The sequence below is a fragment of the Malania oleifera genome, chromosome 11 (assembly GCF_029873635.1).
Source record: "Malania oleifera isolate guangnan ecotype guangnan chromosome 11, ASM2987363v1, whole genome shotgun sequence".
In the NCBI taxonomy this organism is placed as follows: Eukaryota; Viridiplantae; Streptophyta; class Magnoliopsida; order Santalales; family Ximeniaceae; genus Malania; species Malania oleifera.
Genome location: NC_080427.1, coordinates 24,139,106 through 24,211,194, shown reverse-complemented (window position 1 = coordinate 24,211,194; position 72,089 = coordinate 24,139,106). Strand labels below are relative to the sequence as shown.

General features: G+C 34.8%; 1 protein-coding gene across 21 annotated transcripts; it reads right to left on the bottom strand.

Moving 5' to 3' along the window:
• Positions 1-21,947: 21,947 nt before the first annotated feature.
• Positions 21,948-47,004, bottom strand: LOC131168609 (probable E3 ubiquitin-protein ligase ZFP1). Of its 21 annotated transcripts, XM_058128179.1 has the most exons (10): positions 46,799-46,881; positions 41,738-42,099; positions 38,658-41,233; positions 37,357-37,469; positions 26,725-26,864; positions 24,034-24,789; positions 23,536-23,945; positions 22,786-22,884; positions 22,514-22,651; positions 21,948-22,247 (listed from the first exon to the last, which is right to left on the bottom strand). In XM_058128179.1, the coding sequence occupies exons 5-10, from the start codon at positions 26,819-26,821 to the stop codon at positions 22,098-22,100; spliced, it is 1,650 nt and encodes a 549-aa protein (XP_057984162.1). In that variant the 5' UTR covers positions 26,822-26,864; positions 37,357-37,469; positions 38,658-41,233; positions 41,738-42,099; positions 46,799-46,881; the 3' UTR covers positions 21,948-22,097. The 21 variants fall into 21 exon arrangements, with proteins under 21 accessions (XP_057984162.1, XP_057984166.1, XP_057984153.1 ...); XM_058128183.1 differs by lacking the exon at positions 38,658-41,233 and having other exon boundaries at positions 46,799-46,897; XM_058128170.1 differs by lacking the exon at positions 37,357-37,469 and having other exon boundaries at positions 21,948-22,651; positions 38,658-38,714; positions 38,825-41,233; positions 41,738-41,975; positions 46,799-46,896.
• Between the last annotated feature and the right edge of the window lie 25,085 nt (positions 47,005-72,089).

The window sequence follows — 72,089 nt, the reverse complement described above, 5'->3', positions numbered from 1 at the left end:
AAAATTTTTTAAATTCTAATGTTTTAAAATATAGCCATTTGAGCTTCAAATTTTCTAAAATTTTAGGAAACTCTCAAAGGAAACTTTTGCAACAGGGAAACAAGTTTGAAAGCCTATAAATACATGGTTTTGCAAATCAAAACTCATCCAAGAATTGAAAATTTTGCTTGTAAAGCTGAAAGTATTTTTGTTCTTCCAAAGCTCTCTTGTTCACTCATTGAAAAATTCTTTTACTAAGAATTCTGAAGTGCTAATCCTTCTTCCTTTGAGTTCCTACTGTTAATCCTCTTCTAAGAAGGATATTGGTGAATTCTACACTTGAGCTTCAATGTATTTCATATTGATATTTTACATTCAAAGTATATAGTGCTGAAATTGTACTAACTTGCTCTTTGAAAGAGTATACTTGTACGCAGATTATATCTTGTTTCTTGTAGTTCTTTGACGATTCCAAAGGTTGTTTGGATCATTGGCTAAGCAAGGAAATATTGCTTAGAGAGGCGGGCTCTAGCCTATGTAAGGAGTGACCGAACGAGGGGATATCGTTTGGAAAAGGCAGGTTCTAGCCTTAACCAAGGAGTGTTGTAATCGGTATTGTTCCACCCGTCAACGGAACTGAACTAGTGAATCCTTTGGTGGTTTTCCAAAAGCCAGGATGTAGGCTAGGTATAAACCGAACCTCGTAAAAATCTCCATCTCATTCTCTCTTTCCCTTTCTTTTTATTTTCAGCATATTTAAATTGTGTGGATGGTTTATTTGATAATCATATATACTACGTAATATTTGGAAACCAAACAAACTTAAGGTTTAATTTTTATTTGGGTTGTGAAAACCGAAAGGGAGTACGTTGGTTACACCATATCTTGCGGAAACCTTACGGGAGTATGTTACTTGGTTAACATCCCAAAGATAAATTTACCAAGAATTTATTTGAGTTCTAAATATTTGGAAAGAGTGATTTGATTCATCTACTAGAAAGCCCCTAGAGAATACAAGCCTAACACCCACAGGGCCTCCTACAAAACACCCTGTAAATAATATTTGCCAGAACATAATATTAGTATTTCTCTGCCTGCATAATTTCTTATAAGTACCATAAGGCCAAAAATAGGTTAAAAGGTCTTACCCTGAATTTGGGATGAAATCCAACTCTGTTTTCTTGACGATCTACTCCGGCAGATTTGCAGAGAACTCTGCCAGGAGCGTTATGGTGCTTCGGATCATCGATCCGGCGACTGGAGGGGCCGAAAATGAAGAGAGAAGGGAGAGAGTGACGTAGAGAGAGAGAGAGAGGAGAGAGAGAGGCACGGTGAAAATGATAAAAATCTTAGGTTTTCACTATTTATAGGGTCAGGTTCGTCGACGAGACACGTCACTTCATCGACAAATCCTTTAGTAAATTCGTCGACGAAGCCCTGTATTCTTCGAAGAAATTCAGAGAAGCCCAAACCGTCTCTTGGTATTTTCTCGTTGACGAAGCCCTGTATTCATTGACGAAATTTTGAAGGCCTTCGTCGACGAAACCCTGTATTCATCGACGAAGTCTACGGCCTCCTTCTGTTTCTGTATCTATTTTCTCTCCCTCTTATTATTATTAAAATTCTATTATTCTTTGGGTCACTACATAACGGGTGGAGCGGTACCTAAAACAACTGGGTCAATTAGCACATGACTAACCTCAACCTTTACAAACATTCCTTCTCGGGTTGGATTTCCACCCCCTCAGGCCATGCCTGGAATGCAACAGATTTCACAATAGAATTTACGTAGAAACTATATACTTCTCAATCAAGAAAATTTTGTACCAATATAATAAGAACGGTACCGAATGATAAGATATGATAAGCTCAATGTAGTTTTAATATCTTCTCTCAATATGATGCGAAAATAACAATCAATACGTGAGAGTGTATATGGGAGAATCTTTGTGTCAAGATAATGGAATCAATCACAATGTACGAAAAAAGATTTCAAGCACACTTCAAATATCTTTAACAAATAATTTTCTCAAAATAAATCACATTAGATATTTGAAATCGGTTTGTAAAATAATATTTCACAACCAAAACGCAATATGAACTCTTTGAGTACTACAATGAAGATGCAAAACTCACAAGTTCAAAAAAGTTTTCCTATGGAAGACTTACCAACAAAGTCTCCTAGAAAAACTTCAAGTTTACTCTCTAATAAAATTTATTTCAATCAACAAGAACAAGAGAGAGCCTAAGCTTAATAAGAAAGTCACAATAACACTCTTACAAGATAATTTTTAGCAATAAAAATGAGTAAGAATGAGTGTAGGGAGCTTGAAAATGAGTGTAGGGATTTTTGAAACTCAGAGAGTATTTGCTAATTAAGATTTCTAATCAAGTTCCTAATTTTTGCAAATGAGGGGGTATATATAGAATTCCCCAAAATTATAACCGTTCAGGACATAGATGTCATTTTTGCAAAAGTTTAAGTGAGGTTAATAATACTTAACAGTGTTTTAACCTCGGTAAATTCGGACAACCCGAGAGGACTGGTCGACCATCTTGAGAGTTCAGTCAACCAAAGTGCTAAGTTTGGTCGACCAGGGAAAATTGAACTATGTGTTCTGCGGTTTGGTTGACCGTATTGAGTTCGGTTGACCAAATTGTACGAACTTCGGTTGACCAGCATGAGAATGAACTACATTGGATGGTCGACCATGGCGTTGAGATTTCCCATGTGGGGGTTTGGTCGACCAGGGCGTTGCCTTATATTTTTGGTCGGTCGACTAAAGGGTCAAACTGTTGACTCGGTGAAGATTCGGTTGACCGAAGGTCCCTATTCATTATGGTTCAGTCAACTGAACATGCTCTTTTAAAGCATTTCGGTTCTATTCCACTTATAATGTTGTCCCTATACATATGATGATTAATATTAAAATGATAGGATACATTTTAATACAAATATGAGGGTCCTAAAGTTAGTCTAAGTCTTTTTTGAACTTACCTATCTTATCATGCATGTAATGCATTGATTATTACAATCCATTGAGTTTTAATTATTACAAATTTGAATAAAAACTTAAATTAAATACAACATATGAAAAATTTAGTGTCTTTATACTTTATTTCATGTGCCATCAATTGATCAACTAATATATACCTGCATATAAACTAGATAGTCATCAAATACTTGAGTATTTGTCATTATTAAAACCGGGTATGATCTATGAAGTCAACATTCTCCCCTTTTTTTATGATGACAAATACACCATGCAAAAAGTAGGTATAGCCTTGAAATGCTCCCCCTGACAATATGTATAATGTTTAAAGATTTATCAATACAAACATTTTTTTTCAAGTACGACCTAATTTTTTGCCTCTTCTCTTCTCCCTCTTTTGGCAACAGAAAAAATGGCTATAAACAAATAGTCATAGGCATTGGTTATGATGCATTAATATATATAAGATATATTTGGAAAATTTTTAGAAATTTTAGTAGCATGTCGTTTGAAAATAGGACATTTTCCCAAAAATATCTGTATAGAAATGACCTATTTTGAGTTTTAAAATTAACAGTTTATCCACAACTACTTAACCCAAACAGTCCAGTATGATCAAGACACAAAACATAAATTTAACTATTAAACATGCAAGATATATAATGGTTATACATTTTCAAAACACATACAAACTCATAGTATATAATGCAATGATAGATTTAAAGTTCAGAGCCGTATGCTTTCTATGTTAAGAAGCTCCCTCTAAGTTTATGCACTCTATCCAAAATCTAGGAGGCATCTCTACCATGCATTAGACCTAGTTCTCGTCTAATTTGTATGAACCTATCCTCCAGAAGGGGTTTGGTCAAAATATTGGCCCACTGCTCATCTGTGCATACAAACTCAAGTGCCACATCTCCTTTCTGCATATGATCACAAAGGAAATGATGTCTAATCTTAATATGTTTAGTTCATGAATGTGAGATAGGGTTCTTTGAGATATTTATTGCACTAGTATTATCACATTTAATCGGTACTAAATCCTAGTGCAATCCAAAGTCCACAAGTTGTTGTTTCATATATAGAATTTGAGTACAACAACTTCTAGCCGCAATATATTCTGCTCCGGATATGGATAAGGCAATTAAGTCTTGTTTCTTGGAGAACCAAGAAACAAGAGATTATCCTAAATAGTGACAAGTGCCGCTAGTGGTTTTCCTATCAACCTTACTACTGGCAAAGTCAGCATCAATATAACTAACAATCTCAAAGGTCGTATGCTTAGGATACCATAATCCTAACTCTATGGTTCCAACTAGATACCTAAGGATTTGTTTCACTACTAATAGATGAGATTCCTTAGGAGTGACCTGAAACCTAGCACACATGCACACACTAAACATAATATCAGGCCTACTAGCTGTAAGATATAGAAGACTCCCAATCATGGCACAATATAATTTTACATCAACATGAATCTCTTGATCATCTTTATCTAATTTAGAGGAAGAACTCATAGGAGTGCTAAGAATTTTACCATCTTCCATATTGAATTTCTTGAGCAAGTCCCTAATGTATTTAGATTGACATATGAAAGTCCCATATTTAGCTTGTTTAACAACCCTAGGAAGAAACTAAGTTCACCCATCACGCTCATTTCAAATTCACTTTGCGTGCATTTGGCAAACTCATTACAAAAATCCTCATTAGTGGCTCCAAAAATAATATCATCTACATAAATTTGCACAAGGAGCATATCATCATTTTTAGATTTGATGAAGAGTGTAGTGTCAATTTTGCCACGCATAAACCCATTTTCTAATAAAAAACCACTAAACCTCTCATACCAAGCTCTAGGAGCTTGTTTCAATCCATACAAGGTTTTGGACAACCGGTATACATGATCAGGATACTTATGATTTTCAAAACAGGGTGGTTATTCTACATAGACTTCCTTATTTATATAGCCATTAAGAAATGCGCTTTTAAAATCCATTTGATATAATTTAATGTTCTTAAAAGCAGCATCAGCAAGTAGCATACAGATGACTTCCATTCCAGCAACAGGAGCATATGTTTCATCAAAATCTACCCCTTCCTCCTAATTATAACTTTGTGCAACTAGTTTAGCCTTATTCCTAGTTACTACCCCATTCTCATCCTTTTTATTTCTATATACCCATTTAGTTCCAATAATTGTATGATCATTAGGCATCGAAACTAGGGTCCACACTTTGCCTCTTTCAAGTTGATTAAGTTCTTCTTGCATAGACATCACCCAAGACTCATCTTCTATGACTTCTTTAATATTTTTGGGTTCTTCTTGGGATAGGAAAGCAAAGTGACTCACTAGGTTTCTTAAGGAGGATCTGGTGGCTACACCATGTGAAGGTTCTCCTATGATTTGATCTAAGGGATGATTCCTAATAAATTTCCAATCCTTAGGCAGCTCTTGAACCTCACTCTCATTTTTATTATCTTTAGATGATTTATCATTTATTTTTGAATTTTCATTCACATTGTTTTCAAGAGATAGCTTGTCTAAGCATTTTCTAATGTCAATATCATCTTCATCATCTTTCTTAGAAAATTGATTAGATTCATCAAATACAACATGAATAGACTCAATGACAGTTAAAGTTCTCTTATTATATACTCTATGTGCTTTACTATTAAGAGAATAACGTAGGAAAATGCCTTCATCAGATTTAGAATCAAATTTCCCTAGATACTCATTATCTCTAAATACAAAACATTTACATCCAAACACATGAAAATAGGAAATATTAGGTCTATGGTTGTTCTAGATTTCATAAGGTGTTCTATTAAGAGATGGCCTGATTAGAACCCTATTCATTACATAACATGTAGTACTAATTGCTTTAGTCTAGAAATATTTAGATAGATTATGTTCATTTAACATTGTCCTATCCATTTCTTATAATGATCTATTCTTTCTTTCTATTACACGATTTTGTTGAGGGGTCCTAGGTGTAGAAAACTTGTGTGATATGCCCTCTAAATTACAATAATTTTCTATGCTATCATTTTTGAATTCAGTGTCTCTATCACTTCTTATGTGAGTTATCTTAGAGTCTTTTTCATTTTGAATTCTCCTGTATAGCTTGGTAAACTATTCACATGATTCATTTTTATGTGAGAGAAATAACACCCATATAAACCTAGAATAATCATGAACAATCACAAAAGCATATGATTTTCCACCTAGACTTTGCACTGAATTATGACCAAATAAATCTAAGTGAAGCATCTCAAGTGGTCTAGTGGTAGATATGAATTTCTTTTTCTTAAAGTTTGATTTTGTCTGCTTACCCATTTAACATGCATCACAAATTTCATCTTTCACAAATGGTGTTTTAGGCAATCCTTTCACTAAATCTTTTCTAACTAGTTTTGACAATGAGTCCATGCTAGCATATCCTAAGTGTCTATTCCATAACCAACTAGCTTCATTTATCATAGAAAAACAAGTTACTTGTTGCAAAGCTAGATTATCACAAGTAGTAGTATATAAATTTTCATGGCGATTTGCAGTGAAAATAATTTCATTATTTGATTTACTTTCAACTATGCATTTATCATTTTCAAATGATACCCTCTAGCCTTTATCACATAGTTGACTAATGCTCAACAAGTTATGTTTCAATCCATCAACCAATAGTACATTATCAATAATAAGGGAAGGTTCCTTACCAACCTTACCTACGTCGATGATGCGCCCCTTTGTTTTGTCGCTGAATGTCACATATCCTCCATCCTTGAGAGTGATGGAAGCAAACTTCTCTTTATCACCAGTCATATGCCGTGAGCACCCACTATCTAGATACCACTTGTCCTTCGAAGAGGACGATTTCAAACACACCTGTAAGAAAGTTTAAGTAACTGATGCTGGTCCCTAAATTCTGTTGGGTCCACAGGGGTTAATGCCTTGATCACCTTTAACCATCCACACTTTCTTAATTTTGACATGTTTATTCCTAAGTGGACAATCAAATTGAATGTGGCCGATTTCCTTACATTTAAAACATTTCATTCGACACCTTGGATCTTTAGGTAGGATTTGAGATTTTGATTCATGTGTAAAATGTTCCAAATAAAAATTAGGTCGTCTAACATTTTCAACACCATTAAAACCAAGACCTTCTTTACTAAGAGAGTTTCTTTGGGCCCCAAGGAGTTTTTCAAAATTTTGTTTCCCCTCAATAAATTTAAAAATAATTTTGGAGCTATCTTCCAGTTTTCTTTCAAGCTCATCAATTTTCAAATCTTTTTCTTTAAGAATCGAAGCATGAAAATTTTTTGCCATTTCAAATAATTTTGACCAATTTTCACATTTCTTTTTCAAAACATCAGTCTCCTTGGTCATTTTATTCAACAATTTAGACACACGAATATATTCAAAATGCAATTCTCTAAAAGTAGGCATGCTATTAGAGTCTTAATCATCATCAGAAGAATAATATGATGATAAAGAATAAAAAGACAATACCTCATCATTATGTGCCATCAAGCACAGGTTAGCAACTTCTGAATCACTGCGGTCTGAGTCTGAGTCACAGCTACTTAGTTTATCCCATGAAGTGCCCGCTTTCATGGCTTTCTTCTTTTTCCTAGCTTTCTTTTTCAGTAAGTGGCAATCCGGCTTGATATGCCCTACCTTGTTGTAGTTATAGCACTTAGGAGTGTTTGATTTCTCCTTTCTTTTACTCGACTCTCCCTTCTCAGATGCATACTCCCTATACCTTTTGTATGGTTTATTAATATTCCTAAAGAATCTACTGAATTTCCTAGTTAGCATGGCCATATCATCTCCAGAATCAGGTTCGCTGCACTCACTAGATGTATTAGTGGAAGTTTTCAATGCAATCACTTTTCTTAACCTATTATGTTCATTAAGTCTCTCATTTATAGCTAATTCATAGGTGATCAGTGAACCTATCAACTTATCTAATGTCATGGCCTTAAGGTCTCTACCCTAAAAAATGGTCGTAGCCTTTGCTTCCCAAATAGGATACAAATCTCTAAGAACTTTCCTAATCATCTCATATGTGGGATAGATCTTTCCTAATGCATGCAATGAATTAATTATATGTGTGAATCTAGTATACATGTTTTGAATGGACTCACCAGTGTTCATCCTAAATGCTTCATACTCACTGGTCAACATATCAATCCTACTATCTTTTACATCTCTAGTACCCTCATATGTGACCTCTAACTTATCTCATATCTCCTTAGCAGATGAACATGCCATAACTTTATTAAATTCATTTACATCAAGACCACAATACAGATTATTCATAGTAGTGATATTCAAACTAACAACTTTCATATCATCATCATTATATTCTTCCTCAGTTTTAGGAACTCTAGTTGTATCCTCGGTTTTCATAGGAGCATAATTACCGTTAGAGACAACTCTCCACACCTTCCAATCAATGTTCTGAAAATAGATGTGCATCCTTTGTTTCGAGAATGTGTAATTGACACTACTGAAAACCAGAGGGCGTGTGGAAGAGGGTCCCTTAGGGAAAAGGGTTATAGTGCTATGAGCCATTTAGATCTTTTGCAAAATAACTATTAAGTCTAAGCTACTAGGATTTGATACCAATTGTTAACTTTACTGTAATCCCAAGAGGGGGGTGAACTGGTATTTTAAAAATTTGTTCCCTAGGTCAATCCACTAACAATAGTATTACACAAGCCTAAGGTCAATCTAATGCATATAAAATAAATCAATATAAATAATTAGCAAAAATTAAATTGCATAATTGATTTAACTAAGCATGCACAATAAAGCAGTAAATGGAGACAACACCAAAAATGTTATTGAGGTTTGACAAACTGCCTACGTCCCCGTCTTGACTAACAAGCATAAGGATTACACTATAGGCTCATTTAACGAGTGGAGCGGCACCTAAACAACTAGGTTAATTAGCACAAGGCTGACCTCAACCTTTACAAATAATCCTTCTTGGGCTGGAATACCGCCCTCTCAGGCCACGCTAGGAATACAACAAATTTCACAATAGAATTTATGTAGAAACTATATGCTTCTCAATTAAGCAAATTTTGTACCAATATAATCAGCACACTATCGAATGATAATATATGATAAACTCAATGTAGTTTTAATATCTTCTCTCAATATGATGCAAGAATAACAATCAATACATGAGAGTGTATATGTGAGAATCTTTGTGTTAAGATAATGGAATCAATCACAATGCAGCAACAAAAATTTCAAGCACAATTCAAATATCTTTAACAAATAAGTTTCTCAAAATAAATCACAGTAGATATTTGAAATCGGTTTGCAAAATAATATTTCACAACCAAAACACAATATGAACTCTTTGAGTACTGCAATGAAGATGCAAAACTCACGAGGTCAAAGAAGTTTTCCTATGGAAGACTTACTAACAAAGTCTCATAGAAAAACTTGAAGCTTGCTCTCTAATAAAATTTATCTCAATCAACAAGAACAAGAGAGAGCCTAAGCTTAATAAGAAAGTCACAATAACACTCTTACAATATGATTTTTGGCAATAGAAATGAGTAAGAATGAGTGTAGGGAGCTTGAAAATGAGTGTAGGGATTTTGAAATTTAGAGAGTATTTGCTAATTAAGATTGCTAATCAAGTTGCTAATTTTTGCAAATGAACGGGTATATATAGAATTCCTCAAAATTATAACCATTTGGGACATAGATGTCATTTTTGCAAAAGTTTAAGTGAGGTTAATAATATTTAATAGTGTTTTAACCTTGGTAAATTCGAACAACCCGAGAGGACCGGTCGACCGTCTTGAGAGTTCGGTCGACTGAAGTGCTAAGTTTGGTCGAACAGGGAAAATTTGAACTATGTGTTCAGTCGGCCATTCATCAGGCAATTCTGAATCTCCGAGGTTTGGTTGACTGTACTGGGTTCGGTTGACCGAACTATACGAACTTCAGTCAACCAGCATGAGAATGAACTAGATTGGTCGGTCGACCGTGACGTTGAGATTTCCTATGTGGGGGTTTGGTTGACTAGGGCGTTGCCTTATATTTTTGGTCGGTCGACCAAAGGGTCAAAATGTTGACTCGATGGAGGTTCGGTCAACTGAAGGTCCCTATTCATTATAGTTCGGTCGACCGAACATGCCCTTTTAGAGTATTTCGATTCTATTCTACTTATAATGTTGTCCCTGTACATATGATGATTAATATTAAAATGATAGGGCACATTTTAATGCAAATATGAGGGTCCTAAGGTCAGGTCTAAGTCTTTTTTGAGCTCACCTATCTTATCATGCATGCAATGCATTGATTATTACAGTCCATTGAGTTTTAATTATTACAGAGCCGAATAAAAACTTAAATTAATACAACATATAAAAAATTCAAGGTCTTTATACTTTACTTCATGTGCCATCAATTGATCTGCTAATATATACCTGTATATAAACTAGATAGCCATCAAATACTTGAGTACTTGTCATTATTAAAACCGGGTATGACCTATGAGGTCAACAAGTAGTATCATTATTATTTTTTATATAATACAAAAATTAAATCCATGCAAAGTTGCTAAAGCTAATTAGAAGTTGCTCCTACTATGACTCATCCTTTGATCTCCACAAGCCACTCTGTTAGTCCATACTCCAGAACCACTTATGTAAGGCTATTGACCATCTCCAAAACATAACCTGCTTCTTTGCTTTTCACTGTTTCCCCAACTTCATAAATAAATAAATATATATATATATATATATATATATATATATATATATATCAAAACATAAAATAATAGAATTCAAACTAAAATACATAGTAATATAATGGATTTTCCATTTATAGTTACTTATAAAAAATATTTTATTTTAAAGTAGATATTCTATATATCAATATAACATAAGATGTTTGTTAATTAATAGATTCACAATCTTTTAAATTAATTTTCAGGATTTAAGTTTAAAGTTCAAAATATTTTTTTTTTTAAAAAATTATTACATTGAGTAGAGAAAAATAAAATTTATAATTTTGATGGAATAGTCAGGTAGCTTTGCTTGTGATATATTCAATGTCCTAATCTTTCACGTATAGTTGGTCCCAATCTTGAGTAAATGAGATGGGTTATGTTAGGTAGCTAACAACCATCATAAAACTTATCAGATTTCTGTGATATGAATCCTAACCAATTTTCCATTGTGATGTCCCTTACAAAGGATGCATTGCACTTATACCACCCTAAGTGCAGCAAAAAATGAGCAAGGTGGGCCAGGTTGTTGCCTCAAAGTGACACACTATGTTGATGGTGTCAAATATATGAGGTTTCCCACTTCATTTTGGATGTGGGTGAGTAAAGAAGTTAGTTTAGGAGACTAGACTAGAAGTAACTTAGAATATAGGAACATTTACAGGCAAAAGAATAAAAATAGTGGACGAATTGATTAGAAGAAAAATTAATATAATATGCCTTCAAAAAATAAAGTGGGGAGAGAAAAACTAAAAGAAATTGAAAAATCAAGATTCAAACTTTGGTACATTGGAAAACAAAAACATAAGAATAGGATAGGAATTATTGTAGATAGAGACTTAAAAGGTAGTATTATAGATATCAAAATATTAGGAGATGCAATCATAAGAATCAAGATGGTTTTATGCCAAAAGATAATAAATGTCATTAGTGTGTATATTTCTCAAATATTTTTAGCAGAAAACCTTAAGAGACAATTTGAGAAACATGGATAGTATTACATAAGGGATATCAAGGATTGAGAAAATATATAATAGGGTGCCTAGAGTAAAGCATATGATAAGGTACCTAAGGAAGTTCCATGACTGATTTTAGAATAAAAAAAGAGTATGTAGTAGGTATTTGATATCATTAAGGACATGTATAATGAAGTAGTGACAAGTGTTAGGACTACAAGTGAATAGGTTAGGGAATTTCTAATCATAATAGGTGCACATTGTTGATAGTCACTTTTTGACCAAATAAAAAATAACTTAAACGACAAAAATCAAAAAATCAAAAAGAAAGGAAGAGAAAGCAAAAGTTTTCATTAGGCGGTCGACCAGCCAATTTAGGCATTTCATTAGCCTCGCCAAAATTTGAATTTTTGAGTTGTCTTCAAATGACTAGTTAAGGAATTGTCACGTATCCTAATGATGTCACATGTCAATCTCCAACATTGACAGTTGGTAGTAATTGGAAGTTGTTTTTGAATTGAAACTTTCAAAAGTCAAATTCAAAATAGGTCTTTCCCTCCACTCATGGTAGGTCTATAAAACAACATTTTGGAGGAGAGAAAGAGCACGTCCAAGTGGGCATAAGGGCACTTTTATTGGAAGAATAAAAGGAGAGAAACCGCACATCTCTTCCTTTGTTTGGGGCATTTGGGGTGTGAATTGAAGTAAGGGTGCCTTCCACTTGATCTATAAGGGATTATTTTTCAATAAGGTCAGTGCCTAACCCTCTAATCTGTTCATTTTCACTTGTTCCATGGTTTTTGGTATGTTGAAACATATTGATGATTCTTTGAATATTATGTTTGATGTTTCATGATTTATCCATTAATTCATGCCGAAAATGCATTTTAAAAGTAGTAGAACATGTTTTTATCTTGATTGTATAGAAAAAAAAATCATATTTGAATATCAAGAGATGGCATGTTTGTGGAGATGTGTTTGTAGGTGGTTGACCGATCCTCGTTCATTTTGAAAATGTAGCCATTGGCTGCTAGGTGGTCAATCGAGCCCTACGTACCTTCCTATACTCACGAAAACGTAGCCAAAAGACTAACCCAAGCATCCTTTACAGCTGTTGCTACTCTCATTCATGCAAGTATAGAAAAGGAGACAAACCTAAATAGCCCCCTATAGCTGCTACTACTTTTATTCACACTATGGACACCCCAATTTTAACCAGGCAACCCTGAGAAGACCCGACATGATAAAGTTGACTTTAAGTATGATCAAGCACTGGTCATTCTATTTTAGAATGGGGTCACGTTTGTGGTTTTTCATCAAGTCTTTTTCAAAGCTCGAGTCCCGACATTTTAAGAAAAAGTTTTGAGTCCTTTTTGCTTTAGTTTCAAAATCAATCCCAAGTGTTGGTCTCTTTTAATCAACCCCTTCTGATTTCAAAATTGATTTTATTTTGCGAAAAAATTTGTTGACTTTTTGAGTCCGATCCCTATTTTGATTATGACAAATCATAGTATCTCATTCCTATGTTAAGTGTATGAATATGTTTATTTTTCTAAACACAGATGACAGATGAGAAATGGAAGTCGAAAAGTGCACATCGTTCGGTGCATTCCATGAAATTTTAGAGGAGCAAGGCATGAAGTTTCTGTTTATTTCAAGTTGTATTATATTTTTATATTTTTCTATTTGGGTCTGTAATAATTATTCCAAAGGTCTGTAATAATTGATGCATATCATGCATAATAGGACTATAAGCTCAATAAGGACCATAAGAACAATCAAAAGACATAGACAGTCTTTAGGGCTGAGGTCGACCAACGCTAGGTTTTTTAGGCTTAGTCAAAGAGCCTTGACCTTATAAAGACTCTAGGACCTTGCACATACACCTAGAATAAGTCCTCACTTTCATATATGCAATTTGGGGTAAAAACAGGACTTAGGTGGTAAATTGTTAAGGATTCGGGCGACCTAACCTTGGGGTTGAAAATGCCTCGATCGACCGAACATAGGAAATCAAAGTGTTTACTTGACTTCGGGCGACCGAACTTGTGCATTGAAAATGCCTCAGTTGACCGAACAAGTGAAAAGTCAAAATATTGACTGTGACTCGAGCGACCGAACCTTTTTGAACTAAATGTCCACGGTTAACCGAACCCAAGACTTAACTTTTTCCAACAACTCGAGCGCCTGAACTTCACGTTCAAAATACCCCTTGGGCGACCGAACATGCAAGTTTGGCAGACTGAACTTGAGGACGAGTGACCGAACCTTGGACATTTTGGAAAATCACCTTGTTCAGCCACCTAAACTTGTCCACGGGCACCCGAACTTCAAAAACGCCTTTTTGCTTATGCGTCTGTTTGGGCAACCGAACCTATGGCTCTGTCGACCGAAACTCTCGAGTTGACCTAATTTTTACCAAGGTTAATTAGGCTAAAATAGGGTTAATTTAATTAAACACATTTAAAACAAATTTAATAATTTCCCTGATGTTCCCAACGGTCATAATTTGTGCCATGTCTATGAATATGAGCTCATTTGCAAAATTAAGAGAGGATTAGGGATTTAATTAGCTAAAAAGTTTTCTAAATTTTTGAGAGCCCCTCTTCTTACTCAAAGCCAAAATACTCCTCACTTTTACTCATTCCATTGCAAAATCATTTTGAGTGAGTGTATCTTGAGAGATCCTACATTGCTTATACTCTCATTGGCTTGATTAATTGTTGATTTTGTTGAGAGTTAGGCCAAAAGGTTTTCCTCGGGATTTAATATATAAATTCACTTTTAGGGAAACCATCTTTAGCTTGTGAGTCTTTGCATTTTTATTGCAAGACTCTTAAGCTTGTCTTGTGTTGTGAAGTAAATATCTTTTGATAAGCTTGGTTTACAAAATATCTCTTGTGATTAATATTTTTCGAAAATCATTTTTAAGATATTTGATCATATGATTGGAAATCTTTGAAACCCTACTTGTGATTGAAATATATGTACATATAGTTTTCAAAGATAGATTGGTAATACACTCTTGCATATGATTGATTATTGATATTACCTAGAGTGCAATTACACATTGTTTGCATTGAGCTTATAGTTCCTATCTGTTTGAGGTGCATTGATTGATATTGGTACAAATTTTCTTGTTGGAGAAGCACTTATTTTGTACACAATTTGTATTGTGATTTGGTTGTATTCCAAGTGTGGTCTGAGGGGGTGTTGATCTAGCCCGTAAGGATAGTTGGGGCCTTCTCCGCCTCGCAATGAGAGTTTGTAAAGGTTGAGGTCGGCCCTGGTAATTTGATCTGGTTGTAATACAATCTTGCACATGATTGATTATTGACATTACCTAGAGTGCAATTACACATTGTTTACACTGAGCTTATAGTTCCTATCTGTTTGAGGTGCATGGTATGATCTTTATGTTCCTTAGGCTTCCATCAATCCTCTTTCATGTGTGTGTTCTGAAATATTAACATGTTCAAGTACTAAACACACACATTAGTTCTAAGTACTTTGTTAGCATCAAAATAGGGATCGGACTCAAAAGGTCAACACAACCCTTGATGCCACTCATTGGGTGGAGACAAGTTAACTCATCTTCCGCCCCCCGCCCCAACCAACCTGAAACTCTATCCTAAAATAGACTAGAAACCCAACAATAGATCACCAAACAAAAAATCTAGTTTTTCATATGGCAAGAACTAGAATGACATCACATTCAGTCAACACATACATGTCAGATTCAAATCACAGGTTAGTCACATAAACAAAAATTGCAAATAAAAAGGGGAGGGCGAAATACTCATCTGTTGTTGACTATAAGGGCTAAGAGTGTCCTCATCTCTAAGAGTTCAGATCTTTCCAGATCTGAAAGACCTTGGGTCTCTAAGTTCATCTTGTGCCTAGCAGAGAGACTAAACTCCATCTTAAGATTGTAGGAAGGGACGGTCAAGGACTTTGGCTTTGTTTTATAGCGAAATGAGAAGGTGAGAGATCTTGATTGTCTTTAGGGGGTGCCAAGGCAAGAACATGGGAAATGATGGTTTAGAGCTTTTGAGGATTTTTGACCGAAGGGGTAGAGAACAGATAGGTTGAGAGTCATGTATTGCTTTGGGTTTAGGCAAACAGAGAGAAGAGGTTAGGGTTTCATTTTCAAAGGGCTACAGGGTGTCAGAGAGGTGAAAACCCTCAGGGAAGAACAAAAGCAAAGAGAGAAAATCGAACCAGAAGCTAGGGTTTCGAATCTTAGAAAAGAGTTCAGATTGAGAGAGAAAGTGAGAGAGAGAGAGAGAGAGAGAGAGAGAGAGAGAGAGAGAGAGAGAGAGAGAGAGAGAGAGAGAGTAAGGAAGGTTAATGAACCAGAAACCCTAGGGTTTCTGTTCGTAGGAGGAAGAAGAAGGAAAAGGGAAGGAGGGAGAACATAAAAATTTGGGCTTAAGTATCTTTTGCTTCAAGACCATAGGATTGAAATGTGTGTCACCCCATCTTCTGTCCATAAGCGACACGTGGCTCATTCCCCTCCACAAGTTTAGTGGGCGACGCGACTGAAATGAGCCGTCCATGGTGTCTTTCTAGGAATGAGCAGGATCTCGCCACGTCATGAATCCAAGCGAAACGACCATCAACCGCTCAATTTGTGTTTTCAGGACACAGCCCAAATCGAACCACATCATCAATCCACGCACATTCACTGCCCACCGTTGGATCTCTGCTTCCCTAACCACGACCAAGATCAACCCGTGCCAGGAGACCCGTCGATGTTCGCTTCCCCCATCTAATCAGTGGCACGTGGCATCCTTGTGTCCGTATGCGCTCGCCTAATGTGGTTCCTTTTCAGCCATTTGATCATGGCCTTCACGCAACCATCACGATGAGGCCACGTGACCTATCCTTACCTGCACGCTCCCCCCACTTGCCAGATGACATGTGATTGGCCTTGACCAAGCCTAAAACAGGTTGACCCCCCTTTGGACTGGTTCTTCTCCAAACTAGTTTGGGTCCTCTAAACTGGTATGAAACCGGTTTAGCTTTTTTCATTTTGTTACGATATTATTTAAACTTTCAATAATTCACAATAAATTTAGAAAAAATCATTAAAATTCAGAAAATTACAGAAAAATTAAAAAAAAAACTAGAAAAAGTCTAAAAATGTCTTTGACTCACTTTTTTTTCTCTCTTAAAATAGTTTTTGTACTATGTTAATTAATGTAAAAAATTGCAAAAATTCAAAAAAATCAAAAAAAAATTTAGAAAAATATTTTTAATTTGACCTTCATCATTTTACTTAATTGTCTTTTTGTTATTTTAAAATTCGGGGAAAATTTTGAAAAATCACAACAAAAAAAAAATCAAGAAAAATTACAAAAAAATCAAAAAATATATTTTGAGGTTAGAAAAATGTTTTTGCACTTTTAAAAATCACAAAAATTAAAAAAAAAAAAAGTCATGGAAAAATCATAAAAAAAATATTTTTGAGGTCCAGAGAATAGTTTTCATCCCAAATGAGTCCAAAAACCTCCCAAGGTTCCAAAATATATGCTTTTCCTTACTTAAAAAATCCTAAAAATTTCTAAAAAACCTAGGAGCGTATTTTTGTAACATACTTTCCCGATTTTCCTTCCCAATGATTTCAGAGGGAGGCATGACTCTTCGGAGTACGATATACCCCGATTCTGAGGGAATATTTATACAGTATTCATTTTTTGCATTTCTTCACAATTTTTGAAATAGAGTAATTTTGAAGGCTTGTTAAATCTAATTTGTGGGATAATTTTCAATTGATTAGGTATTGTTCGTAGAACGGGCGTGTAGGGCGTACTAATAGCTTCTCCTTGCATAACCGAACTCTTGAACCTGACTGTGGTAAAATAGATCGGTTCTACCATTAATTGAGTAGTAATTAAGTGTTCTAACCACACTCCAAAAGGTTAGTGGCAACTCTAGCACACCTTGTTTTCCACGAAAATATTTTTAAAACCACCATGTCCAGTTCACCTCGGGAACGTCGCAACAGCTTGGTGACTCTGCTGGGGATCTTGAGAGTTGAGCAAGTAATTAATTAAGAATTATCCCCATTTCAAATCTGATAAGCCTTTTGATTACTCCACCATATTTTGTACATAGTGTTAATATCTGATTGCATTGAAATTTTCCATAGTTATTTGGGTAAGCATGATTAATTGTGAATACTTTGTCTCTATATGATCAACTGTGAATAGTTTTGTCTCCATGTTAAGCATGTGATTAATTGGTTCCATTTGTTGTTTGAATAAGCATGAATACTTTATTTCCTTTGCTAGCATGCGAATAACTGTAAATACTTTGTTTCTATTATTGATTTAATAAGCTAAAATTACTTGTGAATACTTTAAATAAACATATGGATGAATGTGGGCTAGGGGATTAGGCCAAAAAATTGAGTTCACACACTTGCTCACGCGTTATACTTGGGCTTTCCTTGCTAGGATTAGATAAGAGTGTAATAGCGTCAGTCCCTTTGTGGCAGAACTTGATGAAACCCGCGAACCACTCTGCTCAGTGCGGGCTTTTTCTCAACCCCTATGAGGTAGGATTGAAGTTTAATCTGGGAACCTTTTGTCAATAGGGACTAAAGCCTAACCACGCATGATTACCCATGAGATCCCTTCCTCAGGTTAGAGCCTCAGAGAACCATGTGTATATACAGACCTTTCTAGGGTTGGGATAGAAGCTCCATCCTTCTTTGTGTGAATTTTTGTTTAAACATGATTGATTTGGATTGTATGATACTATTACTAACATATTGCATCCACATAGGCATCCTATTTACTTTACCAATGTTTCAGAAAAGATCCAAATCATTCATAGAGAGCACAATAGCTTACCAAGAGACTGAGTCCGCTATACAGCTATATTTTGAGAGTCAACAGTGTTGACCTTATAGGTCACACCCGGTTTTGATTATGACAAATACTCAGGTATTTAATGGTTGCCAAGTTTGTGTGCAGATTTTTATTTACAAATACTTATATAATGGCATGCGGCAACTTGAAGAGAAGTGAAGACGTAACATATTTATTGTTGTATTTTTTATCATTGGGTCTGTAATAATTTCATTTAAGAAAAGGTATGTAATAATCTGTATATCATGTATGTAGGATCTATAAGCTCAAGACCTTAGGGATCACCCTTTGGTCAATCGAAGGTTGACCGATGCCATGTTTTTTGGCGTACTTAAAGTGGCCTTAAAAAGACCCTAGGTCCCAGCACTTGCACTTAAGAAAGTCCCTATAATCACTTGCTCAATTAGGGGACCAAATTGAAATTAAATTGAACATAATAGGCAAATATATGAGAGGTCAGGCAATCGAACCTCAGGAGTTCAAAACTCCTCAGGCGCTCGAACTGCTGGAAAGTCAACAGTTTGACTTGGGTTCGGGCTATCGAACCAAGACAGAACGTATTATCCTCGGGTGACCGAACCTCTGTCAGGGTGCTTTTCATCAACTTGGGCACTCGAACCTTCGCGTTCAAAAAGGTTTTGGGCGACCGAACTAAGTTTCGAGCACCCAAACCGTGCGACAAATGTTTTTGACTTTTGTTCAAGCATCCAAACTTAGACTTGGGCGACCAAACTCTTTAAAAATGCTTTTTTGACCGAGTCTATTTAGGCACCCGAACCTCAGGCCAGGCACCCGAACCTTCTCGGGTTAATTAAATTTTTACCAAGGTTAAATTGATTAAATAGGGTTAATTTTTCTAAACTATTTTAAAAAATTTAAGAATGCCCTATGTGTCCCTCAACGGTTATAATTTTGCCATTCTCTTTATATAGGGACTCATTTGAAAAATTAAAAAAAGATTAACAATATAATTAGTAAAAAAAATCCTCTCAATTTCAAAATCCTATTTTGCCTATAATACTATCATATACTCTCAAATCTTCATTCCCTTGATACATCCTATAATATTAGCTCTATAACTTATTTATCAAACAAAGAACATGACTAGGGGTGAGCATAATTTCGGTTTACCTGAATTAACCAAATTAACTGATCAATTTCGGTCGGTTTGGTTTGGTTAAGGAATAGGTTCAGTTCAATTCAGTTACGGATTTCAATCATTTTGGTTATTCAGTTTTTGGTTCGGGTATGAGAAATTTTAATTTGGTTAACCAAATTACCCGAACTATTAATTAATTAAAAATTAAATATAAATTTGTAATGTTAATATATATGTTAAAGGCGGACTAGGGCTAGGGTTCTATTCTCACTTCTCAATGTTCTCATCCGTTCGTTCTCACCACTTCACCTGGCCGCCTGGGTTCTCCTTCTCCACTTCTCCCTCTTTGCTTGAGCCTCTTCCCAGTTCCCATCAGCCATCCCAATCCCAAACCCCTCTTCCCTTTTCCCAGTTCTGGTCGGCTGTCCCAATCCTGAATCCCTCTTTCTTGAGTTCCCTCTTGGGCTACTCATATGGAATTGGAAAAAAAATTACAATTATATTCTGTTTTTTATAATTAATTTAAAATTATTTCAGTCAAATTCAGTTAATCAAATTACTCAAAAATGTAGTTCAGTTCGATTCAACTCGGTGATAACGTTGAATTCAGTCGGTTCGATTAGAGGAAATTACTAACTGAAAACTTCAATAAATTCAGTTAATTAACCGAATTTGGCCAAACCGACCATTCGCTCAACTCTAAACATAACTATAGAATCCTAGACAATTTATCATGCTGAATAACTAAAATCATGAATACTAAGTCAACAATTCGATATAATAAATTATGGTCGTGAATGTGGGAATGTGCCTATTATAAAGCTAATTACTGAATGCCCGAGTTAAAAAAAGAATAAAGGCCAAGAGAAAAAAATACAAGATTATTTAAGATCTTTGAATACCCAAGATTCATAAGATGATTGCAAACTTAGGAATTAGAGAACCATCACCCTACATTTTTTTGCAGATCACTGAAAGATTTTTGCATCATCACTTGCCATAAAAGGTATTTGTAGCTTGCATTTGAAGGTATTAACTCTAATCATCCAAGCAATCGTGCTTCAAGGCAATGATCATTAGACCACACTCCTAGGCTTCATTTGTAATCAAAATGGGATGAGCGAGAATGAAAATTTTAATCTAGTCTTTGTTTTAATCCTATTCCTTGAGAATGGGAAAAGTTCTCTCCCATTATGCATTTGGATTAATTACGTAAAAATTGAAAGATTGGGATGCAAAGATGCTTTAATTTTTAGTTATTCTAATAAAAAAGACAAAAATATAAAACCTAGGAAACAATTTTTATTTTAATTTTAATGTTTTAGAAAATTAAAAAGTAGTAGTTAAACTTTTACTTTTACAACAATTGTATGAAATAAATGAACAGCAATCAACATTTTTACCATTATTTGTTTGTGGTAATATTATTTTTTATTTCTAAATTTTTAAATAATTACAAAAATACCACCTTATTTTAAAATTTTTCAAATTTATATAAAAAAAATTGGAAAGCAACTTTTTAATTATTTTTTAGATCTCACTTTTGTGGATGGGGAAGCATGAAAATATAATTTTTGATTTTAATTTGGACGAATTATGTATAAAATTTCTTTTAAATCCGCACAAATTCAATTTCAAATTCTAAAACCCATGATTTCAAATATTGCCTCACATAATTTTTTTGAAAAATTGAAAAATATTTTTTTTAGTTACTTTACAATCTAGAAAGAATTAATTATTTTATACACTTTCTAATACGAATTTTAAAAAACGAAAGTCATAAACTAAAATTTTATAATTTTTTGAAGAACTAAAAATTATAAAAGGAAAAATATTTACACAACTAAATAGGCCCCTGACCTTCTCATTAAATTTCCTTTAAGATAAAACTTGTAACGGAGGGCTCTCCCCTAAAATTTGAAAGTTGCTAATTGCAGTATACTACATGAGTCCTACTAACAATATAACGTGTTATAATCAACAGGTTTTGAGTTATACCTGAACCAACCGTCCTTTCTCTTTTAGATGATTTGGGCAGTAGGAATCCATCCAGATCTGCCTGTGCTCAAGGTTGAAATTTAAGATTAATGCCATTAACCTCAGGTAAGTTCATCACCCCAAGCCAAAAGGCAATACAAAGAAGCCAAATCAGCTTTCCATAAAAAAGGTTGAACCAGCTTGATACCATCTTACTAGCTTTAACCCATGTCTAAACCCGATTTTGAACCCTTCAGGCAAATGCATGCAGGAACAAAATGAGCATTGGAAAGGCATGACAAGTATTTGGGAGTCGAGGATGAAAGAGCTAGAACAAATAAATTGATCATTCCCTTTACAAATTCCCTAAAGAAGTCTGTGTCTCAATCATTTGAAGGGTATCCCAAATATATTTACAGGAATTAAATAAAACAAAGGCAAGGTGAGGTGAATGATCATTTTCCGTTCATATTATCAACTAGAGCAGTAGCTTTGCAGATTGGGCAAGAATTCTTCATAGACAACCATTGTTTGATGCAGCCAACATGGTAATCATGTCCACAAATTTTCAACGCCCCAACATCATCCATGTTCTTGTATTCTTCCTGTCAACCACAATACCAGATTTGTTACTGAAAGTAACATTATTCATCAAACCACTTGAGAAATCGAAGACATTAGATTTCAACAATGCAGCTCACAGAACAGTGGAAAATCGTAGAGAATGCAAAATGCATGCAAATAAATGCCAAGATACATTTACAGGGATTCTACACCCAACAGAGGAGTTGCATTTGGCACAAACTGGCTTATCCTCCGCAATCCCAAGTTGATCCCAGCCCAAAAGAGTTCTAACTTCCTGAAATCTTACCAGGCAAATCACACACGTCCCTTCCTCCTGAATCTGATCTGATGAACAATATATTGTCTCTGTCAAACACTTGGATATCAGATCTTCAGACAAGCCTGTACTGACATTCCCAATTCTTTCGCCTAGGGCAAGTAGTTCCTGCTTGCAACAATAGTTCAAGAAAAATTAGAAGCCAGGAATAATAGAAAGACAGGAGGTCTCGGGTCTCCTCTAAACGGAACAAAGAAACAACAACTAAATATAGTAGTCTAGGCTGGGTATTAGTTTAGTACCTCATAACTCATGTTGTCTATGTCTAGCCGCATTTCCCTGTGCTGATCAAACAAATTTCTGGAGCTGTACAATGCTGCGCGATCTACAAACATAAGACCCTGCAAAGAGAAAAAATCCTGTTAAGCCATTCAGAAAAAGAATTTCGAAAGTTTCTCGAATATTTTTACATTTTAACCTCCGGGAATCCATCTGCCCTGGTCTTCCTGGTTATGCTCATTTCCACAAATTCAAGTTTATTACAAACACTAAAACAAGATATACACACACAGATCCAAGACAACTGCTTTGTGTAGAACATAAATCAGGACTCAAAAGAATGACATCCCAGCAAATTTACACAACTCTAATCTTTGGTTTTTGCTGGCTGACAGAAAAGATTGACAATGCCTTCAAAGTAAATTCACATAACCAGTATCCAGTGCTTTTCTTCCTTATATAATCAAACGAAATCCAAAATCAGATAAATATAAAGTAATCATGGTGGCTGACCACTTGACTAAGGTTGATTTCATGTATGACTGGCTCAATCTCTCACATATATGATTTGCATTTGACTAAAAGAAACCCAGTCAAAGCTTTGACTTTGCTAAAACTGAAAAGAGAAATAAGTGATGCTCAAAATACAAATATGATCAGTTTTGGCATGCTCTAGCTAGTGTGAGAATGAGGCTTCATAGATCATCACTCTAAAAGCAAGGCAGTGCAAGACAGAGTTAATATAAGAATTTGAAAAAAAAAAAAAAACATACTTCAGATGCCAATCGATCACGGACACCTGCTTCATCAGAGAGTGATCGATATCGTTCATTAGACATCCTTGATCTTCCGCTTCTATCACCATTACGCCATCCAACAATGGGTAATGGCCGAGGATGCCTAGAGGAATAATTTTCTGCTACCAACTGCATACCTTCATCTGACACTCCTACCTGTCCCAAGCGCAAGCTGCTTGAGGAAGCCCTGAAAGTTGGAGTAGACCTTTGAGAATAGCTACTGCGAACCCCCCTCAGACATTGAGAAGAGGTACCAATAAAATTTTGCTGAATGGGATTTCTGCTTGAAATGAAATCATGATGGTATCCTCCAATATCAACAGAAGCATTGCCAGTACTACTTCCAACAAGGAAGTGCATTGGTTCATGGTTTAAACCACTGGCATCTACAAAATTAAATAAAATGATTGTTTAAAGTACAGGCAATGGTGCAGATATGACACATAAAAAAATAGCTGAATGGCCAGCACTAACCTGAAACAGGAGCCCTTCCATGAGCAGCATGAGATACATGTACTTGGTTCCATTCCCGAGCTGAAACAACAGAACTCTGACCAGAAAGATCCACAGAACTAGGATGGTCATTGGGATAGCCTGCTGCATATGGATGGTGCAATTGATTGCTTGACAAATGGGTCCTAGCTAAGTTGGATTCTAGGTCGAGCGCAGACCTGCTTCTCACATTCCTCAGAGAAGATTCACCTCCGATCGAAAGGCTATTGCCTCTATAGCAAGAGGTCATGGTGACAGGATCCCAAAATGAATGCTGACAATCAGTATTTGGCTTATCCTGCCTTGAATCGGACGATATCGAGAGATCAGAGGAGCTTCCAGCACTAAAATATCTGCTAGAGCTTCCTCTCTCACATACTGCAGGGATCCCAGGGCTTTTTCGTTTGTATGGCCCTCTTACACTACCCAGTGAGTGATCAATAAAACCTCCTTCAATCCCATGAAATGTTTGTCTCTCATAATTGGAAGACGATGCATGGTAAGCATAATTATCTGCAGCAACACAGAAGCTTCCAGCAGCAGAAGGATGCAGAAAAGGATCATGAGATGGGCCTGAAACATCTGTTCGATAATGTGGGACTTCAATATTGTGGCTTGAGGAAGAATAACCATTTGACCTTGGTGTTGTATTCCAGTGAGATGAAAAATGAACTCCATCTATTGACATATTTTCAACAGGATGAACAAGAGAACCATTTTCAGCAGCAGTAGTCCTGGCTGAAATACAATTCAGCATTGGTTCATGAGAACAACATATATTCTAATGACAAATGTTTTTTAAACGGTAATAAATACTTGAGAATAAGAAGTTGGTGCAACTCCATGAAATGAACCACTATAGGTGCATCAAGTTCATAGTGAGGGTGCATCATGCATAGGCACAAAATGTTTCTATAACATTGTAATGTAGGACAAGTAATGGAACTCAGAAATAGAGAGAGAAATGAGCGAGAGAAACAAAGGGAAGAAGAAGAAGAAGATGAAGGAGGATGAGGAAGCAGGACAGAGCAGATAGAAGAAGAGAGACAAAATTAGAGGCAGAACATAATAGATATGAGAGAGGAAGAAGGAAGAAGAAGAAGATGAAGGGAAGCAGGAACCTGCAGGAGAGAGAGGGAAACTGCAGCAATCCTGATTTCAAATTATTAACTGCCCAATAAGTTACAAGTTCACTTATACCCACCACTAGAAACTTATAAATAAAAGTCCCAAAAAACAAGAAATTACAAAGGAACCCCAAAGTAATTACATACACAAAATAAACCTAAATTAACCAAACTTCTAAAATAACAAGAGTTTTCCCAAACTAAATATATAAAAACCAAGCTACAATATAAGCATCTAAAGTTTTCCATTGGTTGGTCATTGTTAACCTTATGATGCAACTGTTAAAGCAGCTCAAAGACTACAACCTGCTTTCTTGATTATGTGAACTGTGATTGACAACATGACATCCACATGTGGGTAAAGCCTTAACTTGGTTCAGTCTTTAGCTTCCAAACATCTGTTTGCATATTATATTAATTTAGATATCCTTGTAACTACCCTCTTTTGTTCGAAAAATACCTCTACAGAATTTATCCAATCTAACTGCATATCTGTCCTTGTCATGACATGAAGAGTTCCACATGTGGGTAAAGCCTTAACTTGGTTCAGTCTTTAGCTTCCAAACATCTGTTTGCATATTATATTAATTTAGATATCCTCTTTCGTTCGAAAAATCAAGATACCTCAGGCAGCAGAAACTGGGTGGCTTTCTATTATATGCAAAATACTAGCAAAAGAAAAAAAAAAAACCAACTAAAATAACAATGCATGTTGACTTAAAAAAGACGCAGGATGAGAATTTAAAAACAAAAAAGGCAATCAAGTACTAAGTCTATTTTCTTCATTAAAGTAGAATTCATTAAAAACACTATTTATCAATCTTTTGTGAAGAAAACAATCATATTAATACTGGTTTGTATCTCAAAATTATTATTTAAATTTAATTACAATACAGTTACTTTCTCTTCTTTTGGAATGTTCACAACATAGGTAACAAAAAGCATTAATGCCCTAGCAAACCGCGAATTGGTTTGGAAATTCCAAAACATTGTACATTTTTGCTCTGGAGAGGTAAATCTAGAAATCCAAAGTTTTAATTTCAATATTTTCCACATGAGATATTTTATTAGTAAAAGTGGAAGATTAAAGCATAATTCCATTTTCAGTCATTACCACTATATTTCAGAGGGGAAAAAAAAATCTTCTAGATTTAGAAACATCTCAACATCCTCTCCAAAATATACAAGTGCCATTGCACAATTTTCACCAATATATCCCAACTACACACCTAACATCCCGCATCTTAGAGCATCTGCCCTACCCTGACCTTACTCCCTTTTCAAAAATCAGAACATCCTCTGTTCCAGGTACATTGGTCTACAAACGAATATATGTAAATATATACATATTTTATAATGAATATCAAAGTGATGGTAATGATGGATATTTTGGGTGTCTGCATGACTTCCAGAGCACCCGCAGCTAGTCAGCGAGCAAGCCATGAGTACAGGTATAGCCATAAATTGAGAAAAGCTAATGGGTAATGAATAATTATAAGTAGGACTAAACACGTGACATAACAAGAACTTCTAAAGTTGCCAATACCTGAATGCATGTAGGGTTGCTCTCCATGCATATGATTCCAATGCTGGTGCTCATTCTCAAACATTTGGGACGTGCTAAATAAATGCCTATGCCCCATAACAGTAATGCGTCAATAATCGAAATATTAAGAAAATGACAACCTGCAAATATGGAAATATATCAAACCTTGGAATGTGAAATTTGGGCATACTTATTAAAAAAACATGTAGACTATTCTAGCCTTTGTTATCATGAATCCAAACAAAAGTACCGCTGGAGCACATGTGTGTCAAGTATTAGCAATCAAAAGCTGCATCTTCCTCCTTTTAAAAAATTATTTTACATATGTTTTGATGGTTTATTTTCCTCCTCTTGGATTTATGTTTACAGGTGAAATTTATGATAAAGCAGTGAAGAGGAAGATTGAACCCATACTCAAGAATGTAACTATCAGCGCATGCATGCATTGATGAATGAGCATTCATCCACCCAAGAGGCATAGCTGCACAGTGCACACTATCACACCTTACATTATTAGTTCTATCATTAGTTTTCTGGCAGTAGAAAGTTGGCAACATTTTTCTGTCTAATATAGTGGCCTCTCTCTCTCTCTCTCTCTCTGCCATTAGTTTTCTGGCAGTAGAAAGTTGGCAAAAATTTTCTGCCTTAATATATAGTGCCCTTGCATTTATAGAATGCATCGTGATTAAGCCACAACAAATTAATAATATTTGGAAGGATATGCTTAAAAAATGAAAATTAGCAAAGGTACTCTTCAAAAAATTTTTGTTTAAAAAAGGAAAAAGTGCAAAGCTCAGAATGGCAGCCCCCAATAAAAGTTATAAAACACTACAAATTTTAATCTTGTCACTCATCCCTTGATGCGTAAGCATAGATATGAGTATATGACTAACCAAAGAACTGGGCACACCTGCCATAAGTTAAACCATACTAAGTTCTCCCAAAATATTAACCTCTGTTCTGACTCGAATCCCCCCCAACCTTCAACACGGACATAGAATGTCCAGCTCTAATGTTTGAGTGTGCTAACATCTCATTACTTCTTTTTTTGCATGACTACATATTTACGTTGAAAATGTTAGAATGCAGACTCTTGCAAGCAGAATAGCTAAAAATACTAATAGCTATGACAGCTGCAAGATTAGCATATCATGCAGTTGTATATACGAATATTTATACATAAGCGATAATTGATCTCAAATTTTCAGCCAGTGTTTCTGAGTTCTGACCTTCAGTTAGAATGGTCAGATTTGAAAATGAATTACTATTATGACTATGGCTCACATATTAGAAAGCCCATTTTCTTTTTTTAATTTTATGAATTTTTTTACACAAAATGGATAGACTTTCAACAGCAGAGCATGCAGCATAACAAATCGGAAGGGAGAGGAATATCAAGAAATGAAGAAGGCTCGATATACCTATTTAGAACCAAGGATTGCTCAGTCTGATGAACCCTCCCTATGAACGGAAGAAATAAACAGTTTCCTACCTTACCTAGCGGCATCCATTATTTAGAGTGAAGGGTTTCAATAAGTCTCACCACCCACAATACCTTAACTATTTGGGTGGTAGCACAAATCCTGCTCCATATTTCAAACCTGTCAAAAGCCAATGTTTTGTTAGCACATGAGATTTTAGGTATCGATTAACCATATTCTCCTCTCCTACACCTGCAATCTACACAAGTTTGGTTGATTTCACCATCATTTCAGAATACTCCTAAATTCCCCAGCAAACATAGCATTGGTCTTTCCTATCCGCATAATTGACATCCTTATATTGACCTCAAACAACAAACATAATGAATTAAAACTGCACCTAATCGCCATTGAGCAAGGCTAAAGTACCATCATTTTCATGGTAACAAGAATTGAACCATATAGGAGTTGTTGAGGAAATAATGCTGGAGAGAGAGAGAGAGAGAGAGAGAGAGAGCAGAAGCAGCAGCAGCATTTAAATGGCTGGCATTTGGGTGACATTTTCTAATATAAAAGAACAGGAAAATTCCCCTCACTGAACCTGAAAAGCTTCTAAATCCTCATTCATACAACCTCCAAATTGAAGCTCTGCATATAAATCTATTGATTAATAAAATTAAATAAATATGCCTGTATGAACTTTCGTTTATTTATTTATTTATTTTACTTTTTTTTTTATAAGGGGGGGGGGGGGGGTGAATGAAGAAAGGAAGGGCAGGGGAGGGGCTATCCATGCTTTTGGCATTTAGTATGGAAAGGGATGCCCCTTTGAGGAAAAAAAGTTATATAACAAAAATTTTCAAGGAATAAGATGCTTGCTGCAACAATCACCATCATGCTACTACTCACCCTCCCTCCCATCCCCAACTCGCTTGCAGTGCCTTAATGGTAGAAAGAAAAGATTAGTTGGTAGAAAGAAAACTTCAGTTGATATTACAAGTATGTACAAATATAACCCAGAGCAAGCTTCTTTCTAGTACGAAGAACTGAGCAATTATAATAGAGGATAGTAGAGCCATGGTCAACAGGACTGATCCTTACAGATAGAATACATGGCATTAATGTGAGCGGAATTCAATTTCAATATTTCTTGAATTCTTAAAATATGTACATCCCAATCTTACAATATATAATACAAACAAAGACTCTAAACAAGGAAACAATCTCCCTACAAAATAATACACAATTTTCTACATTTATTCACTTTCCTAATTTACTCAATATTGTCAAGGATACTCGGGATTTCAACATTCCCCCTCAAGTTGGATCATAGATATTAATCATATCCAACTTGCCAATGAAATCGTCAAAGTCCTGTCGTGCTAACCCTCTAGTAAAGATATCTGCAGTTTGTTACTTGGTAGGTACATAAGTCATACAAATGATTCCTTCTTCAACCTTCTCTTTGATAAAATATCGGTCCACTTCCACACATTTAGTAGATTGAGAGAGATACTGATGACTGCTTTGTTGTCACAATAGAGTTTGATATGAAATTTTACCGAAACCTATAGCTCTTCCAAGAGTTTCCGTAACCATAGTCCTTCACATATCCCTTGTGCAACTGCTCTGAATTCAGCTTCAGCGCTACTTCGAGCCACCACATTCTGTTTTTTACTCCTCCAAGTTACCAAATTTCCCGTGCAATATCCAATGGTTGACCTTCTGTTTTCTGCCGATCCTGCCCAATCCACATCTGTGAAGATTTCCACTTCCTTGCCTTCACATTTTTTAAAGAAGAGTCCCTTGCCTGGAGAGCCCTTGAGGTACCTGAGGATCTTATACACAACATCTAGATGAGTCTTTTTCGATGAATGCATGTGTTGACTTACAACACTTACCGCAAATGCAACATAGGGTCTGGTGTGCAATAAGTATATTAGTTTACCAACCAATATCTGATACCTTTTTCTTTCAACTGGTATTCCACATTCTTCGACCCTCTTTACTGCTTCAATCGGGGTTTTACTAGGTTTGCATCCAAGCATGCCAGTTTCGGTTAGAAGATCAAGGATATACTTTCGCTGAGAGACACTGATACCTTTCTTTGATCTAGAAATTTCCATTCCAAAGAAGTATCGCATTTGTCCCAAGTCTTTAACTTCAAATTCACTAGTTAGGACTTTCTTTAATCTTTCCATCTCCACTGTATTATCTCCAGTTAGAATTATGTTATCAACATATACTATCAGAATTGTTTTCTTACCATTTTCAGACTGTTTGAAGAACATAGTGTGATCTAATTGCCCTTGTCGATATCCCTGATTTTTAATTACCTTTGCAAATTTGTCGAACCATGCTCTGGGGGATTGCTTGAGTCCATACAAGGACTTCTTGAGTTTGCATACTCTGTTTTCTTCACCTTTCTTACTGAACCCTGGTGGTATAGTCGTGTAGACTTCTTCTTCTCGCTCACCATTTAAAAATGCATTCTTAATGTCTAGTTGCTGTAGTGACCAATCTAAGTTAGCAGCTAATGACAAGAGTACTCGAACTATGTTTAGTTTTGCCACTGGTGCAAATGTCTCCATGTAGTCAATGTCGTAAGTTTGTATAAATCCTTTTGCAATGAGTTTGGCTTTATATTGTTCAACTGTCCCACGACTCTATATTTCACTATGAAAACCCATTTGCAACCAACTGGTTTCTTTCGACTCGGCAGGTTCATAACATTCCAAGTTTCATTTTTTTCAAGAGCCCACATTTCTTCCATAACGACTTCCCTCCATTCAACACTTTTTAGAGCTTCCTGAATATCTTTTGGAATTTTTATTCTGTCAAGGTTAGAGGTAAAAGTACGATACCCTGTAGACAAAGTTTTATAGGACATGTATTTTGACAAGGGATATAAAGTACATGACCTAGTTTGTTTTCTGACAGCAATGGGTAAATTTACGTCATCAGGTGTAGACTTATCAGAAGAAAGCTCATGATCATTGATTACCTTATCAGGACTGCGCTTCGACTCATGGCTGCTCGGAGCTATCACCGATTCCAACTCTTTTGGTGCCTCAGGTATGAGATTCTCATTGTGCTTTGTTTTTGGCTTTCTGGAGTAAACAAGTGTTTCCTTTTGTTTTTCTGCATCTCCCCTTGAGTTTAAGTGATCATTTGTATATGGTAGGTTAGGACATGCAATGGGAGACACAATAGATGGGTCAAGGAATGAAGCAATGGGAGACTCATTAGATGGCACAGATTCAAAAGTAAAGAAATCAAATAACCGATCTTCACTCTACTTCTCCCCTTGAAGAGAGGACTTCTAGAAATAAGGAGTGATTTAAAAAAAAGTGACATCAAGACTAACAAACATTTTTCTTGGAGATTGGGTCATAACATTTGTAGCCTTTCTGGGTAAGAGAGTAACCAATAAAGACACATTTAATGACACGAGGTTCCAATTTATCTCCGTTGTGAGCATGTACATGAACAAATGCAGTACATCCAAAGATTTTCAGAGGAAGACTAGAGTGGAGTCGAGAGGTAGGAAAATATTCCTAGAATTTCTGAAGAGGAGTTGTAAAGGAAAGAATTCGACTCGGCCTTCGATTAATGAGATGTGTAGCTGTTAAGATAGCATCGCCCCAAAAATAGTTCTTTATATTTGTAGTGAACATTAATGCCCGAGCTACTTCAAGTATGTCTATTTTTTCATTAAGTGACCCCATTTTGTTGAGGGGTATCCACACAAGAACTATGATGTACAATGCCACTTTTTTGAAGATAATTTCCTTGAATATCATTAAAATATTTTGTACTATTATCAGTCCGTAGAATTTGAATGTGAGTTTGAAATTGTGTTTGAATCATGGAGTGAAAACTGACAAAAATAGACCAGACTTCAATTTTTTCTTTCAACAAGTAGAACCAACAAATACGAGTATGATCATCAATAAAGGTAACAAACCATTTTGTATGAGTGAGATTGGAGGAGCGTGAGGGTCCCCAAAAATCACTGTGAATCATAGTGAATGGGCGGGATGGTTTGTATGTGGATTTTAGGAAAGAATTACGCTGGTATTTTGCAAGCTCACAAACTTCACATTGAAAATCAGAAGACAAGATGTTTTAATTAAACAAATAGAAGGAAATAAACGTCTTAAATATTGAAAATTTGGGTGACCCATCCTAGAATGCCATAACAAAAGTTCCCTATCTTTAGAAATAGATGCAGAATCACAAATTCCAGTATTACATTGTTCACTCGTATTGCCTCCTCAAAGTAGTAGAGTCCCTCACACGCCTTAGCACTGCCAATCGTCTTCCCGATGATAGGTCCTAGAAAACACAATGAGATGAAACAAATTTAGCAGAGCAATTGGAATCTTTTGTCAACTGGCTAATGGATAACAAGTTGCAAGATAGCTTATGAACATGTCGGACATATTTTAAAGTTATAGAATCAGATATGCGAATACTTCCTTTGCCAGCAACAGGTGATAGAGATCCATCTGCAATTTTTACTTTCAGATTTCCATTATATGGTGAATAGGATAAGAACAATTGATAAGAGTCAATCATATGATCAGATGCACCCGAGTCAATTATCCATAGTGATTTGTAATAGGATATAGTATTTAGGGCAGACAAAAAATTACCTCAGTGAGCTAGAGAACCAGTGGAAGACTGACCCAATGGTTGAATTAAGGAAAACATTTTATATAGCTGATCCAACTGCTCAGGACTGAATACACCACTTGGAGTGGTATTATTGGTTTTTTCACCTTGTGATTTTTCAGTTGAACTGTCCGTAGCCTGATACCCACGATTTTTTTGAAATTGTCTCGACTTCCAATCTACAGGCTTTCCATGAATCTCTCAGCAGGTATCTTTTGAATGATCTGGCTTTCGACGGTGCTTGCACCATATTTTACCTTTTTGTGATCTTTGCCCGTATCCCACAGGGCCTTTTGATATAAGAGCTGAGACGTCGGGCCCATTGGAATTCGGTCCATTCCCATTTGTACTCGGATTTTGGATGGACAGGTCCGGCCCGATACGATCTCCTTGGGGTCTCAGCATCACTCGTCTCCTGCTCTCCTCGCTCCTTACCTCGACGAATACTTCTCGGGTTGAAGGCAGAGGTCGTCGGCCGAGGACTCGTCCATGCACGTCATCCAGATCTTAATTGAGGCCGGCAAAAAACTCGAAGACCCGTTCGTTTTCGAGCCTCCTCTTGTATCCCATGCTATCGTCGGAGCACTCCCATTCTTCTTCGATGCTCAAATCAAGCTCTTGCCAGAGATGGGCCATCTCCATGAAATACTCCGTGACATCTTTATCGCCTTGCCTCATCTGCCACAACCGAGTTTTGATTTCGAAGATTTGCGAATAACTCTCGACATCAGAGTAGGTTTCATGAACAACGTCCTAGACATCCTTTGCTGTAGGCTAGAACAGGTAGATTTTTCCGATCGCCGACTTCATTGAGTTGACAAGCCAAGTTGTGACCATGGAGTTTTCGGACCTCCATTTTTTCAAGGCGACAACATCGGTAGGGTCTGGTCTCCTCAGTTCTCGGGTAAGGTAACCCATTTTCCCTTTTCCTTCAATCACCAATTTTATAGATTGAGCCCATTCACGGAAATTTTAGTTGTTCAATTTCTCCACTGAGAGTGGAAAGGCTGTATTGTCCAGCCCATTCAAACCCCAAGCGGATGTAGCCTTCGAATCCCCGTCGGGCTTTCCAAAAGAGGTCGACCCTCTACTGGTGCTGCTGGCCATCATTAGCTAAGGTTGAGAAAACCGGGCTGTGATACCATGTGAGCGGAATTCAATTTTAATATTTCTTGAATTCTTAAAATATGTACATCCCAATCTTACAATATATAATACAAACAAAGACTCTAAACAAGGAAACAATCTCCCTACAGAATAATACACAATTTTCTACATTTACTCACTTCCCTAATTTACTCAATATTGTCAAGGATACTTGGGATTTCAACAATTAAGATTAAAGGATACAATTTTTTCTATTAAAGCTTTGATCTCTATGATATCTGCCCACAACCTAATGCTAAAACATTTAGGTTAAAAGGTAATCTAACACACAATATCAGAGCCATGGTCTAATAGGGTTCCATTCTTGTTGCCCACATTTATTGTGCAGATGTTAACAATTATCTTAATTCTCTTAGTGTTGTTATTGATCACTTGTTAGTCAACCGACATGCTATCAGGATGTGCAAGCAAAGGAGTGACAAAGCTTAATATAGATAGTTGGGTGACAAGCTAACAACTAAACCTTTTAGGTGAATCTAACAATTCAATTAAAAAAATGAAAAAAACAGGGACATTCGTCTAGATGACTAATGCGTCTAATCCCTAAATAATATGACAATAAATCATGGCTAAATTGTTGAGTGTAAAACTTCATGCATCAACAGAAATTTTTTTTTTGGGTAACACAGTGCCTCCGACATGAGTGTCTTTTTCCTACGAAGCAAATGTCCACATGTCACACATATTATTTCCATGGCCATGTCACACAGTATTCAAGCAGGGGTACATTCTGAGTTGTTCATATAACATGATCTGCAATAACCCATGAAACAATGGTAAATATAAGCACCAAGCATTTCCATCCTACAAATGTACCATACCTTCTATTCCAGAAATGACAAATTTAGAATAAGACAACATGGGGATCCATTTATGTGAAGATGTTATTTGCTATAAGAATTGATACAGCAACCAAAACATAAGGATGGGAAGAGATCTCAACTTATGCAGTTAATTCCATGTGGGAACTACAAAGTAACCTGCAAAGATCTTCTTAGGAGTTGGGAGTATTTTGGAAAATCAATAAGTGGAGACCAATTAGATGACCAAAGAGCTCCTAGACTAAAAGAGAACAGAGATAAACATCATTAAAATTTTACATACGGGTGAATTAACAACACTGGTACGCTTAAACATGAGATCTTCAAAATGCTCCAAGGTTTTAGAAAACAAGTTCCACAGATTTTACTTCACGAATTTCCCCCATAGGCTCAAGTGCATGTTACATCTCAATGCCTGAACTTCCTACCATATGGTTAGTTTAAACATGAACAAAACTTAAAGTTGCATAATGGATTCTTACCTTATTCTTTGAATTATAGTTTTATTTATTAAATTTAGCACAATTGAAGTAACTATTCAAGGCTAAACCAGTGGTTGCATAATATCTTGGGCATGCTAGTTAATAAAATTAGCAAGAAATGCTTACAAGACAGCGTGTTCTTTGCCGTCCATCCTCACATTGGCAAAATGCAAATAACCAAAACAAATTAAAAGCAAGAATGAAAACCCAAAAAGAAAGGAACAGTGTTATTAAAATTTTCTAATATGAACACCACATCTAAATGCAGGATCTAGTCAATTAGTATATGGTCACTAAGGTATTAAAGGACTAAGAAAATAAAATGGAATTAGAAATAATTATGAAAGAAGTGAAAGCTAAAAGGCCAGCTTTCCTTACATATCATTTACAAACATAATAGAAGTGCACATTGATAAAACCTGAACTGTATCAATAGTCTTCACATTGAACAAACAACCATGAACAAAATTCCAAAAATCACCTTATGTTTAGCTGTTTTGAAATGTTTCAGTTTCTCAAGTGCCATAATGAGTAGAAAGAAAACGTTAGTTGGTAGAAAGAAATTTTCAGTTCATCTCTCCAAATAGAGTGCCAACATAGCCCAAGGCTAGCTTCTTTTTAATATGAACTGATATATGAGCAATCCCAAAAGAGGTTAAATAACCACTCAAATGAATACAAAATTCCTTTAATGTATTTACACCCATACTTCAAAAACCATGAATCATAAACCTGAACTATGTCTGCACTAAGCCTAGCAACAATGCACTACATTTTCTTTCTCTAAGGTACAAGATTACAATGAGAACAAAATAATTTTGGAGAAGGGAAAAACTTGAACTACTTCCCTAGAAAATCTTGCCAAATTTTCATTTATATATGCCTCAAGTAGTTTCAGTCATGACTTGCTCATTGTCAATAGCAGTCCTTTTCAAAAGAATAACAATGGGCACTTGACCATCCTACGCAATTATAGCCTAAGCACTATCGAGGCAGCAAATGAAGGGCATACGAACAAGAACTAAAATTTCAATTTCAATCTAGAGTATGCTGGAAACTCTCAGCAAAATATGGAAATTATGAATGAAATTTTGGTAACTATAAAAATAGTTTATTGTGAATAATTTGGGAGAAAAAATAAAAATAAACAAAAATTTTCATGTTTTTATTCAGTTCTAAATTTAAATTTCCAAAATTTTGGCCACTATATCCAAAATAGCAAAAGAAATAGATTTTTTTTTTTTTTTTTTTTTGAAACCCTCTTAAAGTAAAAAAAATTCAGCTAAACTACTGAAATTTAAGACCATGTGTATGACCATACCACTAACATACACTCTCTAAGCAATAATCTTTCCATGACTTTCAATAGGAATAGTGATATTGGCACAACTTTGTTTGCAAATAAATCGAGTCATGGCTCCACTAAGCCTGATATAAAGCCTCAATGACAACTTCATAAAAATAATGCTTGCTCAAAAGTACAAACTTTTATTTGTTGTGAATGATAGCTAAAACTAGAAGGCATCCTTGCACAAGTGCTTTTGTCCAATAATCACAAAGGATTTATCATATCAAATCATCCAGGCATCAATATTTCATAGTGATCAAGGACTCGAAACTTATTTCTTACAGAATAACTACAATAGCCCCAAAATAGTCAATCCCGTGTCTTTGTTGTGAAATCCCTAGCCAGAACTCCAACTCTTTATCTTCCCATATTACAATGATTTGTAGTTCCATAAAAATACCTACTTGGGCCTCAAGGCTCCCTTCCTGTCAGAAAGTCGCCCCAAGTATTAAACTCCTTGACTGCTTTGCCTCCTGACAGTGCCACTACTTTTACAATTAAAAGATTGAAAGCATCTTTCAAATTCTGAGCTAGAGAAACAAAAAGAGAAAAAGAAAAGAATGTAAGAAGGCATAAGGATGTAACAAAAGACAACACTGAGTTCTTGCTCTAACCCCTAAAGCACAACATAATAATAATCAAAAAATAAATAATCAGTAATAGTAGGTAACAGAAGGAAGATCAAAATTAGGATCCCTAGTTGGAAAGACATTTACCTAAATCTGGATCAGAGGATCATATGGCTAGATAAATGAGGACTAGTGGTGCTCAGTTGTATATCCCTGTTTCTCCAAAATACACCAACATTTTTTCTCCCTTTTTCATGCACCTAAGCATAATGACCAACCATAAGTCATTGAAGAAATGTTGTCAAAGACATTAATGGAAGAATGAACAACTCCACTTCTATCCTCCTTCTGAAAAGTAGGCTTTGAACCATAGAACAAGATAACTAGCTTATAAAAGAATCCACAGGAAAAAAAATTCTCCCTCATATCAGTAGGGGAGAGCAACCTTGTATCCTTTCCTAGTAAGAAAAATGGTCATAAATATACAATTAGCCTTTGGATCTGACTTTCTCTGATTAGGACTGAAAGTACGGACATGGCCCATCACCTCCCAGTAAAGAAACAAGTATGCACTAGGCAAATGAGTTCAAAATGTAATTTAGACACTATTGCATGACAATGCATATACTTTGCAAGGGAGGCATCTGTCAAAAAGGTTATTGACCAATAATTTCAAAAAACATCTATAAAAATGGAATTAGACACAGACTAATCCCAAAATGTGATGCTTGCCCCACTCATTACTCCAATCAATAGGACAATGAAGGATAAAAAAGAAGTCCTTTATATAGTACTAAATGACAATATTCTGTGAAATTAGACACTAACCCCCACAATTAAATGAATATTTCTGCCACTAATTTATTTTTTTATATAAATAATTCCTGAAAGAAAGGCAGTCCATGGGGAAAACTTTATGATTAACCATTTTTACCCCACGAAGAAAAAGCTAGACTCAAAAATAATGAAGAACTCAAACAAGGTCAGATAAGATGTTCCAACTAGGTGAATCTCACATCAATGTCAAAGCTGAAAATTAGGTGAATCTCACATCCATGTCAAAGTAGGATTACAAAAGAAAGGATGGCCAGAATCATAATGTCATTCAATCAACTGATCAAACTGCTATACGCTAGAAGAACTGCTCATGCCTACAGTTTCATCCTCACCTGTAAGTGCAGAAACAATTGCTACAATTTGTTCATATCTCTACCAAATTCTAAGAAAGACATTGAGAAGTATAGACTGGCACAAAGTTTTATGGGCTTGATTATGCCAATAAAAAAAGAAGAAAGTATAGATCAAATAACATGTCAAATATATGAAAGGACAGCTATGGAAAAACAAAGATGGTACCTTCCCAATCACGGACGAATGTGAGACATTGAGCTTATTTTTTTCACTAAACTGAGGAAATATAAAAATGAATAGTCTAATAATAAATTCACCTGCATTAATGATCCAAGAGGAACCAGGAGTACAATCACAGGCATTTCATGCATCATCTGAAATAAAAGTGAGCAGCTAGCTAATGAAACATCTTAATGCTTTCAACACCTGTACTGACAAGACATATCCTGCGGCAAACTATAAATCATGCCTTCAACAAAATTACCTGAAATATTACTCCTGGAGAAAACTATTGGTTTATCACACTGCATAATACCATCTTTGACACCAAAAGATTAATTGTTAGCTCTGATGGATCACAATCAATGGTATAGAAATAATTGGATGGATAGGGTCAAAGTGGGAAATAATCTAGGATCAAGAACTCGATGAAGAACTAGCAAAAATATTTGCTGAATTTCAGCTGCTAGAGAAATGGCCAAGCAACAATAATAATGATGACAATGATAAATAATATAATATTAGTAATAAAAAAATTGAAAATAATAGGAATTTAAAACAAAACCCCAAAAGAGTTCACAAAACATACTACTTTTTCCCAACATATATAACAAGACAATGGTGATGTTTCTCTAGTGGCATAACAGCTGCATACGTAGCAATGCTGGGAACATTTAGGCATCCTAAAATATTTGCCCTCAACAGACGAATTATAAGTTGTTGCTTAAAATGCTTGTTTGTTATTTTATGATCAAATTTAATACTTAGGAAAAAATAATAGTAGTAATTATAACAGAGATTATAAATATTTATTGTAGCTCTAAGAAACTAATGTGTGCCTAAATGTATTAATTTAGCTTCTTTATAAGTAACATTAGCTCAAAGGAATTGTCACCATCCACGATTCTTCTTGATGCTTCTTTTCTATCCTTCCAATCTCAAAAGCTTCGAAGTTAAGCACTGTTCCAGCCACAGTCTGGATACAGGCATTTAGTTTGGATCAAAACAGATATAGGCATTGGTTTTGAGCCAAAAATTTTAAATTAATTATACAGAAATTTTGAAAGGCATAAGAATTTCTTTGTATGCAAATGAATTTTTCATAATTTTCAGGATGGCCTTATAGGATTTTACTAAATAAATGACGAAAATAATGAAAATGATGAGAAGCATATACACTGCTTGAATTTTACAAAGCCTTCCATGACCATGTCTTTCACATTTTTGCTTACAGGAATTTCTCTAATTAAACAGAAAGAAGAAGTGTTCTGTGAGAAGAGCCAGAGATTGTTGGCTATTTGTCAAAACAAATCCATGCAACTGATTGATACTGGTGCTTAAGAATACAAATTGAGGCACATTTATGTGCCCTACAAATAATTGAAGGCCCTTGGAGCAGACAGAAGCTTCTACACAAATAGGCGGCAAACTCTAGCATTACGAGAGGCTGGTCAAAGAAAAACATCCTAAATAGCGATTAGGATAGATCTCATAAATCCAACTCTAGCAACTGCACAATTGATAGCAGGCCACATGACACCTTGTCAGAAGAACAGCTACAATCCACATGAGCATAAAAGCGGCAACAAGCGTTTAATTTGGAGCCCAGCACCCTCCATATAAACAGTTATGATCATATTATGGCATTGAGCAAAAACTTAATACCAAATGTAAGCAACATTCTTCCTCATCCAATGTACTATCATCTTGAAGGCATCACGTCGTTTTGCTAGAATAAGCATCACCACCATCAAGGCTGCTGATTACGGTTGCTCTGTTACTCTAATTGGTATTTACTCACCACAAGAGTAGAAATAGAACAACCTACCACATGTGGAAAGCTCAAACATCATCAGATCAATAATTCAACAGTCATTAAAGCAGCATCCAACATACTGCACTCCCTGCTAAAAGTCCTACAGCCATGTTTCTTCAGCACAAGAAGCCACACATTATAGTTTCATCCCTTGCAGACAAGAGTCTCCAAAGTGGAATTAAGCAACTGCAATAAACTAGTCTGTGCATGATCCAGCAGGACGCAAATAGCGAATCAGTATATCCATATTGACACCTACTTCAGAACTCCAGCTTAAGCAGCCAAAGTTACAAAAACTTTGAATATGAGAACTCAAGGAAATAATTCATTGATGCATTCCATCACGCCCAGAAAATTTTAGGACAAAAATAATAAACCTCTGCCTAATCAAAAGATTGTGCTGGATGAAGTGATCATCTCAGCACTTCAGGGCAGAGATTGGAGCAAACTCTGGATTATGACCAGATCTTTCATATAACACTGCTGCCCTAGACCCCCTCAGAATGCTTAATGGACCAAAAATCTTGCATCTCTATTTAGAATTTCATCATGATGGTTCTAAAGGTCATTGTGCCCACAAAATAAGCATCAAAGATATTTTTTTTTTCCCTTATCAGAGCTTCTATTTCTTTGAGTAGCATGATTCTGTCGTAAAAGTGAATTCCAAAGGAACAATGTCTATACTGAGAACTAAACAGAGAATCTTTAGTAACTCTACAGTTTGCTCTCTCAAGTCTCAATACCAAGGCCAACTTATAACGCTTTGAAAGCGCAGCAGATCACAAACTAATGACAGATGAGAACACAATTTCATAATCAGTTTCATTCTTCAGTTGCTGAATTGACCAAAAAAAGTGCCTGCAACACCATTTGTAATTCAGATGCTGAAAAGAATAACTCTTAACTATGCAATCTAGTAAATTTTGTTTCCAATATATGACGACTGGCCAAGGAGTAACTCACACCAAGATGTAGCATAACAGTAAAATCCAAAATGAAAAAACGAAAAAAAAAAAAAAAAAACTCAAAATAATTGGCAAGTTGCCTAAACTTAATCTGGCTTATATGAAGGAAAAAATTTAGGTCCAACAAATAAAGAGAGAGAACATAACCCATCCTAACTGATATTGGCCAGCTTAACAAACATAAAAATGAATAATTCCACTAGAAAACTTGTTAGAAAATGCATAAATAATAGTGAAAAAAACCATTTGAAAATGCATTAAATCATTTTTTAAAACCTGTTTGAAGGATAAAAATGCGGAGCATGACATGCACATACACACACGTGCGCGCACACACACACACACAGAGGGGGGGGGGGGGGAGAGAGAGAGAGATCTTAACAACAAGAATTCTTACCTGTACATGTAGATATGCCCCCTATTCCAGAGCTCCCGCGTTAACTATTGTGTGGATATATTTCAAACACAAGACACATAAGATTTGGTACTTGAATCCTTAACTCCAACCTAAAGATCCCATGTCCAACACCTGGGTACAGGACATGAGTACCCTTGGTATTTCAAAATCATGGGAAGATATTTGCAAAATAGGCAAGTCTGACATTTGGACACGCACCCGCCTGCAACAACTAGGCCTGATTCCATGCAACATGGAATGTAACGAGTAAACAGTCAGCTTCCACAAAACCTGCATATTTGAAACCATCTAAACCTAATTGATGGGAAGGGAATCCAGAGAACAACTAGCACCAAGGTTACCTATACGTAGCATTGTAGCCTAATGAGTCTCGACCAAAAAGGCAAACATGGGATATATAAGAAGCTTGAACACATGACTCAGTTCTTTTTTTAAAAAAAAAAAAGCATCGTGCAATAACAAGAAGATAAATATTTGGAATTGGATCATTTCCCTAGATCCTTCCCATTAATCTATGACAAGGATGATTTAGTATGATGCTTGATTATGTTCATCAGAGATTTTAAACGTTGACATACACATGGAAAACCAAGACACTCCAAATCAAGACAATGAAGCAAATACAGAACAGCTTCGGTATGCTGGACCATCAAACCCATGGGGAAGGATATATTAACTTAAATTTATTGAAAAATGGCTATGCTGTATATGATATATGGAATCACATATGACTGTACAGGGGATATTGAGGAAAGGAAGAGGTTTTATAATTTTTCTTTAATTTAAAAATCACCTACAAAATTTTATATGGTGCAGCAAAATACCATGTTGATGAAGAATTATTCGGAGAGGAATTGGTGGTTGGAAATATAAATCTTAGAAAATACTTAAATGTTGGGGACACAAGAACTATGTAAAATGCAAACAGATATAATGCATGACATAATAGACAACATACAAAAGAGAAACGACCTGTACAGATATAATAAAAAAAAAAATAGTATTGTATTGTAGCTGAACTATATGGTATATTCCATACAATATGCTATTAATGTGCTTGATAAATGCACAATTAGGCTATTTTGAACAGCATTTAAAAAAAAAAAAAAAAAGGAGCATAATCTTCCAACATATCTAAAAAAAACTTAATCTAAACCTTCAATTTTATCCTCTTCAACCAAAAACATAATAAGAATGAAAATCACACGTGTACTCCCCAAGGTTACTGAAATCGCACCAACTTCTTTCATAATATGCAATTGCCCAAGTCATTACTCACTCTTTCTTGGTACATCTTAATAGAATAAGCAACATGGCTCTTACAACCTAGCTGACATAGTTGATACTAATTCTAAACAAACATACACACATTTCCCATGAGCATAATCCCATGGAATTGTCCAAATTTCTATCGAAATTTTGCTCTCCATTACCCTTGAAAATGAAATGGCAGACAATTTCTGTTTTACAAATACGTTAAATTTCCCCAAATCATCCAAAATTTATTGAGATCTCAAAACTTCAGCTGAAAGTTATAAAAAATTTAACCATATAATGAAATTTCCTTGAAATTCAAATTTGACATGCCAAGATTTCTCTCTTATTTTATTCATTGAAACTAAAGATTATCACAAGAAGAATATGAATTATATAGATGTCAAATTTTTGGAATTAAATGGAAACACCAAAACAATTTCTTTTGATCATTTGATCTCTAAATTATGTGCATTTGTGTAATAAATAATATTTGGCATGTTTATAAATTTCATTTATATTAATTGAATATGTTTAATATGATTATCATATTATAGTTATTCTCCACCTTATACCCCACATACCCACCATCGATGTAATTTATTTACAATATTCTAGTTCTAAATCATGCATTTTTGTTTCTAATAATAGTTTCAGGAGTTTCATAAAAGAATTGCATGTTTTTTGACTAATTTTCATCATTTTTTAAAATCAAATTGAAATTGACACCAATGTGGAAATTTCCATACTTTGGAAGATTAGAAATTTTAGTTGAAATCCAAATTTAAGACCTTGCCCATGAGATACCAATAATGCCACACAAACTAGAACTCCTCCCCTATCTGTGTAAAACATATCAAACAAACTACTGGATCATCCAAATAAACAGATGCTATCATCCACTACACTAGTCCAACCACTGCCTAAGTGACAGAGGACCACCAACACCATTTAGGCCCATTTGAAATACTTATTCTATGCATAGATTTAGGAAACTATGCTTGTATTAAAATTTATTTGTGTTCTGTAATTTCATGTTATGTTGGGGTTTCATGTCATTATGTGTTTTCATTATTTGTAGGTATATGTATTTGGTTAGTTGGCTTGCAAGTTGTATGAGATAGAATCAGAATTCCAGACTGGTTTTCCCTCTCTCTCATGCAGCCTCTCCCTCTCCCCTCCATCTCTCCACTTCCTCCTCCTTTCTCTTCTCTGTTCTGTTGTGTCCAGTTTCTCTCTCTCTGCTCTCTTATGTTCCTTTCCAACTCTCTGTTCTGTCCCTAATTTCTGTGTTCTGTCTCTTCTGCCTACAGCATTTTCTCTTCTCCTCCCTTCTTATTTCTTATTCTTGTCTTCTTTCTATTTCTGTCCTCAATCCTATCTCTCTATTTCTGTATCTATAACTGTCCAACATCACTAAGGCAACTGCATCCATGTTCTCTGATAATCACCCACTAATACCTATCTAACTATGAACAGCCATAGGTCAGGCTAGCAGCCTAGGACAATGGATAAACAAGTTATGCCACCATAGTTCAGGTTAGCAGCCTAGTACAATGTATAAACAGTTATGCCAGCCGGATCCCTGTTTGATCCAACATCAGGCCTCAGATTGTTGGCCCAATCCAGCAATTAAAAAAATGCTAAGCTCACTGGGCAAGGCCAGGCCAAAAATATCACAGCTAAAGCCCAGGCTTGCTCTGCCCCAGCCATGCTACAGCCTAAGAGCTCGTGACTTTTTTTTTTTTTTTTTTAAAAAAGAATAAAAATACACAAGCAAATGACTGGATGGACCATCAAGTCAGGCCCATGACGCACTGTAGCTACCATTGGTATCATGGTACCTAGACAGTAGCAATTTTACACCAAAAATACGCTGTTACACTGCAACTCCTTATAATAAACTCTTAACCTGCAATATGTATTTTTAGGTTTTAAAAGATGGAAGCAAGGTTCTAAGGAACAAGAGTCAATGTAGAGCAAAATTTTGTGACAATTCCGTGTAAGAGGCTCTAAAATGAGATTCCAAAGCAGAAGCATCGCCTCATATGAGGTTCTGTAACAAAGAAGCTACTACCTTCACCACCTGCTTTCGAATTATCATCAGGATGGTAATTTCAATCACTGCACCAACACAATCCTAGTCAATTTCACTAAAATTCTCCATGCTTTTACAAAAAAACCACCAAGCATGGATCCTTCCTGATTATGCATCATCCACCTCATAATCAACCACCCAAATCACCATTTATGGATACTTGGAAAAATCATAAAACAACCATGTTAAACAATTTTTTAACAAAAAAATCTCAATTTTAAGGCTTTTGGATAAAAGGAGATGAATAAACTTGGATGCAAAAAAAGACTGAAAAAACGAGGGGCTCATTGATTGATCTATAGTAACAGAATGACAAGCACATTACCAAAGATTAAAACAGACACATATGTCAGATTTCTAAAAGGACAGAGGGATTCATTTGTTTTCCTCTTGCTCAAATAACAACTACATTTGGGGTGAGTTAGGCATACCATTTGTAGAAGATAATATAAGAGAAGGGTGGTTAGGATGGTTGACCTCTTGCAACAAAGACAAAAGTAATGCTCCAGTAAATGTAATGATTTAGAGGTAGTAAATAAGAATGGGCAGCACTTAAATTATTGAGGATATTTCCTATATTGTGAAGAATGTTAGAAAATGATTTATATAGCTGACTCCACCTAGTTGGGCTCCAAAACTTCTGATTTTTAATTGAAAAAATAACTGTATTATGTTTTCTTCTCATGCCTTTTTAATTTAGCAGAAGAGGTGAGCAGCTAAAATAGCATTTTAGGGAATTTGCAGAACAAGACTAAATATAATTATCAGGTAACTGTCAAAGAGGATGTCCCAAATCCCCTTTATATTAGAAATAGATGATAGATAATAGATACCTTGGTATCCAAATTATTCAATTCATATGTTAATGTTACAGGGTTACAGTGATACAAAAACAAATGTTAGTTTTGGGCTCACAACAAAAACAAGATAAAAGATAAATAAGATCAGGACATCTGATCATGCTACATAAAGAGACACAACTAAGAAGTTTGCCCAGCGGGAAACATGATGATCATCGTGTTTAACCATAATAAATGCAAACAGAAATTCATCCATCAAGGAATAGACTGATAAATAGGAGCATTATTATCATGCGAACAATGATGCTCATAAACCCAAACTTGAGTGAATAATCAATGCAAATATTCTAAACATTCCTGGAGACATAGACGTAGAAAGCAACACGTGCATATAAACAAGCACAATCCGATATTTCCATGTACGAAGCGTAAAGTATACAGCGACCTTTTATCACAACCCAAAGCATATCTAACTCAATATTCCCACAAGCAAAATAATTGACAATCCTGGCAGCGACAGAAAACGCAGATAACAGATGGGAGAAAATTAAGAAAATACACTCATTCTCATACAAATAAAAACAAAAAAAAAAAAAAAAAACTTGTGCACAATTAACAAATAAACGAGGTCCGCTCAGAACCCATCAAGCAGATGCAATAATTATCACGAATACAAATCAAAATAATCATAAAAACACAGACAATCAACAAAATATCAACAATCGCAAAAAGAAAAACAAATTGCACAATAAATTCACGCGATCGGACTGGAAGAAAATATATATGGAATTTTAAAAACATCATCGTGTGTCACAGATCACATCGCAAATAATAATAATCAAACGATGATCGGTCATAGGCGCTGAACGATTTGATCGGAAAGCATACCTTGACGGTCGAGAACCGATTTCTGCTCTTCAACGATCAAACGACAGAGAGAAAAGAGAGAGCGTGAGAGATCGGCGAGCTTTTCCTTGTGAGAAGGGGACAAAGAAATAAGACGGTTGGGTATAAGAGGAGGACAATTGGGTGGACCGCCCACCGTTACCGGGAACCGATAAAATTCGTTTCACTCCCGCAATTATCACTTACCATCGTGTCTGGAAGTGTGCATTATTTAAATTTACACTACTTTAAATTTTAAATTTTAATATATACATATATATATATATATATATATATATATATAATTTCATTCTAATACTTCAACAACAACAAAATCAAACCTTACTCCCACTAAATTAAATCGACTATATGAATCCTTGAAAAAAAATATTAAAAAAAAATTTACTAAAATTTAGTCTCATTTTTCGAATGCTCAAAATATCAAAAAAATTTTTTCTAACTAGTTAAATTAAAATACCATTTAACTCGTAACAATTTTTTTAATATTTGGTCTCATTTTTAAATGCTCAAAATATTATTTTATAAATATATATAATAGGAAGATAAAATTTCTAAAAATAAAAATAAAATCAAAAGTAAGTGTATAATAGGATATTTTCTTTTATTAATAATGGATACTTTCTTGTGAAATACTCAATAAATACTCAATTGCACTTAAATATTTTAATTTTTACAATTAAGTCATTAAAAAAAAGTGCAACATTTAAATTTTATGATATTTTTAAAAAGAGATTTGAAAACACATGAATATGAACTTGTAAGATTTTACAATTGTCAAAATCAGAAATATCAAAAAGTCGATTATAACAAATATTTAGAATTTAAACTAATTACTTAGAATTCTCCCATTTTTTTTTTTCAAATTTGAACTATACAAATTTAAATGTAAATATTATTTGAAAATTACCCAAAAAGGTCATTAAATTTTTTATGTTCATTCCCTAAACACCAATTCTTTTTTTTTTTTTGTTAGCCAATAAGGTTGCAAGACTCAAAAAGCCCTCTTTGGATTTTGTTTTTTTTTTAAAAAGGGAATAAAAAATGGAGAAGGAAGAAAATCTATTTTTATTATTTGTATTTTCTATTTTAAATGTCAGCAAAAGTGAAAATTTCTTATAATTTGAATAAAAAATTTTGAAAATTAAATTTTAATAATGTGTGGAATAAAATTTTAATTTATTAATTGTTACATATTATATCTTCTTTCTCATATTTATTAACGATTAAATATAAAAATTAAGGAGTTAAAGCATAATACATAAATTATTTAGAATTTATTGGGTAATTTATTATTTTTTCAGGAATTTTCTTTTCACAAATTTAATGGTCCGAATTAGTTGTAAATAGTGTCATAAGATGTCCTAAAAGGTAATTCTCTTTTGGTGCATCCCCTAAACACCATGTTTTTGTTGTGGTTCAGCCAATAAGTCCAGCTGTGCTGCGTTGGAACACGTGTAGGACGCCAATTGGGTGACCTTCTAAATGGGTTTTTGGTCAAAAAGGGACAACAGCATAGGTAGACCTTTGGATAGGAAAGAATATGGCTCCATGGAATGCCAAACACCACCCCCCCTTCCAAAACTTTTAAGACATTGTTTGGATCAAGAATTTTTTATTTTTTATTTTAAAAATAAAATCTATATTTTATTATATCTCTATTTTTAGGTCAAATTATCTAAGACACGACAAAGATTAATTTAATTTTTTTCAAAAAAATAAAAATATGTTACAATTTAACTAAAAAAAAGTAATAAAATATAAAACAGTCAGCATTATTATTTGGATGACATAATCGTCACATTATATCAGAGGCATGTCGCCATAATAGCACTTGGCTAGGAAAATGTTACAAAATATAGTTAAATATAAATAAAGAAATAAAATAAATAAAACTAAGTGAAAGGTCAAAGTCAAACAATTAGTATTGTTTGGAAAGAAAAAACAAAAGAGAGGAAGTGCTGGCATTATATTTGGTAGGTGGTAGGGTGGGGTCCATGCTAGGCATAGCCACAGCATGTTTAGTAACAAGTGTTAGAAGCTCGCTCCGTCGCAACGGAATGGGCCTACTCTTCGGCATGTGTATGGCCCATCTCTCTACACTACGTATTTCTGCAATCTGTAAACAAATATCTTTAGCTAAACGTTGAAAGTGAATACTACTCCCGAATATTTTTATTTTTTAAATTTCAAAAATAACTTTGTTTCTCTATATTATTAATTTTTGTGTATTATTATTTTATCTTTTTTTTTTTTTTTTTTTTTGTGTAACTAAGGAACAGCATGTATATAAAAAAATAAAAATTATTGAAATGTGAATATTGAGGTGATCGAGTAAATTGACGAAAAATTTTATCTTCTTAATTAGCAACTGAATCTTTATTTTTTAAAAATATTATTATAAAAATAAAGAACTAAAGAGTATAAAGACATTTAGGATAGCTGTGGATAATCCTTATCAATCTAATCATTTTCTCAAGAAATATCAATGAGTACATATTGCACAATTTTCAATAAATTAATTAATTAAATAATAATTCAAGAGAGATTGATGGTAATAAAAAAGTTAAATAAACATCTCATATTAATATTCGAATTTAAAATTAGGATTGTGATATTATGTTACGTTGATGGGGATTTTTTGTTTATTTCATTCAATTTAAATTATTTAATTTTTAATTCAAGAGAGATTGATGGTAATAAAAAAGTTAAATAAACATCTCATATTAATATTCGAATTTAAAATTAGGATTGTGATTTTATGTTACATTGATGGGGATTTTTTGTTTATTTCATTCAATTTAAATTATTTAATTTTTATATCAATCTTATTTCTTATCATATTAAACAAATTAATTATAAATATCTCCAATAAATATATGTTGATACTCAAAAAAATAATACAAAAATGTGTTTCATTTGTGAAATATAAAATAGTTTAATTTATTATATGAATGAGATCGTAATAAAAATTTTGATATTGAAGAAGCATATAAATAAGAAATAATTTCCGTAAAGTCATGCGCTAAACAAGAATATCGGTTAAAATAAACACATGTTGTGCAATTTTCCAAAAATCATTTATTTAATTAATAATTCAATAGAGGTTGATGAATAATCAAAAAGTTAATAAATAAACATTCAAATTTAATGTCAAGATTCTGATATTATTTTACATTGATGGAGATGAAAATATTTTTTTATTTTTTTCAATTTAAATTATTTAATTTTTATAATAATGTTGTTTTTGTTAAATTTAAAAAAATTAATTTTAGATCACTCTAATAAGTATGTGTTGATATGCTCAAAAAAGTAAAATAAAAATGTGTTTAATGTACAAAATATTTAAATAATTTAAATTATTATTTCAACATAATGGTAATAAAAAAAAAAAAAAGAGTTGACATTGAAGAGGCAAATAAATAAGAAATATATATAGTACAATATTTCACTAATAGTACTTCAAATGATATAGACAAAACTTCATTTCTCCAAAGTCGTGCTCTGAACATTGATATGATTCAAAATCTTTTTTCCCTTTTTATGCATGTCTAACTCAAGTTTTGGCCGTGAGCAATAGCGGATCTAGGATTTCATAACTTAAAATTTTTAGATTAAATCATAAACTTTTATAACATTAATTTTTAATACTTCTGTGTTCTAATTTTTTTATTTAAAAAAAAAAATTGGACACACTCTATTCTTGTGAATTTCTTGATTTAGTGACTTTTTTTTAAAGTCATTTTTATCCAACAAAAATACATACATTTTATACACAAAAATGCACTAGCTGATTTTTATTTTCTATATTGTAAATTATTGTGATAATACAATGATGTATTTTAACAAATTTTGTTAAATATAAAAGTTTAAATGAATGAGATGTTGAAGCAAATCATATCTTTGAGGTTTCAACAAGGACATGGGCTTTCAAGTGTTTAAGGTAACACTAAAAAATATAAACAAATATTTAAACATGTTTTTGTAAGATATTTTAAGACAATTTGTTCTTAAGGATATTGACGAACATCATATACATAAATCATAAGAGATGTTAGATTCAAAATTTGAAATAAGATATAAAAAAAAAGTTATAAAGTTGATGCAATTCTCACATAATATTAATGAGAAATCTTCACTAGTGTTAAGAGAGTCTTTGTTGCTTCAATAGGAGAGAAGGATAGGTTAGCTCTATACCATGCAAATTCTATAAGGAATCCATCTTATTATATCTCTTTATTTACACATCAAACATAGGCTATGTTAATGCTAACGAAGCCTGTCTTCTCTCTTGATAATTTGTTCCGGAACAATACCACAATTTTCCAAACCAATCACAAGTACATAACACATAAAAAAGAAAATTAGTTTAGGATGTTTACCTAACACCATGGATTCTATTATTGTGGTCCAAAGAGTTCAACGATGTCTGAGAGAGTTGACTACCCTCTCTCATTCCTAGAAGTGTGACTTGATGGGCAATCACACTGAATTATGGTGAAAACTGGATCTCTTTTTACTGCTAAAATAACAATATAAAGAAATTATATCCATCATGGACTCCTTACGCAAAGAAGGCTCAAGCATACAATAAATCCTATGGACGGGTGCTTTAAGCTCATAACCATAATATGTGATCACTTATCATAAGACCCATTAATTCCATGCTCCCAAAATATCCAATATTCATTTAACCCGAGGTTTATAAAATACATTAAGTCCACAAAATTCTAACAATCTCCCACTTAAACTACATAGTTAAGGTTTTATAAAGAAAAAAGGAAAATTCTTTGGACTAAAATACACATGTGCCCACTACAAAAAAATAAAAATCAAATGTGAGGAAGCACCATCCAAACATAATGATCCAAAATGAGATTATGGATGCATATCCAATTGTGCATAAAGTTATATCTGATAAAGATACTAACATCATCCAAGTCAATACATACATAACCTTGTGACCATAGATACACAATTTTGTGATCATACATGCAACATGGGAGTGTGGTGAAAACAACATAGCAAAATGTGATCAACTTGTCTATTTTTGCAAACTGTTTGAGCCCCAAGATGCTCTAACTTCAAAAAAACTCATCGAGACTAAACAAAAAAATGTCTTAGTATATAACCAAAATGAGGCTAGGCCAAAATGTCTCTAATAACCTCAACTTCCATCATGATGCATATGCATCTCACAAAAACCGATCGAGACCAACACCAAAATGTATTTGAAACATACTATATGCACCCGGAGCGAGGGTGCCCCGAGGTGGGTGAAATGAAAATGAAAAGTGTTTTGATTTTCGTGAAAATTTGGATGTGATGGGGTCGCCACTAACCTTTTGGAGTATGGTTAGAACACGTGATTACTACTCAATTAAGGGTAGAATCGATTTGCATATGCTAAAGTAGGGATCGGGAGTTCGGTTACGTGAGAGAAAGGTATTAGCACCCTCTACACGCCTGTTCTTCGAACAGTACCTAATTAATTGAAAATTATCCCTCAAATTAAATTTAATAGCCTTTTAAATTACTCCCTTTGAAAATTTGCAAAAAATGCACATACACATGCAAAATACCAAACCACATAAAACATTCGGAAATCATATACATATTCCCTCAGAACTAAGGCATACAATATTTCGAAGAGCCCATGCCCCCTTTTAAAATCATAGGGAAAGAAAATCGAGAAAATATTTACCAAAAATAAACTCTCAGATTTTTTTGAAATTTTATGGTATTTTAAATGATATATTTTTTTTAAAAAATTCTTGGGAGGTTTTTGAACTCATCCAGGATGAAAAGTTTGCAAAAACAATTTCTCGACCTCAAAAACATTTTTTGATTTTTCTTTGAATTTTTTGAATTTTTTCCAAATTTTTAAACAAATAAATAATAAAATACAAAAATAAATAAATAAAGAAAATAAGAAAAACAGTTTGTAACTGGTTCAGCGGGTCAGCCATGAAAGTGTTCGCGGCTGTGTGTTAACAATGTGTAAATGTAACAATCCGAAAAATTTTAAATAATTTGAAATAATAAGGAAGATAGAAGGGAAGGAAGAATAAATTTAAATAGGTGGCAGCAAACATTCGTCGACAAATAGATTGGCCTCGTCGACGAATGTTCTTCTTAGCTCGTCGACAAGGGTACATGTCTCATCGACGAGGAATTATCAAGAGGGGTTCTTTGCATGACTGAAATTCGTCGACGAGTTGGCTGTCTCGTCGACGAACTGTGTACTAGGACTCATCGATGAATCGACGTGTCTCATCAATGAATCCCTGCGTATAAATAGAGGATTTCTTTCATTTCAGCGCGAATTTCTTGCATGTTCTCCTTCTCTCTCTAAGAACTTCGGCCATTCCACCTTCTCTCTTCGATTCCGAGTCGAATTTAGTTAGGTTTGACGATCAAAAGCTACCACAAGACTCCTGGGAAGATTCTCTGCAATATGGGCAGAGTGGATCTTTGAATTGAGTAGTTTGGGAAACATCCCAAAACCAAGGTAAGTGAATTATTTTAGAATTTTCTTAACAAATATTGCCATTTGGAGTCTAGGAATTTTAAGGGTGTTTTGTTAAGATTTGAGGAATTTAGAATTTCTGAATTTCAGGGTCTCGTTTTGTTGAGTTTGGTTCAAATTTCGAGGAGCAGGTAAGGGGAAATATTTTATAATAGCCTTTTAATAATTTTAAATGACTAGTTTTGCGTATAAATTTATATATATATATATATATATATATATATATATATATATATATACACAGGTATAATTTTCTAAATCTTGCTGGTATTGAAAACATTATTTTTAGATAGATAAATTATATTGGTAAAAACCGTGTGGTTGAAATCATTTTTGATAATTAACTGATTGTGGATGTTGTGGAATGAAGAATTATTGAGAATGCAAATATGGTTTGATTGTGAGTTCTGGCTAATTGAATATGCTGATGTGGTGTATATTGTGAAATTCTGGTTGATTGAATATGCTGATGTTGGGTATGTTGTGGTGAAATCTTGGGTTTGTTATACGGTTGATTTATGTTGATTCGGTCGTGTGGTTCATGTAAATTACGATATAGCGTTGGCAGTGGTATAAGGAGGTCGTTGTATCATACCAGGTATAACCATCATATAACGCCGGTAGTGGTATGAGGAGGTCGTTATATGGAAGATTATATTAGGAGGTAAACATTGGCAGTGGTATGAGGAGGTTATTTACCTATTTACTATGAAAAGAGTGTTGTTTTGAGTCCTGTGTGGACATTTTTGTTGTGGTGTGATTAGTCCTGTGTGGACATTTATGCTGTGATTTGATTAGTCCTATGTGAACATTTTTGTGGGATTTGTTAGAGTCCTGTGTGAATGATTACATGACATGTGGATGTAAACCCTGTGTGGGTAAAATTGGAAATTATATGAATATTCTGTGTGGAATAATTGTGATAAGGGTATAAGTGTGACTTTAATTAATTAAGTAGTTTGGGTAAAGTAGATTACTCCACCTGAGGGCTTACTGAGAAAGGCGAGTACTCTGGTAATTAATTGTGGGTACCAAAGTAGAGGGAAGCCACTTGTATGGGCGGGTGATCTTCCTTATTCTCGATGACTTTACTTGGATGCATAACTCAAGAGCTTACTGAGAAAGGTGAGTGCCCTAGTGTTTGCACTAGAGCAGAGGGAACCTATTTGTTTGGGCGGGTAGACTTCCCTATTCTCGAAAATTAACAATAAAATATTGATGGTTATGAATATGCGAATGGATGATAATGACGTTGACCATTGTGTGATTATGGGCATGAAATTTGGGTTACTTGTGGACTGTGTGTACACTTGAGATGGATATTTTAATTGTATTATAAATACTTTAGCCACACACTATTATAAACTATTTTCTTCCTTATTGAGAGGTGTCTCACCCCATCATATGTTAAATCTTTTCAGGTTATCCAAGCGATCGAGCTTAGATAGCTTGAGGGCGGGGTAGTTTTGTGAGTGAAACTGGAACAATTATGTTTTAGTTTTTATGTTTTTTTATATTTCTTCCAGGTTTGTAATATGGTAAATATGGATACACGAAATGAGTATGATGATGTATAATTATAGAACTCTGGTATTTTATGTTCGAGGTTGCTTTATTATTATCCGCTACGTTAATGGTATCAAAGACGCATATCAGTTTCTTAACATTCTGGGCCCCACGTGGCGGGTTCAGGGCATTATAGTAAATGTTTGTGTTGACAGTGTGTCTAAAATGTGTGTGTAAATGTGTGTGTGTGTGTGTGTGTAAGAACTCGGTTTGGTAAATCACCAAACCGTCGATGGTTTTGAGGGGTCTTAGAAAACCATTGACGGTTAGAACTATTGAGAGGCCACTGAGATGAGACGCGGAGATTTTTGGCTTGACTTAAGCCAAACCGTCGATGGTTTCATCCGAGATTGAGACGCCTATAAATAGATGAAGGGTCATATTTTTTTTGTTTTAAAACTTTTTCCCTCTAATTTCTCTATTCGTCTCTCTCTAGGGTTTCACATCCCCCGGCCAATCCTCGCTCTCCCGCGCATCTCTCTCACTCCCACGGCCTCTAGGACTTTGGCAAGCCCTTCGAACGTCTCTCCCTACTTCCTTGGCTTACCTGCGACTCTCTCCTCGTCGTATTAAGGAACCTAGGGTTCATTCTAGGGAGCGTGATAGGCTTTTTCTTTTGAGAAAGGTAAGGGGAATAGGTTATGTTAGCTATATTCTAAATTTTGAACTGATTAAACTCAAGAATTTGTTATGTATATGCCATATATATATATATATATATATATATATATATATGAATTTTTGAATGATTTAGGCATATAAAACCGTAATTTTTGGATATTATACTTATTTAGGGAAAACCTATGGTATGTAGGTTGATCATCTCTGTTTGTTGGAAAATATATGTAACGATCCGGCCCTTTATATGGACCCAGGTGTCACTCACTTATATCAAATACCTATACCTGTTTAAGATATGTAAACAACCCGCCCTAATCAGGGACATACGGGTATAAATCATACATAATTTAGATGTAAATGTTGCGGAAAAACATAAACATCCATTGGGATTTCTATCATTCTTATACCAGAGTTCACTAATACATCCACAATTACATAAAACCAGACATAGAATAAATCTTGTTATTACAACCCTCCAAAAAGGACTTTCATCTAGGTTTAATACAAGATTCAAATGCTTACGTAAGCTAACCAAAAATAATATTCCCAGTCCTTTTAGCTACTAGGACCGATGTACTGATGGACCTGAAAACAAAGGTTGTATGATAGGGTGAGACACCTCTCAGTAAAGAAGAAAGAGTTACAACAGTGTGTGACTGCATATATGCACATTTTCATACGAACTCATACATTTGAAACATTTGTTTATAATACTGTATAATATAACATTTATCTACACATCAAGTATTTAAATTATGCATATGATTATTAGAACACCTCCAGCTTGATATGACAATTTTCCTGTTTACCCCGTGGCACGGGTTGTGCACTGATTTCGTGCAGACAAAGCCGAGCATCTTTTATGATCCAATCGCCCCCTGGTTTATTTTTACCAGAGGCTTACTAACTCCTCGCAGGTCGACCATCTAATATACCCATACTGATTTTTTCATGTATGGTTGCATTGCCAGCATCGGTACCTAACCCTAGGAGTTTATTCCAACCCCCGAATTGGAGTATCTTTCAACCCCTTTTTCTGAAGTTTCTTTCAACTTCTTTTGGTCACAAGCTGTGGTTCCAGTATCATATATATAATTTATAGCAAAATAGCAACTTGTGCAATTCCAGTATTTTTCACAAATTCAAATAATCACATTGGGTTCAAATCGGCACCTTTCCACTCAGTTTACCCCTTTTGTTTACTGATTCAGCTCAGTGTATCACCGGCCTCCGTTTTTCACATTCTCAGTATAACAAATTGGAACTCCATTCCCATATCTATATCAATAGTATAGAAAATTCATACATTTCCATTTCAATATATTCAGTATAACAAATTGGAACTTCATTCCCATAATCTATATCAATAGTATAGAAAATTCATACATTTCCATTTCAACATATATCACACAAGTTTAATCCCAAAACTCGCTAAATGATAGAAATCCATTAAACATCCTTTAAATGAATAAGTAAAGGATTCGAGCATCTCCTACTATAGTGTAAATACAAATAAATGATTTTTGTAAAGTTTGGAGATCATACGCCGAAATCCTCGTTTTTACCAAAAACCATAAAATCGTAAAATTGGCATTTCTACTCGGTAGAATTTAACAAATAAGTAGTTAAATCATACATAATAACATAAACAAGATTTTTAGCGGTTTGTTTTTTCGAAAAAATGCTATTGTAATCAAATTCCCCTTACCTTACACTCGAAACAAAACTTCGTACGAATACGGTCCAAATCGACAACCCGGGACCCTCAAAACCTAAACACCATAGAATATAATCTTACTATATTTTCTACTGCTATCCAAATATTCAATCAAAACTAAGATTAGATCCCTACATCGATTTTTGGGAAAAACTCGAAAATCTCCGAAACGACGATCTGATCCACTAATATTGTAGAGTTTTCTCTTCTAATCCACGTAGTACCCTCCTTTTTTTTGGAAACATATGACGAACGATGAAGAATCTTAGGTTAGAGAGAGAGAGAGAGAGAGAGCTTTTGGGAGAAACTTAGCTCTTAAGCAACTCAAATTGGATATTTATAGGGCCTTTGACCAAGTCCAATTAGTTGACGAGACGGCGTCTTCATCGAAGAATCTGCCACACAGTCGCCGACGAGGCCATCCCTTCGTCGCCGAGTTCAAGTTCCGAATATTTCTTTGATTCGCTCGGTATTTGCTCGTCGAAGAGGCTCTGAATTTCGTCAATGAGATCTAAAGGACTTCGCGACGAACGTGACCCTTCGTCGATGAACCCAACTTATACAGGTTTGGGTCTCTACAATATATATATTTGGTTAAAGAAAATTTTCGAGACTGTCGCGGCGTCCCGGGAGCACGTGTGCCCCGAGCGGCGAAATTAAAATCAATTAATATTCAAGGAAAAATATTGGAATATCGGAGTCGCCACTAACCTTTAGTGCGGTTAGAACACATGATTACTACCCCGTTAGGGGTAGAATCGGTCTACATTACCAGAGTTGGGGCCGGGAGTTCGGTTACCCGAGGGGAAGGTACGAGCACCCCCTACGCGCCTGTTCTTACGAACGGTACCTAATTAATTTGAAATTATCCCTAAGTTAATCTAATAATTCTTTAAATTATTCCTTTTTATGAATTTATAAATACATGTAAAAAATAAATAAATAAATATATATACATATATATATATATATATATATATATATATATATATTCCCTCAGAACTTAGGATACGTGAAGCCCAAAGGCTAATACCCCCCGCAATTAAATCATAGGGATAATAAAAATCAATAAAATATCTAAGAAAATACACTCCCAAATTTTGAAATTGTATATAAAATTTTTATAGTAAAATACTAGTATGGGAGGTTTTACTATATATTAATAAGATAATAAGTTAAAATATTAAATTATCACAATGCATATAAAAATAGTAATGATAATAAGCATATCTGTAAAAATATTACAACTTTCAAAATAGGCAATAAAATACCATATGTATATATATATATATATATATATATATATATATATATTAAAATACTCAAGATACTATACAAGGTAATACCATCTATATAAAAAAAAAAAATACCTTAATAAGTGAAGCTAAATAATAATTATATCATAATATTATATACAATATCATACTAAATATAGTAGCAAAACATATACCAAAACCCTAAACTTGCCATAATGATTGATACCTTGATATGTAAACATGATAAAATATTAGAATACTAATACTAACTATCCTAAAATATTAATATGAGTATACATAACACATATAATAAAGAAAACACTAAATAATTAAAACTGGACATACATTAATGATGAAAACCCTAAATAACCCTAAACATATAAATATCAAAGACACCCTTAAGTAAATAATTACGATACCTATTCTAACTATGTATTAAATATGCAATAATAATATTAACAATTCAATGAATAAAACGAAATTAACCTTTGAACGTATAAATAAATTCCAACTATAAAAATTCCACAATAAAGACAATTAACTTATCTAAATAAAACAACCAAAATTAACCATAAATACTAAATATTAAACTAACTATATAAAAAAAAAAAAACTACATACCTGCATATACAAAGGAAAAAAAAAATTAGATATTAGAACGAATAAAAGCCAACAAAGAAACAGAAAAAGAAAAAGAAAAGAAACAAAAATGGCACATGAACGTGTGTGCGTGCATGTGTGTGTGTTTTTGTGTTTACTCTGTGTGTGTGTGTGTATGTGTGTGTGTATGAGAGCAGGGAGGCTTACCGGAGGAGTGGTTGGCCGTGGAGTTCTGGTGGTCAGTATTGATAGTGGCCTGGAGGAGCAGTGGTGCTCGGGTTACAGGATGTGGAGAGTGGCCGGAACTGAGAGAGTTATCGGAGCGACGACAAACCTCCCGGCCACAAACGCAGGGCAGCTATGGTGGTAGAGACGTAGACGGAGATGATGACGAACTGCGGGAATGAACAGATCTGGTCTGACAGCGGAAACGAACGGCGGGGGGCGACAGCGATGATGAGGGATATGGGCGACGGCGACGGGGATGACGTGCTGGGCTGTCTGGGTTGCAGGTTGGAGGTTACCTGCTATGGGGAATTGGCGACGGTGCTGCGGCTGTCTTCTCTGCGGCAGTGTGGGTGTATGTCGTGAGGCTGTGAGGGAGATAGTGACTGGGATGGAAGGTGGTCGGAGGATGGTGATGCTCGCCGTAGTGATGGAAGATGGTAGCTGCTGGTTGTAACAGGAATGGTCGGGGAGAGGTAGACGGTGGCCGTGAGTCATGAAACTGAGAGGGAGAAAATTGAGAGGAGAAAGTGGGAGAGAGATGGAGAATGAGGGTGCTGGCAGCAGCGTGAAACTGCAGGTGGACTGACAAAGAAGAAGAAGAAGAAGAATGCGGCAAACTCTTTTTTTCTCTTTGGCTTTGCTGCGCGCCCGTGCCCCCTCCTAGAGAAGAAAAGGCCCCTTATATAAAAAAAAAATTTAGCAACCCTAACCCATCACCTTTCCTTTTTGGTTTTTTTTTTTTGTATTTTATGGTATTTTTTCTTTTGGAAATAATATTATGAGTATAACTACTATTATGGTAATAAGGAAATAATAATAATAAAAATAATAATAATAATAATAATAATAATAATAATAATAATAATAATAATAAGGTAATAGAAATAAATAAAATAATAACAAAAATAAATAATAACAATAATAATAATAGTAATAGAATAATAATAATAGTAATAATAATATAAGATACTAAAAATAATAATGATAACAAAATAATAATAATAATAATAATAATAATAATAATAATAGTAATAATAATAATAACATAAATAAATAATAATAATAGTACTAATAAAGATAAAAATACTAACGATAATAAAAGTTAAAAATAATATTAATAGTAATAATAATAATAATGATAATAATTAATAATATAAATAGAAGTAAAAATAAAAATAAAAGTAATAATAATAATACTAATGAAAAATAATAATAATAATAATAATAATAAATAAAATAATAATAATAGTAATAATAATAAGACTAATGAAAATTAATAATAATAATAGTAAGAATAAATAAACTAATAAAAATACTAATAATAATAATAATAAAAAGGGAACCCCTTGTTCTATTTGGCTATGGCAAAAATAGGGTGTCTACAGAGACAATCAGACATGGTTTTCGGCAAAGATGGATTTAACCAAGAAATTTGTTGTATTACAAATTTATAATTAAAACACTGTGGCGTGAGGATAACTTAATAAAATGATTTAAATGATCTTGTTGAAACTTTCATGGTATGATATTGCGAGCATGTGTGGTTAGGATGATTTATGGATATATGTATATTTTGGGATTACTGTGAAATCATGAAATAACAGGTCTGATATGATTTTGTGGGCATAACAATTTTATTTCCATTGTATGATATGCTATACCTTGCACTGAATTGGGAAATATGGAGTGACTAATTATATAATTGTGTAGAAGGCCCGTGTGGCATATAAAATGAAGGAGAAGACATGTGTGGCATATAACTAGCCTGTGTGGCGCATAACTAGCCTGTGTAGCATAACTAGTTTGTGTGGCATATAACTAGCCTACGTGGCATATAACTAGCCTGTGTGGCATAGCCTATATGACATATAAATGGCACGTGTGACACAGCCTTTATAACATATAAATAGCCCGTGTGGCATATAAATTGAGGCAGATGGCTTGTGTGGTGCTTCTGCTGATGTTGATGGGGTGGTATGCTCAGTACAAGAAAATCTATAGACGTGTGAATTAATTTATCTCTGATATGTTATAAAACCTACGTTAGTAGACTTTATTATGAACTGCTTTATATTACCTACAATATTACTTGAACTGCATTATATTATCTGTGGTATGCCGTAGAATATGCGTTAGTAGGTTTTTAATAAACTGCAATGATATATGTGTTATAAATTCTATAAATGTGATTTATTATATAAATGTCGTATTTATTTAAGATTATTACAAGAAATGTATATAAATGATTGTACAATAAAACTTATCTACCACAAACTGATATAATGTATTCCGTCTTACGGAGAGGTTTCTCACCCCATCAAACATATTAACTTTTCAGGGCCTTTAGGGAGCCGAGCCTAGGAGCTCCAGGGCGGGACTTAGATGATCTCGCCGAGGGTGAGTGTGGGTAGGATACCGTGCTGTTAGATTTTTGGTCATTTTGGGACTTGTATATGCCCAGGATGGGTTAGTACTTTGGTAGCTAAGGTAATTATGATAATAGAAAATATTTCGCTTCCGTTTTGTTTATTATTTAAATATGGATAGTGATACTACAAACCCCATTAGGTCCTTGAAAATTTATAAATGTGGTATCAGGGCATGTGGTATTGAATGATGTGGATATCACATGGAAATTTTATGTATTTTATGTGTGTTTTCGAGGCGCTACAGTTGTGGTATCAGAGCCTAGGTTGCTAGGTTCTGCAGACTATAGTAGAGTATACTACCATAGTATAGGAATAAGTTAAGGGAATGATAGGAAAAGGGTATTGGGTTTTGTCTTATCGACTAAGGGCAAGAATTTCGTGACGATTTTCTGTACTTTTCCTAAGGCGACGGTTACAGGAAAATTATGGCATACCATTAACGGTTCTATTTCTGTGCTATAAGATTGAAACCTGAAAAATAGGAATTTGGAGGGTTACTAGTTTATGGAGAGAAGTAGGTCTAAGTATTTTAGTATGGTAATGTGGTAAATTTTATGAATTTAGTGAATTGATGGTGCGGGTCATGTTTCGACAGTAGGGTTCTAAGAAGAGTAATTATTGTTCTATTTTTTAGGGATAGATCGTCGAGATAAGAACGTGGACACTAAAAGGGATAATGACTTCGAGGCTTCCAGTGATGATGACGCTGATACCTCCATGTTGTTGCAGGGTATAACCCATCAGGTTAGGGCAGAGATGATACGGGACTCTAGAGGTCAAGATGGGTCACCCGCAGACCAAGGCTGATTTATCGAGCAGTTTATCTGGATGAATCCCCCAACGTTTGTGGGTGGAGATGACCTGATTTCTGAGGAGAACTGGGTACAGGAGATGGAGGAGACGCTGAGTGTCCTACACTGCATATAGGAACAGAGGGTGCAGTATGCCACTTTTAAGTTAGTCAGAGAGGCTAAGCGATGGTGGCGAGCCATAAAGCTGATTGAGGAGCAGAGGCCAGGGCTTGTAGCAATGACTTGGATCCATTTTAGAGAAATTTTCTTTGACAGGTCCATTTTAGAGAAATTTTCTTTGACAGGTACTTTCCCACTTCCACCAAGGAAGCTAAAGCGGAGGAGTTCTTGCATCTTACATAGGGACATTTGACCATATAGTAGTATGTGGCCAAGTTCGTAGAGTTGTCTTGCTTTAGCCTCTATATGGCCTCGGATGACCCTAAGAAGGCTCAAAGGTTTGAGAAGGGTCTGAGGTTGGGAATTTACGAGCAGGTCATGGCGTTCTAGGTTCAGGTGTTCTCCAAGCTCGTGGATAAAGTCATGATTTTGGAGACCAGTTTGTAGAGGAGTGCAGGGATAGCAAATCAGAGGAAGAGGCCCATGCCTCCAGGTTTTCAAGCCTGTCCGAGTCAGGGTCCATGGAGGAAGAACCACAACAGTGGAGGCCAGAGATTAGCAGTGGGGAATCGAGTGGGATCAAGTGATCTATCACGTCCTCCATGCCCCAGGTGTAACAGGAGGCAAGAAGGGAGATGCCGAGGGGAGATGAGGACTTGCTTTCAGTGCGGCAAACCCGGCCACCTTGCACGGGAATGTCGAGCACCGTAAATCAATGCTACCCCCATTAGCCAGTATCAGGGAGATGGTCAGGCATCCCGAGGTGGACAGCAGAGGAACACTGCCCCGACACGAGTCTATTCTCTGATGTTGGGAGAGGCATAAAAGGCGAATGACGTGGTGACAGGTATTATTTCATTTTTGTCAAATAAAACTGTTGTTTTGTTTGATTCAAGGGCGACACATTCCTTCATAGTACGACAGTTTATCAAAGTATGTGGGATGGAAACTTAGCTTCTGGAGGTTGATTTATCGTTGGCCACACTAACAAGGACTGTGGTAGTGTGTAGGAGGATTCTTAGGGATTTCCCAATCAGTATGCAGGGTAGAACACTGCCGGTGGATCTAGTAGTTTTTGACATGCACGGGTTTCAAGTAATTTTGGGGATGGACTGGCTAGCATCCAGCTATGCTAGTATTGATTGTTATAATAAGGAAGTGGTGTTCGGGGCCCCCAGGGAGCAGGAGTACAGATTCATGGGGTCGTACGTATGCACCTCATCACCGATTCTGTCAACTATGCAGGCTAAAAGGTTACTCTCGTATGGGTGTCAAGGGTACCTAGCTTGGGTGAAGGAAGCACCCGAGGGGGAAGTTAAACTTAAGGATATCCTAATAGTAAGGGATTTTCCTGATGTGTTTCTGGAGGATTTGCCGGGATTACCTCCTAAGCATGAGGTAGATTTTTCTATCGACCTATCTCCGGAAACGACGCCGATCTCTAAGTCTCCATACACAATGGCCATAGTAGAGTTGAAAGAATTAAAGGAACAGTTACAGGAACTGTTGGACAAGGGGTTCATCAGGCCGAGCGTATCACCATAGGGCACACCGGTGTTGTTCGTTAAAAAGAAAGACAGGTCAATGAGAATGTGCATCGACTATCAAGAACTGAATAAAGTGATGATAAAGAATAAATACCCACTACCACGTATCGATGACCCGTTTGACCAGCTCTAGGGATCACAGGTTTTCTCGAAGATCGATCTCAGATCTGGGTACCATTAGGTGAGTTAAGGTAAAGGATGTACCTAAGACTGCGTTCTGAACCCGGTATAGCCACTATGAATTCTTGGTTATGCCATTCGGACTAACGAAAGCTCCTGCTGCATTTATGGATTTGATAAACCGAGTCTTCTATCAGTACCTGGACCAGTTCATGGTGGTGTTTATTGACAACATACTAGTGTATTCAAAGAGTCTTGAAGAGCACAAGGAGCATTTGAGGATAATACTTCACGTATTAAGAGAAAGGAGGTTGTATGCTAAATTTAAGAAATGCAAGTTCTTACTGGAACAAGTTGCGTTCCTCGAACACGTGATATCCAGGGATGGTATTTTTGTGGACCCGAGCAAGATAGAGACAGTTGTGGACTGGGCAAGACCGAAGAATGTCCACGAGGTTAGGAGTTTCTTGGGATTGACAGGGTATTATCGCCGATTTGTTGAGGGTTTCTCTAAGTTGTCAAGCCCTCTGACAAGGTTAACCAGAAAGAATATAAAATATAAGTGGACAGATGAATGCAAACAGAGCTTTCAAAATTTAAAGCAGCGACTCATCACTGCGTTAGTATTGACCATTCCTTCAGGAGAAGAGGGTTTTGTTATTTACAGTGATGTGTCTCAAAAGGGGTTGGGATGCGTGTTGACGCAACAAGGTAAAGTTATTGCGTCTACTTCTCGACAGCTTAAAGAGTATGAGAAGAATTATTCAACGCACGATTTGGAATTAGCAGCCATAGTTTTTGCATTGAAAATTTGGAGGCATTATTTATATAGGGTGTAGACACCCTATTTTCGCCCAGGGCCCAATACATTGTTTTTATTATTATTATTATTATTATTATTTTCTATTATTATCATCATCATTATTTTAAATATTATTTTATTATTAGGGTATTATTATTATTATTATTATTATTATTATTACTTTACTATTATTGTTCTTATTCTTATTTTTATTTATTATTATTTTTATTATTATTACTTTCATTATTATTATTATTAAGTATTATTTTATTATTTTATTATTATTATTATTATTATTATTATTTAGCATTATAAAATGATAAAAACAAAACAAGAACGGGGCTCTTTAGGGTTTTGGGAAATTTTTCTATGTAAGGCCTTATTCACCCACAGGAAAGTGGGGGCGCAGCACAGCAGCCGAGCAGGGCAAAAAATAAAAAAAAGCTTTCTTTGACAGCTTCTTCCGCTTCTTCTTCATCTTCTTCATCTTCTTCCTCTCCCTGCCTCTCTTCTCTTTCAACCTATCTCTCGGCTTCCCCCCATTATTTCCTGTCTCTGCGTCATCACCATCATCACCAGAACAGTTGAACAGCCTCGCCCAACCAGCTGTAGCTCTATCCTTTCACGCACACACATCCTCCGGTGACCACAGCTCCAGCCCACGCCGCGAGCCACCACGCCAACCTGCTGAAACCCGAACCAGCAGGCCACCCTGCCTCCAGCTTCCCGTGAAGCTGCCCTCCGCAGCAGAGCCGGCAGCAACACCAGATCCATCCTCAGCCATCTCCGGCCACCGCTGCAACACTCCGGCCACCGGCTAGACCTCCAGCTAGCCGAGCACCAGCCAGCCAGCCGAGCACGGGCCAGCCATCCGACCAGCATCTCCGGCGAGCCAAGCCTCCATCTTCGACCATCTTGCTGCCAGCCACCCACAGTAGCGATCCAGCCCCTCAGACGTCATCGTGAGCACCACCACACGCTCACCAATCTCCCGCAACCTCACCCTCTGCCCCGGCTATCCATTCCTTCCGGTCACCTCTTCTCCGACGACCGGTGGTACCCTCCCCCGGGAGTCCTCTGTAAGCATAATCACACACACATGTACACAGTAAACACACACATACACATGTATGTGTGTGTATATATATATATATATGAAAATAGGTTCATTCAAGTTTGGGTTTTTATTATGTTTGATATATATTTTAATCACTGAATATTATTATTTTTACAGTATTTAACAATTATTGTTCATGTTTGTGCAGGATTATTTTATTTTATTGTATTATTTTTTTTCTTTTTTATTCATTCAAGTTTAAAGTGTTTTTATGGTATATAATAATGCACATTAAATAGGAAATGGTTGTTTTTACGGTTCATATTCATGTTAACGTTTTTACTTTATTTTGTTATTATTTGTAGAAGTTTTATTAACTTGTCTCAATATTTAAAGTTTAAATTGTTTGACATATAATATTGTTTGGGGATATTTTTATATAATATTTGTTAATATATAGGTTCATATCTATTTTGTAGAGTTTTCATTATTCATGTGGGTTCAAGTTTAATTACTTTGAGTTTTCGTTATATTGGCGTTATGTATAAATGTATATGTGTGCGTGTTTAAAGTGGTCATCATGGTTGTTAAATTTAACATTCTTATTAGGGCTTTTCTTTATCATCTTGGTTACATTTAATGGTTAATATTCATATTTAGGGTTTTTCATTGTGGTTATTGTGGTATATTTAATGTATATTTGTTCATGTTTAGGGTTTATTACTTTGTTGTTATATTTTATATTAGGGTTTCGGTTTATCATTTTCATTAGTAATATGATAGTTTATAAGGTATCATTATTAGGTAGAAAAATAGTTCACCATAATGGTATTTTATTAAATATTGAGGTAGATTACGATTACGGTATAATACTTATTATGGTATCTTTAGTATATTAGTATTACTAATCAGAGTATTGTTAGCATATATGGTATTACTTTTTATAGTATCCTTAGTATCTTAATATATATAGTATTATGGTATTTTATTACTTATTTTGACATTCGTAATATTTTAATAGGTATGTGTTGCTTATTACCCTATTACCATATATTAAAACCTCCCATATTAGTATTTTCTTATAAAAAAAAACCTATAAGATTTCCAAAATTTGGGAGCGTATTTTCTTAAATATTTTCTTGATTTTTATCCCTATGATTTTAATGCTAGGATATGAACTTTCGGACTTCACGTACCTTTAGTTCTGAGGGAATATATATAGTACATATATTTTTGTATGATTCACTTATTTATTTATTATTTTATTTATTTATTTATATTGCATGTATATTTGTAAATCTACTAATAGAGGAGTAATGTGAAAGACTTTTTAAATTAACTTAGGGATAATTTCAAATTAGTTAGGTACCGTTCGTAAGAACGGGCGCATAGAGGGTGCTTATACCTTCCCCTCGCGTAATCGAACTCCCGACCCTAACTCTGGTAACGTAGACCCACTCTACCTTTAACGGGATAGTAATCATGTGTTCTAACCACACTAAAAGGTTAGTGGCGACTCCAATATTCTTATTTTTCTTGAAAATATTAAACCCCATTTTTTTTCGCCACCCCGGGGCACACGTGCTCCGAGACGTCGCGACAGCCTAGGCTTGTGGACTTCAAAAGTTTTCAGCGCAGTCGCCAGGCTGTCGCGACGTCCTGGAGCGCATGTGCCCCAGGGTGGCGAAAAAAAATTAGGTTTAATATTTTCAAGAAAAATAGGAATATTGGAGTCGCCACTAACCTTTTAGTGTGGTTAGAACACATGATTACTAACCCGTTAAGGATAGAGTGGGTCTATGTTACCAGAGCTAGGGTCGGGAGTTCGATTACGTGAGGGGAAGGTATGAGCACCCCCTACGCGCTCGTTCTTACGAACGATACCTAACTAATTTGGAATTATCCCTAAGTTAATTTAAAAAGTCTTTCACCTTACTCCTCTATTAGTAGATTTAGAAATATACATGCAGTATAAATAAATAAATAAAGTAATAAATAAATAAGTGAATCATACAAAAATATATGCACTATATATATTCCCTCAGAACTAAAGGTACGTGAAATCCGAAAGCTCATACCCTAACATTAAAATCATAGGGATAAAAATCAAGAAAATATTTAAGAAAATACGCTCCCAAATTTTGGAAATCTTATAGGTTTTTTTTTATAGGAAAATACTCGTATGAGAGGTTTTAATATATGGTAATAGGGTAATAAGCAACACATACCTATTAAAATATTACGAATATCAAAATAATTAATAAAATACCATAACACTATATGTATTAAGATACTAAGGATACTATAAAAAGTAATACCATATATGTTAACAATACTTTGATCAATAATACTAATATATTAAAGATACCATAATAAGTATTATACCGTAATAGTAATCTACCTCAATACTTAATAAAATAACATAATGGTGAACTATTTTTCTACCTAATAATGATACCTTAATAATAAACTATCATAATAAATAATAATTACAATAATACCTTAATAATAAACTATCATATTACTAATGAAAATAATAAATTGAAACTCTAATGTGCAATATAACAACAAAGTAATAAACCCTAAACATGAACAAATACACATTGAATATACCACAATAACCACAATGAAAAACCCTAAATATGAATATTAAACATTAAATGTAACCAAGATTATAAAGAAGAGTCCTAATAAGAATGTTAAATTTAATAACCACGATGACCACTTTAAACACACACACATATACATTTATACATAACACCAATAATAACGAAAACTCAAAGTAATTAAATTTGAACCCACATTAATAATGAAAACTCTACAAAATAGATATGAACCTATATATTAACAAATATTATATAAAAATATCCACAAACAATATTATATGTCAAACAATTTAAACTTTAAATTTGAGACAAGTTAATAAAACTTCTACAAAAAATAACAAAATAAAGTAAAAACATTAACATGAATATGAACAGTAAAAACAACAATTTCCTATTTAATGTGCATTATTATATATCATAAAAACACTTTAAACTTGAATGAATAAAAAAAAATAATATAATAAAATACAATAAAATAAAATGAAATAAAAAGTCCTGCACAAAATAAACAACAATTGTTAAATACTGTAAAAATAATAATATTTAGTGTTTAAAATATATAGCAAACACAATAAAAATCCAAACTTTAATGAACCTATCTACATATATATATATATACATGTGTATGTGTGTGTTTACTGTGTGCATGTGTGTGTGATTATGCTTATAGAGGACTCCCGAGGGAGGGCACCACCGGCCGTCGGAGCAGAGGTGATCGGAAGGAATGGATTGCCGGAGCAGAGGGTGAGGTTGCAGGAGATTGGTGAGCGTGTGGCGGTGCTCACGACGACGTCTGAGAGGCTGGATCGCTACTGTGGGTGGCTGGCAGCAAGATGGCCGAAGATGGAGGCTTGGCTCGCCGGAGATGCTGGTTGGATGGGTGGCTCGTGCTTGGCTGGCTAGAGGTTTGGCCGGTAGCCGGAGTGTTGCAGTGGTGGCCGGAGATGAATAAGGATGGATCTGGTGTTGCTGCGGAGGGCAGCTTCACGGGAAGCTGCCGGCAGGGTGGCCTGCTGGTTCGGGTTTCAGCAGGTTGGCGTGGTGGCTCGCGGCGTGGGCTGGAGCTGTGGTCGCCAAAGGATGTGTGTGCGTGAAAGGATAGAGCCTACAGCTGGGTGGGCGAGGCTGTTCAACTGTTCTGGTGATGATGGTGATAACACAGAGGTAGGGAATAATGGGGGGAAGCCGAGAGGTAGGTTGAAAGAGAAGAGAGGCAGGGAGAGGAAGAAGATGAAGAAGAAGCGGAAGAAGCTGTCAAAGAAAGCTTTTTTTATTTTTTGCCCTGCTCGGCTGCTGTGCTGCGCCCCCACTTTCCTGTGGGTGAATAAGGCCTTACATAGAAAATTTTCCCAAAACCCTAAAGAGCCCCGTTGTTGTTTTGTTTTTATCTTTTTATAATGCTAAATAATAATAATAATAATAATAATAATAATAATAATAATAATAATAATACCCTAATAATAAAATAATATTTAAAATAATAATAATAATAATAATAATAATAACAATGTATTGGGCCCTGGGTGAAAATAAGGTGTCTACATGGGGAAAGATGTGAAATATTTATAGACCACAAAAGCTAGAAGTATTTCTTCACCCAAAAAGAGCTGAATGTGAGACAAAGGAGATGACTTGAATTAATTAAAGACTATGACTACAACAACAAAACCAAGCATTAGTCCTACTAAGTGGGGCTAGTTATATGAATCTTTTTCCGCCAATTTTTACGATCATAGACAATTTCTTTTGATAAATTCAAGGATATTAAATCCTTACTCATTATTTCCTCTCAAGTTATTTTAGGTCTACCCTTACCCCTTCTACTACCCCCGCAATAACTAAGTCACTCTTCCTCACAGGTGCATTATGTAGCCTACGTTACAAGTGTCCATACCATCTGAGTCGTCCCTCCCTTATCTTATCTTCCATAGGAGCTACACCTAACTTACCATGAATATGTTCATTCCTTAATTTATCTTTCAATGTTATAACACTCATCCATCTAAGCATTCTCATCTCGGCAACTTTTACTTTTTTGGATATTATGTTTCTTCGTTGCCCAACATTCTGATCCATATAGCATAGTTGGTCTTATTGCTGTCTTATAAAACTTCCCTTTCAATTTTAAGGGTATATATTTTACGATCACATAACACACTTGAAGCACTTCTCCATTTTACCCAACCTGCTTTAACTTTATGCATTACATTATCTCCAATTTCTCCTTCAGCTTGCATAATAGATCTAAGGTATCAAAATCTACAAGTGCTATTTATTTCTTCATCATCAAGTTTAACTTTGTCTCAAATATTCCCCCTATCATTACTAAAAATTATATTTCATATATTTGGTTCTATTTCTACTTATCCTAAAGCCTCTAGATTCCAAAGTTTCTCTCCATAATTCTAACTCGGCCCCTACTTCATCCCTAGTTTCGCTAATTAATACAATATATCATCTACCAACAACATACACCATGGAACCTCATTTTGAATACTCTTAGTCAATTGGCCCATCACTAAAGCAAAAAGATAAGGACTCAAAGTAGATCCTTGATGTACACCTATGGTAATTTGAAATTCTTTAGTTTCCCTATCTATAGTCCTTACACTAGTTATTACTCCATCGTACATATCCTTAATGACATCAATATACCTACAACATACACCCGTTTTTTTTTTTCTAAAACCCACCATAGAACTTCCCTAGGTATCCTATCATATGCTTTCTCAAGGTCAATAAATATCATATGGAAGTCCCTCTTCTTTTCCCTAAACTTTTCCATTATTCTTCTTAAAAGATAAATAGCTTTTGTGGTAGATCTCTCAGGCATAAAACCAAATTGATTTTCTGAGATCTTCGTTTCTAACCTTAATCTTTATTCAACTACCCTTTTCCATAGTTTCATCATATGACTCATAAGTTTAATTCCACGATAGTTATTACAATTTTGAATATCTCCTTTATTTTTGTATATAAGTATTAAAGTGCTTTTCCTCCATTCATTTGACATTTTCTTAGTTTTTACAATTTTATAAAATAAATTAGTTTACCATATAATTCTGTTATCACCTAAGCATTTCCAAACTTCAATTGGGATGTTATCTGGTCCTATAGCTTTCCAATTTTTCATTTTTTTTAGTACAAACTTTACTTTGTTTACACTAATTTTGCGAATAAATCTTATATTTTTAGTCTTTTTTCTCATTTGATAATTCTAAGTTTAAGCCTTCTATTTGATTTTCGTTAAACAACTTACTAAAATAACTTCGCCATCTTTCTTTAAT

Bases quoted from the DNA above. Each gene is read 5' to 3' on its own strand.
- LOC131168609 (XM_058128167.1), bottom strand. From the start codon at position 26,821: ATGGGGCATAGGCATTTATTTAGCACGTCCCAAATGTTTGAGAATGAG. The intron at 23,946-24,033 runs GTTAGTGCTGGC...TTAATTTTGTAG, and splicing joins TGGAAGGGCTCCTGTTTCAG to ATGCCAGTGGTTTAAACCAT. The intron at 22,885-23,535 runs GTATGTTTTTTT...TTCTCTTTGCAG, and splicing joins GTGATCGATTGGCATCTGAA to GGTCTTATGTTTGTAGATCG.